Raw genomic sequence first — 54,443 nt, 5'->3', positions numbered from 1 at the left:
GACACACGTGTTGTGCATAGGAGAGACACGAGTCGCATGACACACTCCCGTGTGAGTGACTCAGATGTGATAGGAAGGGAACATGATAAAGAAAAGATCATAGAGCTTTTGATGCAGCAGAATCCCAATGATGATGATAAAAGTCTCTCTGTTATCCCCATTGTGGGGATTGGAGGCTTGGGAAAAACTACACTTGCAAAGTTTGTGTTTAATGATAAGAGGATAGACGGGTGTTTCCCATTAAAGATGTGGGTGTGTGTTTCTGATGACTTTGACATTAACCAACTCATTATCAAAATCATCAATTCTGCGAATGTTGCTGATGCTCCTCTTCGCCAACAAAATTTAGACATGGTCGATCTGGAGCAATTACAAAATCAATTGAGAAGCAGACTTGCCGGTCAAAAATTCTTACTTGTCTTGGATGACGTATGGAATGATGACCGTGTTAGATGGGTTGAGCTGAAGAATTTAATAAAGGTAGGGATTGCTGCAGGAAGTAAAATTCTAGTGACTACACGTATTGATTCCATTGCTTCCATGATGGGGACTGTTGCCTCTTACAAGTTACAAAGCCTTTCTCCGGAGAATTCATTGTCTCTTTTTGTCAAATGGGCATTTAAAAACGAAGGTGAAGAGGAAAAGCATCCTCATTTGGTAAATATCGGAGAAGAAATTGTGAACAAATGCAAAGGGGTTCCATTGGCTGTGAGAACATTGGGGAGTTTACTATTTTCAAAGTTTGAGGTAAATGAGTGGGAATATGTGAGAGACAATGAAATTTGGAATTTGCCGCAAAATAAAGATGACATTTTACCTGCACTTAAATTAAGTTATGATTTCTTGCCCTCCTATTTGAGGCAATGTTTTGCACTGTTTTCGCTTTACCCAAAGGATTATGAATTTCTTAGTGATGAGGTAGCTAAGCTTTGGGGGGCACTTGGTCTCCTTGCATCACCTAGAAAGAATGAGACACCGGAAAATGTTGTGAAACAGTATCTGGATGAATTACTGTCAAGATCTTTCCTTCAAGATTTTATCGATGGTGGCACTTTTTATGAATTTAAAATTCATGATTTGGTGCATGATCTTGCTGTATTTGTTGCAAAAGAGGAGTGTCTAGTTGTAAATTCTCACATTCAAAATATTCCTGAGAATATTCGGCATCTGTCTTTTGCTGAATACAGTTGTCTTGGAAATTCATTCACCTCAAAATCAGTAGCTGTGAGAACCATAATGTTTCCAAATGGTGCAGAAGGAGGCAGCGTTGAATCTTTGCTAAATACCTGTGTGTCAAAGTTCAAATTATTGCGAGTTTTGGATTTAAGTGATTCGACATGCAAGACTTTGCCACGTTCCATTGGTAAGTTGAAACACTTGAGATATTTCAGCATTCAGAATAATCCCAACATCAAGAGACTCCCCAATTCCATTTGCAAGCTCCAAAATTTGCAATTCTTGAGTGTTCTGGGATGCAAGGAGCTGGAAGCATTGCCCAAAGGATTCAGAAAATTGATTTGTCTTCGGCATTTGGAGATAACTACAAAGCAACCTGTTTTGCCTTACACTGAGATTACCAATTTGATCTCGCTTGCACGTCTGTGTATTGAATCAAGCCATAATATGGAGTCTATCTTTGGAGGGGTGAAGTTCCCTGCTCTTAAAACATTGTATGTTGCTGACTGTCATAGTCTGAAGTCTTTGCCACTGGATGTTACAAATTTTCCTGAATTAGAAACTCTGTTTGTTGAAAACTGTGTTAACCTTGACTTGGAACTGTGGAAGGACCACCATGAAGAACCAAACCCCAAGTTGAAGTTAAAATGTGTTGGATTCTGGGCTTTACCACAGCTGGGGGCCTTACCTCAATGGCTTCAAGAAACTGCCAACTCCTTACGGACCTTGATTATTAAATACTGCGACAATCTTGAAATGCTTCCGGAGTGGCTGTCAACTCTGACTAATCTGAAATCACTTCTTATATTAGATTGTCCAAAGCTTATATCTCTCCCGGATAACATCCATCACCTCACCGCATTTGAACATTTGCATATCTATGGTTGCGCTGAATTATGCAAAAAATATCAGCCCCATGTCGGTGAGTTTTGGTCCAAAATATCACATATCAAAGACGTCTTCATTGAAGAACCAGGAGGAAGAAGAAGACGAATAGGAATGATTTGTTGAGACATATAAGCGTTGAAGCTCCTTTGGCAACCCCTGGACGTGGATCAGGAATGGTCAAACGTGAAAAAAAGAGGAGACCATGATGTTTGATTTATTGTTGTGGACGTGATTCACGTATTGAGGTGAAGTTATCTTTGGAACTGCTTCTGAGTCTTGGGAGTATCAATTCTCTGATTTCAATGTTGGATTTTTCTTTTTTGTCTTTGTTACTCCTAAAAAGAATAATGTGAATCTAACTCAAAATCAAAAATTAATTTAAGGGATCAGAGTTATCCCTTATTTATAAAATCTATTAGTTGACGTGAAACTTGAATTAATTCATCAAGGTAATGCATGCGTGTGTTTTTTCCACCGCCTATTGTATGTTGTGCTTATTATTTACTGCCTGTTATTTTTATACTGTTATTTTGCTGCGGAACGGCTATATTTGGTGTTGTTGTAACATTTTATAAGGTTATTCTGTTAACATTTTAGTTGGTGCTGTTGGTTCATAATATCAGTGTTATTATATTGCTTGGTTAGGACTAAAGTGTTATTCTTGGTTTATAATGTTGGTTCTTTGCCCGTACAGCAAAAACAGTGATTACTAAAATAAAAACAAAATAATTTGGTAACTAACTATCTAACCCTATAATCAGAGGCAATTGGGATATTACCCAGCCATTTTGGTTAATTATAATGCAAAAGCCACCCACAAACAATTAATATCCATTTTGGTAATTTTACCTTCAAAATTAATTTTGATAATTACTTTTCAAATATCATTAAATTGTGAAAAATAATAGTATTTTTTCCCTTCTCTCCTTTCTCCCAAGCCCTTCTCTTCCATTTCCTACCACCATTATTATTCATACTATTTATTTCCTTTAATTCCAAGGCTTTGTGTTATCTTCATTTTCCTTTCTATTACGTTCAAAATTAATTTTGATAGTTACTTTTCAAATATCATTAATTGTGAAAATCAATTTTTTAATATATTATATATATATATATATATATATATATATATATATAAACAAAAATTACATTATTCTAAAATTACATTTGATCGGAATCAATGCTACCTACGGAATCACATAGATCTCAGTATCAAATATAAACGCACTAATTTAATCACAAACTCTTGGTGAGCATACCATTTCACATCAAATTGTGTTAATTTAATCATTTGTTTAATACATGTCTCTTTGATTAAATTCTTTTTATCTTCCACTTTTTCTTTCATGAAAACTGAAAATAAATTTGAGATTAAAATTATAATTTTATCTTAAATGGTATAGTAAATTGTTAATAATTAATTATTTGAATATATTTAGTCTATAATTTATTTTAATTTTAATTGTTATAATTGACGTCTCGATCGTCAATGTCTCTCTTACAAAGGTGTTCCACACCTAGCTACCTTCCTCCATAAAATCAATAGGAGAAATTGAAAAACATTCCTAAACCTAAATTTTAACAATTTTCAAATTTTAGAACCTCGATTTCAACCTTGCAACCAACATCAAAAGTTCTTGGCAAGAAATTAGGAATTTTTTTTAGATAGGTCAAACCTCAAAAGAAAATTAGGAATTTATATTTTTCATAAAAAAAAGGAGAAACAAAAGTATTTAAGCAAAAGGTTTCAAAACTACACCATCACCTCCTCAATGCTTCTTCTTATCACATTTTAAATACAGTTCCGGAGCATATATCTTCACATATGATTTTTTTTGTTGCAGACTATTTACATTATTTGGGTTGTAGAGAATTACAATTTCAACCCAAAAAATTGGAGATTTAGATATAAATGGAAAGGAAAAGGAGGATGTTAATAAAGGAGAGGTACAAGAAACAGAGGTGGGAACATTGCTGAAAAAATTAGATGGTGAAGAATGGTGCAAAGAAGATGAACGGGTTCAAAAGTAATTTTTTTTTCAATAACATGAGTTAAAGTTAGAATTAACCGTAAACATCTTAATTTGAATTGTGTGTTGAATAGAGATTAAAATTATTAATTTTTTAAATACAATAACTACATGTCTTAATTTTAAAATAAAGAAATCAAAATTATATATTAAAAAAATAAATAGACCAAAATCCCATTTTAGCTTAAATATAATTAATTGACATTTTTTCCTTAGCGGGTAAATAAATTGGTATTTCTACCATAACCGTACCATAAACCAACATACCAAACATACGTAGTAATAAGTAACTAAAATGATAATGTTGACAACTTGTACGAGAAAATAGGCACATTGGATGACAAACATGGATGACAATCCTTGCACGCACACGCACACCACACACACAACACAAGCACACCACACACACGCACACATATTGTAAAACCCTTGATTTTTATTTTTTTATTTTTCATGTTAGAGAAAATGAAAAAAGGTGTCATTGTTGTGATACATCATTTTGGCAAATTGAGGGAACCATAATATCTTGATGTTCCTCCCTAACATGATGTTTAGCCCCTTTTTATTTTGTGTTTATTCCCGTTCTAAAAAGCAGTTTTATGCAAAAATCTTTGATCATTTTCTTTCCAATAATTTTAATTTCTCTAGTATGAATTTGATTTTCCTTCTTTTTCCAAATGAGTGCATTACACAACCCCCTATATGAAAAATTTGTTGGATGATTCACCATTTATAATTAATTAAAATTGTTTTATCTTGTGATTGAGGATCTAATTGATTTGACAATTGTTTCTTCGATGTTAAATATTAGTAATAAATATTTTTATAAGAAAGATATATCAATACTGAATGTCTAATTTTTTAATGATCAACCAGCATGAACTTTAACTTGTTTTTGCAGACAGGAGCTAGATGCATTCATAAGACAACCAATTGTTTCTCCTTTAGTTGATTTTTTTTATTCATATGGTTTACTTTTCTGTTTTAAGCTTGCCTTATTAGATTAATGTAAATTAGAATTATGGAAGAAACATCAAAAGAAAACGCTTTAGGTACGGTTTCTTTTATGTTACTGAACCTTAATATTTTTACCACCTTATTTGGGAGTCACAAAATGACTATATCTCATTCACCTTTTCTATGAGCCCACATCATAAATTAATAGTCTCTTCGCGCATTTGTGAAGCTATATACTTTTTTTCTTCTTATGTTTTTCCACTTTTGTTTTTATCTTTTGTTACCAACCTTTCCTCCCGTTACGAGGCCAATTGATCTTATGCCTTTGAGGGAAAAAAAATTAAAGGATCCTTTGTCGATCTTTCCAAATTTGACATCTTTTAATTTTTCTCACAGTATTTATAACCTTCAGTGTTTAATCTCTCAATTTGGACCATGCATGTACAATGCAGTTATTCACAGCTTTACCGGTTGTTGATGCAATTTTAAGGCTCTTCTAATTGTAATATCTTGTGGTCCAATTCAAAAAATCACGGTAGAATAACAATTGGAAATTCAGCCAAAAAAAGAATAACAATTGGAATCATTAATGCCTCATTACTCTTTATTGAGCTTATTGACCTTGGCTTCTCCCTTGTGTGAACAGAAGATGAAGAATATACCTACGCTATAGGAAGTAGCACAGGGCCAGAGAATTGGTGGCGTATTAACCCAAAATGGAAAACATGTGGGGATGGAAAACTACAATCTCCCATTGATCTGCTTGACCAAAGGGTTCAAGAGCTTCCTCAATTGGGTAAACTTAAGAAAGCTTACAAATCAGCTCCTGCTGTCCTAAAGAATAGTGGTCATGACATCGTGGTAAGTCACTATGTGTTACGTGCTGCGAAAATGATAGTTAGTTTCGAGGTTACGAGTGCCTCCAGAATAAGAGGAAGAGAAGAGATAAAACTTGGAATTCGAGGGCCAAGCTGCCTCCAAGAACTAAGAGAAGAAGGAAAGAGAATTATGCAATTTCGCATTCATATTCTGGAAGCGCCATTACAGGGTATATATGTTAGCTACAAAGGAAAAGAGATACGAAATCAGAAAATATTCTTGGAATACACCGATGTAAAGATATTCTTTTTTATTTTATATTTAATCATGAACTGACATATAATTAAAAACTATAGACTTTTATAAAAATGACTTTAATTAAAAGTCATTTATTTAATTTTAATTAGTTAATAGTATATATATATAAAATGTTTTTCAAGAAGCATGAATACTTCTCTTTTAGAACTATTTATCAAATCTAAAATTCCCATATAAGTGATCATACAATATCGACTTAAGCATTATCTAAATTGCAACTGTTCCACAGGGATATGAGGAAAATGCAAGGCCAACGCAGGAACTTGGAGGAAGACAAGTTTGGTTATATGGACCTATGGAGAATGAAAAGCCTAATAAAATATTTGTATAAAGATGTGAAGGGAAGTAACTGCTTCTACACTTGGCAATAAAGTAGAGTACGAAGTATGGACAAATAAAGGCTACATGAGGGCACGATCAAGCACCTGGAATAATGATCTTTATTATGTTTTAAGTCGTGTTTTTGGTGTGCTTGTTTTTTAGTATGTTGGCTTGATTTGTTTGTGCTGGTATATATGAGAGTGATAATTTGTACTTTTGAGGAGGGAGATAGTGTGACAAAAACATGAAAAGGAGTTTTATTATTTAAATTTAAATGAAGTTTCTTGCAAGCTAGCACCAATTGAATGACAATATTTAGTATAAATCAACATAAAAAAATATTCACACACTTTTTATACATCAATTTAATGGTTGTAAAATAATTTTACATTATTATTTAATTATAAATTATCATTAATTTATATGATTTTTATTTATTATAAAATTTAACAAACTTACGGTAGGAGAGTGTAATTGAATGATTTCAAAAACTATTTTATACTTAAAACTCCGATTCAACCAAGAGACTGTTAATCAGTGCCTCAAGGCCGGTTGAGTTACCGATCCAATTAAAGCATTACGTCTAATTCCGATTGAGAGGTATGAGGTATGATTGCATGGGATCTCGGAACCCTGTCATGGGATGGCATTTTAAAGTTCCTAGTCAAAGTAACCATGACTTTCATCCATCATTAAGGTAAAAGAAGTCAATCTAAAGGATGACAGGGTCCTGGAAGCTGATATTGTTGTTGGTGGTGGTGTTGTAGGAAGGCCTCAAAGGGCAGGTTGAAGAGGAGAAAGAAGGGTGGAATCATGGTCAGTGATACCATATTCGGAGGTTTGTAAAATGTGAAGCGTACGTGTATAAATTAATTTTCATTTTTAGTTGTGTGATTGTTTTTGGAATAGTGATAGGATGTGACTTCATTATAACTATATTTTAGAATTAAATTATATAGGAATTTGTAATTTTTTTCTTAATTCTTTCTTTTTCAGCAAGAAAAACATGTTAATTAAGGAAAATAAATTAATTCAGGAAAGTAAAAATGAACTTAACACGAAAAGTTCGTTTAGTTAAACTAATTTACACCAATAAAAAGAAGAGAAAAAAAGGAAAAAAAAATACATAGAAATCTCAAGATAATATAATTCTTTATAAAAAGGAGTCTCACATCGTCTAAAAGTAATCTCACATTAGAATATATAAGTGAGAGACAACCCTCACCCCTTGAGCTAACAATACATCAAAGAGTAGCTTTGGTGAGTTAACTTCCCAATATTGTTTTGAATTTAACTTTTATAATAATTTACTTTTCTTTTCCTTTTTGTTTTTAATTAATTAATTTAAATTCTTGTTTAATTTTTTCTCTTGTTTGATTTAATTTTGTCAATTTAAATCATTGTTTTCTTGTAACATTTTCCAAAAAAATTTCTTTAACTTCTTTTATTAATAAAATATTTATCTACCTAAGTATAATCAGAATTCCTGTGAATCTGAGACTTAGACTTTGATTTTAACTTTACTACTTGGGATGAATTGGTGCATTTGTCAATCCATCAACACATATGCTTTTTAGAATCACTTTCTTAGCATGTATAATTTTTTATTATTTTTTAAGATTATCCTTAATCAATATTTAGTGAGAGTAGAATATAAAAAAAATAAGAAAATGATCATTAATTAAAGAAATAAATGATATATTAGAAAATCACCTAATATTTTTTTAAAAAAAATAATTGAACAAATTAATTACATTCCTTAATACTTGTGTTAAAACCTTAAACATCATATAGTTTTTTTTAATTATGTTATTGTACGAAGTATTTACCAACTTTATCAATTATTAATCTCTGTTGAATAAATTGACAGACTATTTTTAGTGGATTCTTCCCTCCTAATCATGTTTCTTTTCATCCACAAAACTAAATCCAAGACATTGTTTAAGAGGACTTAGTGCTATTCATATGAACAACTAGTTGGTAAACATCATATAATTGGAATAGAGGGAGTATATATTTTTTTATTTTTTTAACAACATAAGAATAATGAGTGTAATAAATGATAAACACATGGTGCAAGTGTAATTTGTTCTTGTTGTTAGTATTATCCCAAATAGGCAAGGAGTAGGGTCTGGATAGGATCCTATAATACTCTTTTTATATCTATAAATAATACTTGTACTAAGTATCATATTTGCATGGGTAATAATTTTAATCCTCATTTTCATACCATGAGTATTCATATATTCATATTCACACCCGTATTTATTTATGATCCACGATTTACTTATGTATAAAGTTAATAATAACAAATCAATAAAAAAAAATTAATTAAAACAATTAATATAAATATAATAAAATTTCATTATTGAATAAATTAAACATAACATTAAAAATATACACACATAAATATTAAAAACAAACAAACATAACATTTGTTTGTCTAAACTCAAATTATAAATAAATAAAATTAAAAAAAATAATCATTCAACATAAAAATTATTAAAATTAATGTTCTAATTGTTTAATAAAAAATTTAGTATTTTTTACTCTTTAATAATAATACTATTAAAGATTAAAAACTTAGAATATTAATCATAAAAAATATAATTATTTTTTTACAAACAAGACGGGTTAGACACAATAGTATTCGTGTTTACACCCATACTTACATAAATTTGTGAATATATATTTATCTTGTACTCAGTTTTAATATTACAAATATTTATCCAATTGCTTGTACATATTTTTAGGAGTATATATAAGATATGGATACACTTTTTTCTTCCCTAACTAGACATAATCGGTATGGGATGTCCGAAACGTTGATAAGAAAGGGCGAAAATGGTCAAACTGAGCACGAAAACCACATGAGTTTCCTAAACCAGTCACACGACAATTCACTCACCCCTTCATTTGAACACAACTTAACATAAAAAAAATATCCAACACAAGAGTATGTTGTTTGAATTTGAACGGAAATTCAATTCTCTCCTCTCCCCTTTCATGTCTCACAAACAAAAACCGATGCAAAGTCTCAAAACCCCAGAGAGAGATGTCTGACGCGTTCTGCAGCGACTGCAAGAGACAGACCGAGGTGGTGTTCGACCACTCGGCGGGGGACACGGTGTGTTCCGAGTGCGGCCTCGTCTTGGAGTCTCACTCCATTGATGAAACCTCCGAGTGGCGAACCTTCGCGAATGAGTCCGCCGACAACGACCCTGTCCGTGTCGGTGGGCCCACCAACCCGCTACTAACCGACGGCGGCCTCTCCACCGTCATCGCCAAGCCCAGTGGCGGCTCCAGCGAGTTCCTATCGTCCTCTCTCGGCCGCTGGCAGAGCCGCGGCTCCAACCCCGACCGCGGCCTCATCGTCGCCTTCAAAACCATCGCCACCATGTCCGATAGGTCAGTCACACACACTCCACACATTTCGGAGTTATAAGGTTTGGAAAGGAAAAGGTTGTGTCCATTAACAAATTAACTACTAATATTTATATAATAAAAAAACACTTCACACACACTTATTGATTTTCTTGATTTTTTATTTTAAATTAGCATTTGTTTAGCTGACGTGGCTAGTGAAAAATTTCAGGTTGGGACTCGTTGCAACCATCAAGGTATCGCATATTGTCTTGCGTACTTTTTTTTTTTTTTTGATTGTTTATGAACCTGCTTACTGGTTTGTATCATTTGGGATTTTAAGTTTTTGGAGAAGTCCTTTCTGCATGGTGCGCAAGTGCTGCGAGCTAACCATTAAGAGCAAGGTGTTAAAAAATGATCCTTGGCAGTATTTTTTCCTCAATGTCAAGGTCTTTGTTGCTGTATTTGTCCGCAATTTCTCACACTATCAAGAAACGGGACGAAGAAGTTATGACCACAACCATTTTTTAAAACTTGATTGATTCAATGAAGAGTTTTTAAACGTCTAAAAATTTGAAATGTAAAGTAACTCAATTGAAACCTATCAAACTCTGTTCAATTGTGAAATGTCATTCTTGGATTTCTTGATGTGCCCTCTGTAATCCTCCACCGGAAAGTGAAAGTCCTTTTCGGAAACACACTGGCCTTTCCACTTTGTGGGAATGGGATCCAAGTTCTGATCTCGAAGGTCCAACCTGCATGGTAGACGTGTTCTATTAGAATGAGGAATTTTAAAAATTCCACCTATTTTAGTGAAATTTTAAATTCTTGATTTTACCAAAGGATTAAAAATGCTGGAGAATTCCTTAAATTCTGGAATTAAATAATCTAAACAAAGCATTTTACTGAGTAGTAATTAAAATACCCTTAAAAGTTACATTACTCCAAATACTTTATCCAAACACAAGGTAAAAGTTTCTTTTGAAATTCATTTTAACGGTTAAAAATTTGTCTCTCAAGTTCACAATGCTACAAGTTGGTGAAACAAGCAAGTTCATAAAGCAAGTAATACCGAGTGATGACTGCATGCTAACTGAAAGAAAGAGGATCAAACAATGTTTCTTAATGCCAACCCGTTATGTCAAACTTGTCAGAGCAATGTTTATATACTTTGCATTATGTCAATTGCTCCTTGAAGAAGCTATTGTAGTTTATCTTTCTTGTGTTCAACATCAAATTTCATGTAAAGTTAGTAATTGTACTCCTCTTATGTTGTTTTTGCTATTGATTTGAAGGATCGGGCTAATGAGATATATAAACGAGTTGAAGATCAGAAGTCTAGTAGAGGAAGAAATCAGGATGCATTATTGGCTGCTTGCCTGTACATTGCTTGTCGACAAGAAGACAAGCCACGCACTGTAAAGGGTACAGCTTATGATTCTTTTTGACATTTAGATGCTTCCTGATTTATCTTTCCCTGAGCTTCCCTGAACCTACGAATTTCAAATAGAAATTTGCTCTGTTGCCAATGGAGCCACAAAGAAGGAAATTGGCCGAGCGAAAGAATACATAGTAAAACAACTGGGATTGGAACAGGGCCAATCTGTAGAGATGGGAACAATACATGCTGGGGACTTTATGGTGAGTTTCTTAATTGATGGTTACTTACGTAGCACTGTTTGCTAATTTAATCGTTGTGTTAGCTGGCTAATTAATCTTATTTTTGTGTCACTAACATTATTTTCTCCTCAATCATTAGAGACGTTTTTGTTCTAATCTCGGAATGACTAATCAAGCTGTTAAAGCTGCTCAGGAAGCTGTCCAGAAATCAGAAGAATTTGATATAAGGTAAATTTTAGTTTGTCTTGTAGTTCTTTAGAAATTAGAGGATGGAATAGATGTTCACTGATAAGGTTGGCCTGTCATATTATTTAGTTTTTCATACTAATACATTATGCATGCCTACAGTTATTGTTGATTATGAATTCAATAAATACCTAGAATTGCTTCTAAGAGAAATTTCAGGGAGCAAAAGTAAAAACTTGGCAGTGTTTCTGTTATAAAATGAACCAACAATACCAGCTTAAGATTAGGACTTTATAATTATTAGTGCTCAAGGTTGTGCAGATTAGCTTTAGATTTAATGCTATTGCTGTTTGAGTACAAGGGTGTCATTATGGATAAGAAATCTTTGAGTTTCTCGAGATGTGTGCTGCACTTATGGGGGAAGTGGAGACTATGGGAACATGGGGCATGTTGGTGAGATGAGAAACTGAGGGGTGTGTACTGTGTATCATTGGCATGTTTGAGAAAAGTAGAAACACAATTTTTTTTTCAGTCTATTTCATTGCACCTTAATTTTGCACGAATCCACTTCTTCCTTTTTCCACAATTTTTCAGATGGATGCTATTATTTTCTTATGACAGATACTAATAACATCTTTAATCTGCCAGGAGGAGTCCCATATCAATTGCTGCAGCAGTTATATACATCATAACTCAGCTTTCTGATGATAAAAAACCTCTCAAAGGTCAGTGCAACTTCTTAGGGTGAAACATGAAATCAATGAAATACAAACAGATTGATTGGTTTAATTAATCGTGAAAATCGTCTCTCCGATTTCTTGTGCAGTGAATTTTGAATTTGCAGTTAAATTTGATTGCAAATAGGTTTCTAAAAGAATATTCATATCTATGAAGGTCTTTGTAATCATAGGAGTTAAGCTGCTGAACTATTGCACATTTGTATCTGATCTAAAATCTAACCTACGGTGTTGGTGCAGATATATCAGTTGCCACAGGAGTTGCAGAAGGAACCATTAGGAACTCATACAAGGATCTTTATCCCCATGTTTCAAAAATAATACCAAGCTGGTATGCAAAAGAAGATGATTTGAAGAACCTGTGCAGTCCTTAAAGCAAAACAATAGCGACCACATTTAACAACTTAGATGCCATTGGAACGTTCTGTTCTGGATCTACTGAACTGTTTTATACTTTTAATTCAAAATGAAAATGCCTCTTCTATTAGTATTTTCTTCTTCTAACTGCACATTAATTTTGGTTAACCCTCCCAATTTGAGAATTCTAGGGGAGAGGCACCGCTGATATATAGAATTAGCTCAACCTTTATGATAGTAAGCTCATTTTGCACTTGCGTTGAAATTGCTGGGTCATATAGGGTAATAGTTATTTGTAGCATGAGAAATGCTAAATGCTCTAATTTTTTTTTTGAATATATCTTTTATTATTAGATGAAGTTTATTGGAAATCTCAATTTTGTAGGGTTCATTATTTTTTCTTTTTAATTTTGTAATTTTAATAAATTAACTAACAAATAACAATAGTGTGTTGTAGGAGTGTGTTAGTGCTAATGTGTTAAAAAAAGTACGTTGGAGAGTGTATCTTTAGCAATTCTTTTGTAGCTTTGTAGATTATACAAGATACTATTGAATCTGACGCTGGTTGGAGACTAATTAAAGCTTTGTGAACTGCATGATCGTTTACTTTCATACTAGGTTTGTGCACAAATTGCATAATACTTCTACCTAAGGTCTCCTAAAATTATAGACTGGAGACTAATTAAAGCTTTGGGAACTGCATGATCGTTTACTTTCATACTAGGTTTGTGCACAAATTGCATAATGCTTCTATCTAAGGTCTCCTAAAATTATAGACGATTGTTTAGCATTTATCAGCCCCTTTAAGTTTTACAAATTTGGTTTGTGATTAGCTTCGACAAATGTTTCTCTTTATTTAGATCCTATTAAATTCACTTTTTTTTTCTTCTATTGAATTAAAAAATAGGTTTAATTAATCCATTTTTTTATATAAAATATCTATCTACATAGATATATATAAATAAGATATCTACTAATTAATTTAAATAGAATCAATTGAATATCTAGTTGGAGCCTATATGACAAGACCAATCAATAAAAATACTTTAACATTATCTTTGTCATATATTTTACACATCACACTGTATATATATTATATTCATGGAATACAATTTACTTTCAAGATATCTTTGGTAGTGAAATAGTAGTCCATTGTGGAAGACACAATGGAATCTAATAAGTGTGATTTTGAAAAATTGTTTACATAATTTTTTTCTATTCAAAGAAATTATTCATCAAAATAATAAGTTATTATTTAATATCAACACATCTAAAATTGCTAAATGTTAGGGGTTTTTCTATTTAATTCTTTTGCTTGTTGTTGAATATCTCGTTCAAACACATCTTGTGTTTATTTCTTGAGTTTATAGTGAGTTACAAATAGAATTTAAAAAGGTCAAATCTTTGATGATTCTAAGATACATTTAATTTGTAATTTTTTTAATTAATAATTATAAGTGCCATTTTACTTTTAAGAATTTATACATCAAATCAAACAATAAATGTTACAATAAAAATAAAATTAGAACTTTTAAAAATATTTTCAAACCATATATACACCCTTAGTTTTTGTTATTACCACGTGTTGGCTAGACAGTTTTTGAATATTTTTTTTCGTTTATTTTATTTAATTAGTCTATTATTCCTTCTTTTACTGTTTTTTTTTAATTGGTGCAAATTCAATGCACGGGTTTTAATGTTAGTTTACTTATCATTTTAGTTGAAAGGGAATTCACGTAATAGTTTTGGGCCTGCAAAAAAGCCCTACTGATCATAGAATACAAAAGAACCTGCCACGTCCTATGATTTCTCATGCGTGCCAATAGTTTTTAGCTCAGAATTTATAGTCATTAGATTTTATTACAAGCTTCAATGTAGTCGTGGGTGACCTGCACCAAGTGTAGTAGCATAGTTGGATCAGGAATCTTTTGTTTATTAATCAATGTACTGTATATGAAATTATACGTGTGTGTAAATATTTATATACACATTTATTAATATGTATTTTATAAAATTAAAAATAATTGAAAATTTATATTAAAATTGCAATAATATAAAAGTTTAATCATGCTTTTAATCCTTTAAATTAGGGGTCTATTTTTTTAATCCTCCAAATAAAAATTTTCACTTTTAGATTCTCAAAATTTTTTACAAAAAATATTCTTTTTAATCATTCCACTAGAATTTGAGAGAATAAAAATTATAGTTTTTTTGGGGGAAATTAAAGAAAAAAGAAATATACCTCTAAATTAAGAGACTAAAGATTTAATTAAGTTAAATGAAAAAATAGAATGTAAACGTATAAAACACTCTATCGCACTAAGCATCGATTGAAGTTCTTTTTTTGTACCAATAGAACAGAGTCAACATACTAGTTCTATTGATGTTCGAAGATATTTGATGTGGTCTTTAATTCGATAAATTATTAACAAAGTACAAAATAACAATGATGTTGTGGTTCTACAGAGAAGAAAGGATTCCTCCCACGCGAGGGACTATCTGAACCATTATTTTGTTGCATCCACGTGCTAATATCCATTAGCCATACATATTCCACATGTAGCTAGCATAAAGCACCTTTGAGTGGAATATTAATCTAGAATGTCTCCCCATGTTTGATTTCAACATTATTATTATTATTATTTTGAAACAAAATGTAATCCTAACTCACAACTCCACTCATGTAGGAACGTGTCAATTCATGCATTCATATGCCATTAGGATGAGCTGGAGATAAAAACATAGAGAGCTTTATGATCATAAAAATATAAATGATTTAATTATGTTTTTAGTCATTCAATTAGTAGGTATATTTGTTTTAGTTTTTTAAACATAAGTTTATATTTTTTTAATTTACCAAATTCAAAAATAGTTTATTATCAAATAGCTGCATGAATCAAATCAATTGTCGTAAAATTATTATAATTTAACCAAATGTTTAGGATTCAAATTTTGAATATGTGGCTATGCAAATATCTAGAGGAAAAGTTTTGTGCCTATAGTAACTTTATCCAATTCAATCAAAATTGTCTCCAATAAAAAGTACTTTTCATCTAAACAAAAAATATAAAAATATATTTTTTTAATCTTTTCCTCAAATTAAAATTGGTATATTTTAGTCTATCATGCCAAAGGACTAAAACAATTTTTTTTTGAATTTGAATGACTAAAAAAGGCAACTTTTTAACTTGGAGGATTACAAATTACATAACATTTCTTAATTTAATTGACTAAAAATATCAAAATTAAAAATATCTAATAATCACATGATTTTGTATCTTAATTTTTAACAGTTAATGAATAAAAACTTTTGAAAAGAAAAACTAGACAAAGTGATGGATGGTGATGGTTCCGTTGCCATTGGGAAAAAGTTTTGCAACTAATACTCACATAGAGGTGGGGAATAGCAGCACTGTTTTGAGTTTGAGTTGAATTTCTCTCTGCCTCCTTCCTTCTTCCTTCACCCGCCTCTTATCTGTCATCTGTCCAATCCTTGATAAAAGATGAAGGATTGATGGCCATACATGTGTGTGTGTATCCACCAAATTCAACAACACAAACTATGATTGCACCTCTGGTTTCACTCAAAACTGCAACTTATTCCGGTACAATCTTAATTACTATTTTAAGGCTGCCTTTGGTATAGGCCAGAAGAAATGAAAGAAAAGAATATAGTAACTGAGAAAATAAAACAAGAAAAATAAGTAAAATATACAATTAAATATATTTTTCATCTTTTTAATTTAGTGTTTTTAATTTTTATTTATGTAATTTTTTTTGTTTTAGTTCTTATAATATATATATATATATATATATATATATATATATATATATATTATTTTTTGTCTTTAAAATATTTTAGATAGTATTTTGAATAATAAAAATACTTTTAAAAAATGAAAAAAATATTATCTAAAACACTTTAAGAATAAAAAATAAAAAAAATACATTTTTCAATAATTAAAATAATTTTTTTCAGAGACAAAAAAATGCTAAATTATAGGGATAAAAAATAGATTTAAATCTAAAATATAAAATAAAAATAAATATTATTTGATAGAAGAAAAATATAATTGAATAATAAATATTTAAATTAAATTTATTTAATAAGGAAAAAAACAAGGGATATTAATGTGTAATAAAAGAAATCAACTCATGTAAGAGGGGATGAGATTTGAGAGCAAACCGACTAATCAACGCTTGCCAGCATTGGAGAGAAAAGTATGTATAGCTTGCCAAAAAAAAAAAAGAATATTCCACTAACTTCTCATTGCATCTGAACGAGAGATTTTACCCGTGGGATCCATCCAAAAATTCAAATGTTTCATGCATTTCATATCTCCCAAACCACGAAATTTGTGCACACTACATTTTCACACAATTCTTTTTTTTTTCTTTCATGCCAACTAAACAAGGGTAAAAATGTAATTTATTGTTAGGTTGAAAACTTTGATTGATCATTAGTAGAGTATTATTGTTTACTTATTTTTTTTTTAATTTATAAGATTTGAATATGAGACTTTATTTTAAAAAAATTTAATTTAATTTTATTTAAACTAGCAACTTATTTGTTGTGATTGTAGTACTTAAAGATATATGTTAATTTTATCACTTAAATCACATGAATTTTTTTAAAATTTAAATTTAAATGAGCTACGTGCTTTATAGTTTATTATCAACATTTTACATGCACTTTTAATTAGAATCAAAAGTGTAAAAAATACTAAAAAAATTCACGTAAATCTTATATCAAAATAGCACAAAAGTTGAAAAAATTTCCACCATTACCTACTATATGAAAAATAGTCTCAATTATTTATACCAATTATAAACATGCATTGAAACATGAAAAGACGCGATGCGATGCGAGCACACCTAAAGTTGGACCACCATAGTGTACTTGTTGCTTAATTGAAGGATCAGACGAGGCACAGCTTGGTCATCTCAACCCCTTTACACATCATCTTCCTCGATGTTAAACCACGAATTATGGACCACTTCAAAAGTAAGTTGGAAGTGTGTCCAACATTACGTGCAATTAATTCCCTTTTTTTTTATTTTCTTTAACTATTTGAATAAACCCAAAAGAAATAGATGAAATGAAACATGATAGAAGATGGGAAAAGGAGTTAGTTATCTTCTTGATGCAGATATTATTATCTTTTGGGATCTATTGATAGTGGCTGTTTCGAATTGGTGGTGTTTCGGGGGTATTGGATATAGGTGCAACGCTGAGAAGGCAATGCGGATAATCATGGGTTTAGTTTGTTGCTTTAATATTTGGGTTTTGAATTTTATTCTTGTAATATAACCGATCTTGTGTAATTTGGCCTGGGTATACCTTGTACTCATACTTCTTTCTCAATAATATTATTCTGATTTTAGCCTTTAAAAAAGTTAAGAATTTGCTTAGGAAGTTATTGTCAGTTAAATTTGATAAATTTTAAAGCAATTGTAGAATTTTAAAACTACATATACACTTACCGTTTAAAATTTTAGAAAATCCTTATAAAATCGGTCACCACACCATGAATATATTACATTAGATTATGACGAAATTTCTTTTAGAAACATCTCGATTCATAATAATATTGATCAAACAAACGCAATAAAATTTAAATCATAAGTGATTTCTGATCTATGCGTTCTTTTAATTTGTTCGAGTAAAACGAAATCCTTCTTATAAGTTGTAAAGTAAGTATGTTCAAGTAAAATTTGTTCAAATTAAATATAAAATAAAGATATAATTTGATTTGTTTCAATTTTAATATAATATCAAATCTGAATCAAATTAAATCAATTTTTTTTAGTTTGATTCAATTTAGTTTAACAATTTTTTATTTATCATAATTTAAAATTTATCAACTAAACTTACATAATTATTATGTTATATTATTTTAAAAATAAATTTTTTTTTATTAAATTTTGTTTAACATATTTTAGTTAAAATCTATTGTTTTCACTTCTATATAACATTAATATAAAACATTATTACTAGCTTTTTTTTAACATAATAGTAATTTATGAATCACTTGATATTTAATATTATTTTAACATCTTTTTTTAACCTATGAAAGTAAAATATGCATCTCGATTATAAAACAAAACAAAGAAACATTAATAAATTATTAAATACTTATTACTAATTACCATAGTAAAAAATAATATAATTACAATATGTGATTTGGTAGATTTTTTGGAAAGGAATCCAAAAATTAAACCAAATCACAAAAAAAGTATATTATTTTTAAAATTTTTGGTTTTGGCGATTTTTATTTAAGGGGTTTTCATTTTTTTACATCAGTGTGACAATTTGCAAACGATTTGATCCAATTTTTAACATTCTAACAAATTGTACTCCATCTTTTTGGGCTCCACTGATTTCTGTTCCAAGTTTGTCAACTACTGTAGCTTGTCTATGATAAACCCTTATGAGACGAAGATTTTGCTTCAGTGGCCATGTTTGACAATCTTTTTAGCAAATTGAAAAGTTGAAATTAAATATGAGAAAAGTGTAATTTATTATGAAGATATTGATCCTTTGATGAACATGGAAACTTATTTGTATCTACATACTCTACACTAGGTCCCATGTAGGGACTGACAAGATTTTGTGGGTATTCTTGTTGGTCACAGATCAACTCCATAAGTTTCATTGAAGAATTAATAATGTCTCTCTTTTGAAAAGACAAGCTCAATTTTGTTTATGTTTTGTTGTACGTTGCTCGGAGATCATATTCAAAATCTTCATAGAAGAATGATACCTCGAGAGAAGGCATTAATTGACAAGTGTGGTGGTAGAGCATAATTGTTTTTTCTCAATGTATTTGGTTTTGGACTGATATTTCATAATGGCTTCCGGCTTGAATTTGCATTTTTTTTTTGGTTTATCTTAAGCCAAGGATCAGCTGCTATTGTATATGTGTACTTTCTCTTTGATAAAGTCTATTTTGGTTCATTTGCTTGGCACAAGTGGTTAAATATAATATAAATTAATGGTTAAATCTTTCTTTCAATTGTTGTTGATTAAAACCATAGGTGTGTGTATATAACATTTAATGATGCATAAAGAAATATAAATAGTATTTTAATAAGGCCAAGAATAAAAATATACTTGGTTAAACAATTTTTAACTTTTTTGACTGATTACTATTTGATAAACAAACATTTTTTTTAGTAGTTTTTATCATTATTTTGAATGTTACTTTAAATAATATCTTTTAAGACGTTAGTTATTAACTTTTAATTTTTTATATTTATTTTTTTTATCCTTAAATATTTATTATATTTCATTTTTAATTTTTTCCATATAAGGTAAGAAGTTTTTTTCCTTCTCTTCTTCCACTCACAATGTTAGATTTTATTGTTTTTAACTTTACTTTTATTTTATTATTATTTTAATATTAAATTATTTACTTTAACCATTACTGCATTCTCAATATTTTTCTAATATTTTCTTTATTTCTAGAAATTGAAAATAGATATCAAATCGTTTATAATACTCACACTTCTGCTTAACTAATTCACCTAGACACTTTTGATCCTAATATTTTTAATATATATATATATATATATATATATATATATATATATATATATATATATATATATATACTTTAACCATTATACTAATTAGCTTAATGAAAGTGTGATATCTACTTAAAAGTATGTTATTTTTATTTTTTTTAAAAATTTGATTGAAAATTTTATAGGATATAATACAAGATGAATATTAAAAATACAATAATTGAAAGCAAAAAATATAATTAAAATGATTGATCTATAGGTAGAAAACTTAAAACTATTTAAATTTAATTAAAAACTAAAATTATAAATACTCCAATATATAATTTTATTAAAAATACAATAAATTATCTAAAAATATCACATAAATATGTTTATTTCTATTATCTTATACTATTATTTAAAACTGTTTTATATTATTATTTAATGATAATTTATTGTTGAGTTTTAAGATGAGAAGTATTTTTTTTCTAATAATAAAATAATTGATTTGTGAAGTAGTAATTTTTTTATACTAATGATGTTGAGTGGGAATAGCTTATGAATTTTCACAAATGAAAAAAAAAAGCATGATTAATCACGACATTGATTAATTGCACAATAAATGTTTGATGGGAGAGAGAAGATATTGGATGCATGAGTACAAAAAATGGGTAGTAGTGTGTTGCTCTCAAAGACATGTTTGGGTATTGGATATAAACGTGAGTCAAAGCTGAAGCATGAGGGATATCAAATTATACGTGAGTCAGATTTGTAATTAGATCTGTTTCTCCTTCATACCTCCAATTTTTGTGAGAAATGTTACCACACATTCTAGTCACAATATATCTTTTAATTCACAGAAATTTATTAAACAAATATAAATTTTATGAGTTTCTTTTCTTACATAATGAGTTTTTTTTAATAATTTATGATAAATTTTATTTAATGAGTTTATAATTTTATACTTTCTAATAAATTTTAGAGAAAATAGACAAATAACAAAGAATGCATTAAATAGTATATAGTGTAGTATTAGCCCTCCTCGTTTATTATAACTTATGTTTTGTAGCTCCATTATCTTATTATGTATGTACATACATAAAATTAATTTTCCTTGCAAATTTTTAAATAATATTTTCTAAAAAAATGATTTAATAATATTTATCATCTAAACAAAAAATCGCATTACTTTAATGTACTTTTGATAAGTATTATTTTCTAACTTTTTTAACCGGCTAAAATACTTGTTTAATCATATTAATAATATTTAGTAAATAAGTTGATTTTAGTACTTGCAACATTTTGTAATAACTTATATGTTTTTATATTTTGTTATCTTTTTATCTTTATAAATTTACATTCTATCTTTTTTCATGAGGTATGCTTTAATATTCCTTTTCGTAGTTTTTATTATTTTTTAGATTTTTTATGTTACACTATTTATTTTAATACTATTTAATTATATATTTTATTATTTTAGAATTATAATTTAAGATTTGAATTTAATGGTCTCATAGTAACATTGTAAAACATATTTATATTATTATCCAATAAAAAATTATTATTGTTATAAATTTAAGATAATTATTAAAAAAAATCAACAAACTTAACACATATAATGTAAAATTATTACATTACCTATTTTCTTTTTTGACGTTGATAATGAATTAGTGTGACAATACTGTTACATAATGATATTTTTAATTACAGAATGGTGTTACCACACTAATCAACATAATAAAGTGTGATATTTAATTAAGTGTATGTTATTTTTATTTGAATCTTGTTAATTAGTGTCATTAGAATACTAATTAAGAAATTAAAAGAAAAAGTTTTTTTATTGAGAATTATATGGAAACGCATTTTATGTATCTCAATAAAAAAAACCATTTTCTTTTAACCAGTATATTTACCTAAAGGCATCAGTTATCATTGGTCCTTTTATTTTATTTTACACTTGATAGAAAATATTTGACTATATAATATAAGATTAACAGTAGAATGCACAATATGAAAATATAATTAAAACTAAAAGTTGTAATTAAAATATTTGACTTTTAAATAAATAAAAATATAAATTATAGTTACTCAAATATTTTTTAACTATTAAATGAAATCAGATAAACAAATCCATTTTTGTCATTCATATTTATTAGTTTCTTCAATCGATAATTTTATCATATATTTATAATTTATTAATTTCATATTTCAATTAATAATTTTTAACTACCAAATAGCATTATAGTTTTCGGTTAACTTATAAATGTTTTTATCTAACATTATCATAAATTAAGATTTAATTTAAATTAAGTTCATAAAATCATAATGTTAATCTAAAAGCAATTTTACATAGTGTTTCATCCTTTCTATTTTGATTGATATTTAAGTTTTTGCATATAGACTAAGCAAAACAAGTACTTTAAGACAATGATATTTATTAGAGGTCAATTTTATTAAAGTATTCTTACTCTCTTGCTTAATATTTTTTATACATTCTTTCTTAATTTCAATAAATATATTATTAAGTATTTTAAGAAAAAAATAGAAGGCAAAATTAGAATAAATATTTTAACATTTCATTACAAATTGAAAACAATAACCAATAAAAAAAATAATACTATAATATCAATCAATCTGAAAATCTATATAATTTTTGCTCACCCTAAAGTTTACCCAATATAATTTGTTCCTAACCTCTTTTTTTGGTCCTTTGTATGCAGAATATATATATATATATATATATATATATATATATATATATATATATATATATATATATGAATGAATTAAAAACAAATACCAAAAGATTTATCGCAACTCAAACATCATGCTCAACTAATTTAATTATTTTTAATTTACAACAACTCGTTAATTCTAATTTTATACTATTTAGCATGACTCAAAGAATTAAGTTTCTCTTATAAATTAAGACTAATTTATACATAAAATCAATCTTTGAAAAAGCTAAATTGAAGAACTTCATTTTTTTATGAAAGAGAACTATTAGTTAAATTTTTCATAAATTAATTAACTTTAACTTATAAAAAAATGTTTAGTTTATTTTTTTTATCTTATTTGTTCTTTTATAAATTTGTACTCCTTCCGTTTCTTTTTTATTTGTCTTTCAATGTTTTTATCTAAAAATCAAGAAATGTAAATTAATTAACAATTAGGTAGAAATAAGAATATAATTGACAAAAAGATAACATATAAATAAAAAATTATTAAAAAATTGGACTATAAAAAAGGAATGGAAAGAGTATTAAGTTTCCTCCATATATAACTTAAATTCACGACTATGAAACTGACATCCAATGGCACAGCAATTTGTTGGGATGTCCACCAAACTTAACTATCTATCATTTTTGGAGCAAGAAATAAATTATTACCATGTAAAATAAAATCATTCGTCCAATCCTAATGTTGCGTAACCATGGATTTAAAAGATCCTTCATCAAATTAACTTACTACCATGTAACCAATTGTTCCAATTCTTATGCTTGCGTGACCATGGATTTAAAAATTTCTTCTTGAAATTAACGTGGACTTAAACTATTTATCAACTTGCAAAACAGCTTATATGCCGAATCAAAGTAAAACGTCAACAGTGTATAAATCTTGATGAAATGACACCAAATAGACATCAAAGATGGATGAAGTCAATGTTTTGGAGAAAACTATATATTAATAAACTTTTTCCCTCTATAATTATATATCAGACTTCTATTTATATATATATATATATATATATATATATATATAATGTTACTTTGCATCTTATATATAAAAAATAATTATATAATTCATTAAAATAATAAAAAATTTAAGTTGACTAATTTGTTATAAATTTTATTTTTAAATTATCCATGATATTAAATGATCTAAGAGGTAATTCTTTTTTAAAAGATAATTTTTCAATGAATATACTTTCTTTTTTTGATAGATCAATAAAAGACATAAACTTATATATTACTGGTAGATCTCATAATTAATTAATGATAAAAAAATAATATAAAAAAATATTCATATATTTCTTATAATTAAAAAAAATATTATCTTTTATTTCTTATATAAATAACGGGAGGTAGTATATAAGAAAAGGATAAACTATCATATTTATCCTTTTTTTTTTCTTTTAAATACACATGTGAATCTCTCACATATTATTGAGTTTTATTTTTTCATCTTCTCTTTTCTTATATTTACTATTATATACGAAAAACAAAGAATCTTATATTTATCATTTTATCCTTAAACTACACGTTTTAACCTTTCACGCTCAACTTTTTTCATTCATTTCTATTTTTTTTTCTTTGTTATTTTTTTTAATCTTTGCTGTCTATGATTCATTGTTTCAAAATATCCCACTCTTTTTGAATCACAATTTCAACTTTTAAATTTCAAAATATTGAATTGTAGTGGTTCAAATTTTCTTCTATTAAACTCAGACTTTAATTTTGGGAGAGATTTATCGTATGTTTACTTTTTTTCCCTAAATCTCCCAATTGCTCCTTCTCATGGCCATGAAGGTTGAGCTCTTTTATTTTTCACTATTAGAATGTGAGTTTAAACTTAATTAAATTTCAAAAATTAGCTCATAGAGAAGATTGTACTCCACTTATATATATTATATCTTGAGTGTATTTCTAGGCAATATGAGACTTGAACTTTTTCTATTAGACCTTCTCACAACCATCATTTCCTTCTTTTTTCTTCAATTAAGCCTTGTTGAAAATAAATCTACAATATAAATTAATACAAATTTAAAGTTGAGATTATTTTATATTATATCATTATTTATTTTAATGTGTACGTTTACTACGATTTAAAATATTTTACCTTAATATTAATTTAATTTTGTATCATATTAATTGTTTCATATTTTAAATATAAATACGAAAAATCCACGACATCGCATGACAATGACATTAATCCTGATTTGTGAAATCAAGTAGATTGCTCCTTTATCATTCCGATGTTTAGTTTTAATTCAAAAAATATATATTCTTTATAATTTATTTTTAAGTTGTTTTAAAACATGTATAAAGATAAGTGTGATCTGTGCAAATGCAAGAGAAAAAAAATATCATATAAGATCCAAGACAATCACCTGAATTCTTTAAAAAAGCAAAAAATCGGTTTCCATTAGTAAACTAAGTAATTCAATAAAGTTAATACAAAAATAGAATGTATAAAATAAGAAGAAAAAAAGTGTAGAAGTAGTAAAATAAGTATAGGTGAAGTAGGTTTTGGGTTCCTCTAAGATATATGAAATTTAAAATTAGTCTTTCCAAAATTTTATGTTTCATTTTAGTCTCTCTAAAATTTCAATATGTTACTGTTCATTCAGAATGTTAATTCCATTAATGAATGCGCTTAGTGACATACAAGACTAAACACTGATCCTATCAAAATCATTTGTATAATTTTTTTTAAAAGGTGGTGGTACACATCAAAACACTAGATGAACATACTTTAATTACTAGTAGAGTTAGCATACTAGATAATACAATAACATGTTAGTAAAATTTTAGAGGAACTAAAATGAAACAACAACAAGTTTGAAAGGATCGATTCCCAATTACACATATTTTAGAAAAACCAAAAAATAAGTTGCTCGATAAGAAAATGTTATAACTATCAATAAAAATGGAAAATGAAATTTAGAAACATCTTCCTAAAGAAAACAAATGTGTACGATCTCCTCTTCATTCCAAATAAAAAGATTAAAACTTGAAATCTCATTGGTTCATGAAATATCTTGTAAAAATACAATTTCTCTAATTTTAAAGTAAAAAACTTTGTCCTAAAAAATTCCGAGAAAGCACGTGGGACGTAGTCACAACTCAACTAACAAAGATCAAAAGATGTGTAAAGGCATCTTCCCATGTGATTAAATGCCAAGGGTGAAAAAGAAAGACATCTAACTAATGTAGATATGATAATACATGGAGGTGAGGTTCCTCGGAGAAGTACAACTACCACTTGGGACAAATAAATATAGGATGAATCAGATACAGGCATACACTATCATCTGTTACGCATAACAATAAAGTGAAAACTGATATAGAGAGAGAGAACAATGTTGTCATCCTAGTATTTGCTACGTTCGACTGCGAAGCTCGGATTCTTTTCCATTAATGACATCAACTGCGTCACCATACACTCTTGATCGTCTTGTTCAGACACCTTGCATGCGTGCAATCATGCGGTGATAAACCGGTAGATAAGATTGGAAGCTTCATATTTCGCGCATTTTAAATTAGATTTTCTGAGGTAAATCGTGTAATACTTTTTTTTATTATTATAAGATTTTTTAAATTAATTCATATTTTTAAAAAATTAATTTAATTAATCATATGAAATCTGTTAATTAATTATATTATTGTTTTAAATTTAATGTTTCTTATCTCTTTATGTACTTATTTTATTAAACACTTAAAAAAATAAAAAAACAAACATAAATTAGAACAAATATAATAATAAACATAATTTATCTATTTTTCTAAAATTCCTAATGTAACAATACCTCATAAAATATGAAATTCAATCAAAATTACACAGTCATTCAATTAATTCTTAAAAAAAATAAGATTCAACTTAATTTTATCACTACCTAATGTTATCAGAATAAAAATTTTAAAACAACAAATATATTACGCTTATTATTATTATTATAATTTATTGTTCTAAATGCTCATTAACAATAATGGACGAAAATTAACTGCTGAAAGAATTTAGTGTACTTTTTTCATTTTTGAAGATTAAAATTTGAACTTTCATTTTTCAAGAATGAACTTGTTTACGCTCTACACATTCAATGACAAAAATGACTATTTACCAATTAAAAAAATCTTATAGACAAAAAGAATAAACAAATTTTTAAAAGAAACCATGATATTAGAGATGGAGGAATTACCATTGTTGACCAATAGTTCTGACTATTCAATCCTGCTTACTACTGGTACTAGTTAACAACATAAGTTCTCTTTCCTTTGGTTTGAAATTCCAATCGAATCTGTTTCTAGTAGTGAACAACATAAGTTCTCTTTCCTTTGGTTTGAAATACCAACCGAATCTCGTGCATACAGATCACTTCTCTAACCTTTAATAATGTAATAAGTACTTTTAACACATTATCCATTAGTTAAAAACTTATTTTAAAATATAAAATTATAAATAAAATTCACCAATTAAAATCCATTACTTTTTACATATTATACCTTCCATCAATGTTTAAAATTTTCTCTCTCTTTATTTGTGTTACATCATATTGTCTCTTTTATAGATATACTTCGTCCTCTTTTCCTCTCTACTAGGTAAGGTCGATCGAGATTGATACTTACCAATATTTTCCAAATATTAAATGAGATGTACATAGCTTTATGAGTCCTAATAAATTTTAACAACCGTTTATGTAGGAAAAAAAATGATTTTAGCATTTTCCGTACCATAATTTATGGCGGAAAAGAGTGGTGTCCAACATTGATTTCGTTTCTATAAATACCGAACATGCCATACCAACTTAGCATTGCACAGACTTACCTACCTTACCTCTGTTACTACAACTCTTCAATGGCTTCTAGCTTTCAAAGTTCACCAATGGCTTCCAACTACAGAAGCCATAATAAGAAAAGCCACGACAATGACATGTTCCATCCAACCCAAGTGGTGGTGGTTGTGGTGCCTTTCCCAGCACAAGGGCACCTCAACCAGCTTCTCAACCTCTCTCGCCTCATCTTGGCACACAACATACCCGTCCATTTTGTAGGTTCGCCCACCCACAATCGCCAAGTCATAGTTCGTGCCCAAGGTTGGGACCCAAACTTTATTTACAACATTCAGATTCACGACTTCAATGTTTCTCCTTTTGTTTCCCCTGCCCCCAACCCAAATGCTGAAACAAGGTTCCCCTCACATCTTTTACCCTCCTTTGAGGCCTCCACGAGTCTCCGAGTCCCCGTGTATGCACTCTTGCAATCCCTTTCATCTGTAGCCAGAAGGGTCGTTGTCATCTATGACTCCCTCATGGCATCTGTGGTGCAAGATGCTATTCATGTGCCCAATTGTGAGAGTTACACTTTCCACAGTGTTTCTGCCTTCACTATGTTCCTGTACTTTTGGGATGCAATGGGGAGACCCCCAGTAGAAAAAGTGTCCCACGTCATCCCTGAAGTTCCTTCCCTTGAAGGGTGCTTCACAACCCAATTCATAGATTTCATCACTTCACAGTATGAGTTCCACAAGTTCAGCAAAGGGACTATATACAACACCACAAGGGTAATTGAGAGTCCTTACTTGGAGTTAATAAAGAGGATCATTAGTAGCAAGACTCATTGGGCCTTGGGGCCCTTCAACCCTTTGTCCATTGAGAAGGGAGTCTATAACACAAAGCACTTCAGTGTTGAGTGGCTTGACAAGCAAGAAGCAGGATCAGTTTTGTATGTGTCGTTTGGGACAACAACATGCTTCTCTGAGGAGCAAATCAAGGAGGTTGCAAATGGGTTGGAAAAAAGCAAGCAAAAGTTCATATGGGTGGTGAGGGATGCTGACAAGGGAGATGTGTTCATTGAGGATGGTGTGAGAACTTCTGAGCTTCCAAAGGGGTTTGAAGAGAGAGTGAAAGGCACGGGGTTGGTTGTGAGAGACTGGGCACCCCAATTGGAGATTCTAAGCCACAGTTCAACTGGTGGGTTTATGAGTCACTGTGGATGGAACTCTTGCATGGAGAGCATCACAATGGGGGTGCCAATAGCAGCATGGCCTATGCACTCTGACCAGCCGAGGAACAGGGTTTTGGTGACCGAAGTGCTCAAGATTGGGGTGGTTGTGAAGGACTGGGACCACAGGGATGAGTTGGTGACAGCATCAGATGTTGAGAATGCCGTGAGGAGATTGATGGCAACAAAAGAAGGTGATGAGATGAGACAAAGGGCAATGAACCTAAAAAATGCTATTCGCAGGTCCAGGGATGAAGGGGGTGTTTCTCGCGTGGAACTGGATGATTTCATTGCGCACATCACTAGATAGTTTGGTCCAAATCCATGTCATTTACAAACCAGGCGTTTGTTTTTGATGATGAAGATAATAATAATAATAATATAAAAATATATTGTTAGTGGATTGGAGTATAAAGACTACATTAAGTGAATGGAAAGATATCATTGTTAGTTTGGGATTTCGAATATTGTATAGTTACTTAAGTTAGATTTATGAAATAAGAAATTGTTTATTTTTAATTTAGTCAGGGTTAAATATTTTTTTGGTTTCTTTTAAGTTAATGTTTTTTTTATTTCTATAAGTTTATTATTTTAATTTTAGTTTTTTAAGTTGACAATTTTTTCAATTTTGATTTTTGTAAGTATTTTTTTTATTTTTAATTCTTGTAAGTTTATGTTTCTTTAGTTTTAGTTACTTTAGGATTATAATTTTTTCATTTATAATTCTAAGTTCATGCTTACAAGGACAAATTGAAAAAAAAAATATAAATATACCAAAACTAAAAATGAGTAAAATATCTTATAGCACCAAAATTAAAAAGGTGTAAACTTAACGGGACTAAAATTAAAAAAATGAACTTATAAAACGAAAAATATATTTAAGTCATTTAATAACAATAAATAAGGCTTAAATACATTTTTAATTCTTATAATTTAACATTTTTTTTTTACTTTTCATCATTGTAAAATTATTTTTTTGTCTAGAACTTTCAAATTTCAAATTATGTTTGTTTTGTTTTTCTTATAACTCTTTGGATAATGTTTTTTTTCACTATCTAAAAAGTTACTTGAAGTGCTTTAAGGATAAAAAAATACATAATTTGCAAGAATTAAAAATAAAAAATAATTTTGTAAGATAAAAAAACATAAATGCACTAAATTGCAAAAACTAAAAAAATATTTAAACCTAATAATTAAGATGGGAAGTTATAAGATTGGTTGGTTGAAAGAAGAAAAGAGAGAGATCTTAAGTTTGAATTCCTTCCACTAATAAAAAAACTGATAAATTAATAACTAATAAAGATGTGCTCGAAAAAGCTTAATTTTGCAAGTATACCTGAGAATTTATGCAAACAATTTATGATATATGTACAAGTCGTAATTATTTTATTTCAATAAACTCTGTAAAATAACTTATGAAAATACCTAATAACTTTTGCTAAAATAGTTTTTTCTCATCAATTATAAAAATAATTTATACATGATAAACAATTATTCATTAAATCTTTAATTTACTTATTTACCCAATCGCACTCAAACAATTTTCCTTTTAAACCATTAAATGAGTGTACAAACTATTTGATTATCGTTTGTTTGTTGGTTTATGCAAAGAAAAATTAGAACAAAAATGTAAACAACATATGATCTAAAGTAAACAACAACAAAACTATAAATATATACATCTATCATCTATGCTTGGTAAACATGCTTTACTAAATTCGTGTGTGTTTGAATGTGTCGATAAAACTGATTTGGGTTAAATTGATTTTGGATTGATATGATTTATGTTTAAATATTTTTATTATAAAATTAAGTTAAAACTAAAATTCGGTATAAAATTTTGAATTTAATGTAAAAGCTACTCTCAAAGTAGCTTAAACTTACAAACAATGGACTCCGAATCAATTCCGAATTTTTCTCTACCATAAAATCAAACATAAAATTTTTATCTAAAATCAATTTTAAATCTAAATTTATTCAAAATTAATTCTAAATTCAGAATCAATTCTCAATGTAAAATCAAACACTCCGAAGGCTATCTTCCAATCCGATAAGCTCCATACCAATTACTCCATATCTTATTTTGGAAAACTTATAAAAATAGGATAAAAATATGGATCAATCTTAAGATATGAGTTCTCCTAAATACTCTTACGCTTACTTAAGTCTAAATAAGTTGTTCATAAATTCTTCCAAAGACTTTTATTATTATGAAGTGGGGTTCACCAGAATTATATTTATTAAAATAATAGTACAACTTTTTAGTAGAAACCACGTGAAATCCACGTGAAAAGATTGTATAACTAGCATTGCTCACGTGAACGCTAACGCAAAAACCAAACAAAACACAAGCAACGAATTCAATATAATTTGTTTAGGTGGGAAAATAACCAATCGACCATACACAGCTGCTTTTAATAAAATTGACACGTACCAATTCATCTATTTATTTATTTATTCATATTCTTCAGCAACAGTTCAAAGGGGGGAATACTTAGATGGAATTTCCACATGTTCTTACTAGCTAAAGTTCGGTATTTTATTGTATTGTATCTTTAGACCTTTCTACCCTGTTTTGTCATTCTCTGTTTGGCGACCATGGGTTTTTTTCATGAAGAGGCATGGGCGCGAACACGGTAAAAGTCACTAGTCTCTAATGGACTCTGGGCTATTAGCCTATGATCCAGTGCTTAGGGATCAAACTTGTATCTCCTGCATTACATTATTAGTATAATACTCAAATTAACTGAACTAATAGATACATTATATTATAAATAAATAATGTCGTTATATATAACACTAAAATTTTTAATTTATATGTAATGTTACATAATAAATTTTGTGATGATTATTTTTTATCTAATAATTAATTTGTTTACATATATAAATTATAAATAAAAAAAACATAGATTTAATAAGTATTTATATATGTAAAAAAATATTAAATTTATTTAATTATCAATTGTTATAAAAAAACATCTAAATACATCATTCAATTAAATATTATGTTTATTTAATTTTTAATCATTATAATAAATATTTAAATACATCATTCAATTAAATATCAAATTTGTTAAATTATCAAATTTTGTAAATAAATTAAATAAAAAAATTTCTAAAAAAATAAATTTTAAATTTTTTTATTATCACGATAATATATAAACTGGGCCGTTAAGATCCTACTTTTGTGGGATTCCAGAAATTTTATAAACAATTTTTAAAAAACTAGTAATTAAGAGTTGATACTAAATTAAAGATATTTTTGTAAAAATATATTACTTTATTTTCGAACAATATATATTTTAGAATTTTAGTTGTTTTTCAACTGTAATTTACACTATTAGTAGTTGATTATTAGATTTAATAGGTATTGCTTTTTTTTAAAAAATAACTAAATTTTAATAATTGATTTTGCATTGTAAAATACAAGATTACTAAATTTTAAACAAATTTAAAAAATATATTTTATATATTGAAAAACTCATTATATAATTTTTGTGTCTATTATATATAACGACAGTATTTGTTTATAACATAATATGTTTATTAGTTCAATTGGTTTGAGCGTTATCCTGTTTGGACCATTAATTTTTATATAAGGTATTTTTATCCTTTCACTATTTTGTTGGGTGTCCCAACAAAAATGATAGATGCCCCCTAGAAATTTCCACAAAAGATTCTCCATAAAGGATCTTAAAGTTACCAATTGGGTTTGGGTTAGGGCTTGCTCATGGCTTAATTTGTCATATATTGGGCCCGAATCTCTTAAAATGTGGTCCAGAACAGTTTGTAGTTTGTAATAAAAAAAAACGTTTTTAAAATATAAATTATATTTTAGATTTATGATAAATTTTACTGTAATATGATATTATTTTAAAATTTTGATAAAAAATATGAAAATTTAATTTAAAAATTAAGATGGAAAATATAAAGTAAAAGAGATGAGAAATTAAACAAATTCAAGTACGAACATAACAGGATGTACTAAAAAAACTGTGATGTTTAGCAATCACAGATGCTGTTATTGGTATGGAGTAAAAAAAGGATGCTGATTTTGGTAGCTAAATACTGTAACATACTGTCAAAAAACAGATTTTGGCAGTTTTTAAGTGACCGCAAGTCCAAAACATAATGTACAAATTTTGGCTGTTTAGAACCCTTAAAAACTGCATTTCCAAACTTGGTAATTATGACATTTGTGTAGAATACTTGTCAATTTTTCTGCTCCATCAAAGAACTTGATTGAATATTTTTAGTGAGGTATCTTTTTTTAACTATATTTTTTCTATTTATAAAACTCAAATTCTAGACTTTTGCTTAATATTTTATTCATACCAACAACTTTATGGTATTTTCTAACAATTTTTAACAACTACAAAATGAGTAAACATGCTGCTAACAATTTTAACTACCAAAAAAGTCAGTACTTTCAGAAGTAAAAAGTTGTAAGGAATCCAACCGCTTAGTTCCCAAGCATTTAGGAGCAATAATATTTTTTATTTTGTACTATATTAAAATTGTAACGATTTTTCTAATGAGTGCAACATTAAACATAATAAAATTAATTAATTGAATAGCCAATATATTAGATTGAGATTTTAAAAGACTTTTTTTAGCATAAGAAAATCGTATAAAATTTAAAAGATTTTATGAAAATATAACGATTTTTAAGATTTTTTTAAAAAGATTTTTATAATTTAGATTTTGTAGTTTTAAATTTTAATGAATTTATAAAATATGAATTCATAAAATTTAAAAGGATGTTATAAATTTATAAGATTTTAAAATATCATAATTTTTTTAAAAATATTTAAAATTATAAGAGTTTATAAAAAAATAATTGATAATTTACAAATTCATCTTTCATTCATAAAAATCCGGCCATATTTCAATACTTAATTTTTTTATGAAATGAGTCACGTGAGCTTTTTTGTCTTATTTGATTCAATTTTTTAACAGAATAAATCATATTCAATTAACAATTGAAACTAGTAAACAATCGTACTAATTATTGTTTTCTTTATAATATAATTTTTTTAATGCAGAATTATAATATATTTCATTTGTGCTATTATAATTTTCCTGTAAAAAAAAAAAGTACCAAATCATCCCATGATTCTACAACACTCCCAATTACTGCAGTAGTACTGCTCTTCTACCCAATTCAAAATTTTATATGTGCACACCAGATGAACAGTATTAGCTAGTTATTATTAATGAATTAATCAACCACCAAATTAAGACAAGCATGGTGCTTACCTTGCTAATGTAAGGAGCCCCACCGATCTAAGCGTAAGAAGCCTTTCATTGAGCTTCTTCCTCCGATTTCTCCTGGAAACAATGTTTCCTTGGATGCCACTGATGAAGCGACACTGTCGGGGGAACTGGAATCAATAGTACCCAATAAGGCCTCATCCAATCCCCAACAGCTGTGACCAGAAATAATGAAACTACTTATGTTAATTCAATTAATTACATAATGTATCTTTTAGACTACATAGGAGAACAATGCATAATGTTTAATTAAATTACTATTATTTACCTATCAAGCTCTTGGGTTTAGAGGAACATGTTGGATTCCAACATCTTTTACGGCACCAAAAATAGCGCTGAAGGTTGTGACTACCTGATAGAATGTATTCAGGTATAGTCACAAGTAAACTCAAGAAAGGCCTTTGAAACTCCAAGTTCCAGACCTGACCAAGGATGATCTGCACTAGCTCATCTGTCACCTTGGTGGTGCCATGATAGCACTTTCAAAGCAATTCATATGCAATCATTATAGTTGCAGCTAAGAGCATCCTCAGTTGTCAAATTGCAAAGCATGATACACCTTGGAGCTGGCCACATGCAGCACCAGTGGTAGATATAAATCCATAACAACATGGGGGTAAATTAAGAAACCTAGGAGGGAATGTAAGAGACTAGACACAATTTTGGGCAGTGTGCAAGGGAAGTGTAATCAGCACCTGGCAAAGAATGCAGTGATAGATATAAATTCATAAGCAGTTTCATCCTCTAGCATTTCCTTTTGTTTGTCTATCCAGCATTCTTTAAGGCATAAGTTCTTACAGAGATGAAATCATGCTTAAGCATGAATAATAGGTATGATACATCAATCGTATATCAAAACAATGGCCTTTGTCAAAATTATTTCTTTACAGGGAAAAAAAATACTATAAAAGAGAAAAAGACTACAGAGCAGGAAGAAAGTGAACCTCTTAAATCATTTAAGCTAGAGCGATTATGCTTTCAGCTTGATACAAATCAGCTTAACCAAACAATGACAAACACAGCAAAATCTATCCAAACAGAACCCAAGAAATCATTAACAAAATGTAAGAAAAAGATAAAATAGGCCAAACACACATCCAGACAGAAGCAAATCCAAACATATAGGAGATTCACATGGCACAGGGAATAGATTGAACAAGAAAAGGACCACAGAACATTCTGAAAGTAACACAATCATGACGAAAGAAAATCATCTTGAGAACTACCTATGTCACTCTATGTAATGTAATGAAAAAACATGAGTACAAAAAGTATGACACCGATGGGGAGTCTCCATTGGTTCAATATACATAGAAGATGGTTTTGCTTTCGCGTATGAGAGAAGATGGAATTCTTCCTCCATTAAACATCAAAACCTCCGTCTAATTTACTGTGACATTCGCAGAAAATTATACAGTTCTAACTAAGAATAAAAAATCATTCTAACACTAAAAACCATTCTTCTGTTGAAGCGATGCCATAAATAGATCCATTGCTAGGAGAAACAATATCCTAAGAGAAATAGATTCAATTCCATAGCTCATACGTTAAATTAAATTCCAAATACTCCACAAAAGGTTTGACTGGCTCCAATAAAGCTCAAGAAGCACTTGGGAGTGAAAACCCTAAAAGTTGAAATGAATAAGAAACGAACAAACATCGAAAGCTACCAATGAATTAAACCCTAAGATTCATGAATAAAATGAAGGAGAGGGAACTCAACTTACATGAAGGAAAGAGGAGGTGAAGAGCGCTACGAAATACGAATCTTCTACTTTGAGAATAGCGGCGTGGCAAATAAGATGGTGGAGTAGTGATGAAGATGAGAGAGCACTGAGAATTGACATTATTAGGATTGAGGAGAGAGGGGTTTGGTGTGGGAGAATAGAGATTTCAGATAAACCGCCCCCCAAAAAAAGCGCGCCATTTTCATGTTTCCTTACTCGTGGCTTCGGAAACTTGAGAAAGAAATTTTTTTACTTGTTAAAATTAATAATAATTAAATTTAAAATCTATAACAATATATAAAAGCAAATTTTTTTTTTTGTGCCCACATTTCATATTCAAATATTATCCACTCTCTCCATAATGTACTGACCACAGTCATTTTATTTGTCTATTTCTTATGTCAGTTATGGTTATTTTTTGTGCTGTTTTTAGTGGTTATATTTTTTTTTTCTTGAATCCAATGTTGTCGATTTGATCAAATTAAATACGCTTTTTTAATGATAAGAATTTTGGTATGAAGCAAATTTAGTAGTCATTTTTATAAAATATGATGTTCTTTAATATCTATTTTTGAAGATTGATTTTTTGTTTATTAATGTTTTTTGTATGGTGTTGTTTGCACTATATATTCACATCGTTTATTCCCAATCCCCTTCAATCATAACTTTCACCCATAGGCTTTTACTTTTTGTTTGATTTTCACCATTTTTATCATCTTTGTCAATTCACATTCATATATCCAGCATAAATTTTTCCCCTTTCTATTATGCCATTTTCTTCCTATTTTTTATTTATAATTTGCTGTTGATGTAGTGATGCTTCAATATTTTATGGATCAGCAAATGAAATATATATTACCATGGGTATAACTGATACCCCTAACAGAACCATATTACATGCAAAGCAAATGTCCCTACAAGAAACACATGGAACATATATACCCCAATCACCAAAGCATCCCATCTAACAATTATACATCACAATAAAACATCGCGACATGTTGCTACTTTATAATTGTCATGTTGCAATGTCAACCACGGTCCAAAGATGTTAGCAACTTACACCAGATTGAAGAAGTAAATTAATTTCAGTAAGTTTTGGTCTAATTTCCTCTCTTCTTTTCTCAAAAAAAATCTTAGTTTGTCGTGATTGTCCAAGATGGATTTTGAAGTTCTATCAGAGATAACTGAATTTTCAGCTTAAAGAAAATACTGTGCAATTAACTAATTAACAACATACTGGTGGGTGTATGATGAGGACGTGATTCCTACTGTATCAATGCTTTTATTTGTTGCATTATTTGCTACTTACTTGATTTTAGGGAGAAACATATTCATGAAGTTGAAGTGATTGCACAAAATGTCAAAAAATGAGCCTATGTGCATGATGTATTCAACAAACAAGAAAGATGTTGTCACGTAAATGCATGTGAGCACGGTGAAGGAAATGCAAAAGCAAGAGAACCTATATGCTGAATGGATTGATTGGTCTGTCTACGCTGAGACTATTGGTTGCATATTTATGTCTTGATGCATACAATTTAAGTTGACTTCATGGGAGTCTTCATTGAATGCCTACTATAAGATTATATTTTAACAGTTTTACTTTTTGGTCTTCCTACGTTGAGACTATTAGTACGTACTAGTTTGTTAATGAAAATAATTTTTTTAAAATTTAAAAAATCTACAAATCTATTAATTAAATATGTCCATTATTTTAAATTTTTTAAATCTTTCAGTTTAATAATTAGAACTTTTCTTTTTTGGTTTTCAACTTACTGATTTTTTTCAGTTTTTAAACAATTTTTTAAAATAATTTGTCTCCCTTTAGAATAAATAAAGGGAGTTAAGTTTTAATTGTCTTAATTTATAAAAAAAATGAGAGCAAAAAAATAACTAATTTCTATTTTGCTTCTTTTTACTTATCATTTTCATCTACTGAAATTTAAATCTACGCATACTGTTAATTTTAAAAATCTACAAATTTATTAATTAGAACATCCCATTTTTCGTTTTCAACTTACTCAATTTTTTTAATTATTTGTCTCCCTTAAAAAGTAAAGGTGGCTAAGAAAGATAAATGTTAGGGAAATTTTAAAAAATAAATTTGATTTATTAATGATAATTTGTGGCTTTTTAAAATTTAATTTGAATAGGATTAGTGAAAAATAAAACAAAAAGGATTAAAAGACAAGCACCAAAAAGAAGTGATGGGAAAAAAAACTATGAAACTAATTTCATGTTTATAAATAGTTGAGGTATAAGAAATAAAATAATTACATATATAAATATACATGTATTTAAAAAATATATTGAATTAAAATTAATAAATACATCAACTCAGATAAATGTATAATATATCAAATTTAGCATAATAGAAATGTGGACACAGAGGTACCACAACGCATGCGTTTCCACTAATTCATATTAGTAAAATAGCTTAGATTGTTATGCTTAATAGGTTATTTTAAGGCCTATGACTTGATCTATTTACTTAAAAAGACTTTTAAAAAAGTTTGAGCCTAATCTTTTTGCTAAACAAGTTGAGCCGAGTCATCCTTAAACGGGTTGGATGCTAATTGCTATGTATAAATATATTTTGGGATTAAATTATGTAAAAATTGTTCATTTTTCTCTCTTAATTCTTTCTTTTTATGTGAATAGTTAGAATTTTAACATCATTTAAGTTTTTGCGCAAAAAGTGTTAAAAGCCTATAAATTTATAGTGATTGGTGACTAATTGGCGCAGAAAAACAAAGTAAGGTCCAAGGAAGCAAAATTGAAGATATGAAGTTTCTCGTTTAACGCGTCTAAGGCGCTTAGCTTGACGCACAAGCTTAGTGAGCAAAGTATGCTTACGACCAGGAAGTATGGAGAAGTTTGAAACGCAAAGGCATGCTTAGCGCAAGAATACCTCCATACTCACTAAGCCCAACAATCGGGCTTAACGCAAAGGTTGCGTGAAAATCAAGTTGAACGGCACCTATAAAAGAATGAGAGAGAAGAAGGAAAAAAATACACAAAAATTCTAAGAGAATACAATTTCTTATAGAAGACAAATATTAGAAAAAAAAAAGAAATAATCATTAGGAGTCATTATTTCTCTTAATTCCTTTTTCTTATCTATCTCCTTTTATATCATAATTCTCTTGCAATTGTAAGGCTTCCTATGATAATGAGAAGCTAAATCCCCCGTTGTTGGGAACTCAATAGCCAACTGCTCTTAATGTAATTTCTTTTCCTACCTATTATGAATATTACTTTTTTACATTATCCTTTCATGTGCTTAATTTTATTGTTTATGATTTAATCATCCATTTGCATGGTAAGTTTTAGGGGTAGCGTTATTTTCTAAGAAAACTGGGAAAGTGTATCTAAATAACTTCCTCAATGGGGATAGATTGATTTTATTTAGCCTGTTAAAGGGATTTGAGAGAGAAGATAGATAAGTTAGTGTCTTTCACTTAAGGGATTTTGGTTAGAGTATATGAGTAGATGCAGGTGTAAATTGAAATAATCATTAAAAGAAAAATCATTAATATTACATCAAGAGTAGTTTTAGTAGGCTAAGTTCCCAATATTCTTGTCTTCTGAATTACTTATGCAATACTATTGGATTGTCTTCTAATTTCGGTTTCAATTAAGTAACTTACTTTTATATTTGTTCTTCTTCTCTTGTTTATTTTATTTTTATGCCAATTTGATTTATTGTTTTCTTTAAAACCTTTTAAATCAATTTAGTTATTACTTGAAAATTATATATTCATTTATTTAAATACAAACAAAGTTGTTAATGTGGACTCGACACTTGAACTTTCGTTTTAGTTTACTACTTGTGACAATTTAGTGCACTTCTTAGTCGTCTAGCATTGGATCACAGGTCTCCAACGGCAGTCTAACTACTTCTGCCCGTAACCCCTTAATCAATCACAATAAGAATCCTAACCACCCTCAAATCAACACAATCAGATCTAGAAATGAAAACAAGGTGTTTTGTTTGAATTTGAGACTTTCTCAATCTCCATATATCTAGAAAAGGATGATAAGAGGGGTGATTGTGGTTGTGAGAGAGACAATTACAATTGTGGGTGTGGATATCAGGTCGTGGAGGTTGTTGGTGGCATGATGGTGTTTGGGTAATTGGCTTTGCTAAATAGGGTAGCACTGGTTTGGGTTTGATGCAAAGGTTAGTGGTGTTGGGGGTGGCGATGCACGGCTGGGTATGGTGTTTGGGTGATGGGTGCGGATCTTTGTTCATGGAGGTTGGTGCCTTGGTGGTGTCAACTTAACCAAATTCACGAAAAGGTATAATCAAAGCAATTTTTTAAAATAATTGGCATGGTCAACTTTTTAAAAATTGAGAGATTTAATTGAACATTTCTAAATAATTAAGGGACCAAATGAATAACGAAGCTCTTTCTCAACAAATAATTAATATGGCGTTGAATTTTGTAATATAGTTTAAAAAAATATTTAATTCTTAACAATTAATGACTTTTTATCATTTAATTTTTTAATTTTAAAAATTTAATGGACATGAACTGACATTAATAATTTTATTCAGTTGTTAAATCACAAATCATTTTTGTTATAACTTTTATTGTAGTTATTGCAAAAGTTAACAAACTTGTCATACATGATAAAACTATAATTGAATGGAGTGTGTAAAATTATTTTACAATATAGTGTATATCTCTTTATCTCTATATAAAAATGTCATTTCTTTCTTAAATATATTTATCATACTTGAAAAATAGGTTATTTTCAAGTTATTACAAAATTCACTTTTATAATTTATGTACTTGAAATTTTTTTATGTTTCAATGTAATATCCGTTGTTAGCCTCATTCTATTAAGTGATGACGAGACAAATAGATGTCACATCATAAAGTCAAATCAATTGACACGTCAACAAATTGAAATTATATCATTATTTATTATTTAATTTATTTAAGAAATTCCCCATCCAGTGTCGTCGTCGCTCTCCATCATGATCGCTACTGCCATCGCCGCCAACAACGTCCCTGCTGCCACCTCCCTCCCCTCCTCCTCCTCCTTCACAATCCAGCCCCCAATCCACCCCTAGCCCCGTCGCCTCACCCCATTCATCTTCTTCATCCTTTCACCGCCACCCCTCCTTTGCATATAATCACAACCTCACAATGACCCTATACCATATCAGGGTGGTGTGCATGTGACAGCCACCACCAACCTTGTCACCTTGCGTCGTTGCCATGATAATGTCTACAATCTCCTTGATGCGCGAGGTGTCGACATGGACAAGGCGGAGGTCGAGGTCAATGGCAAGGGCACAGTCGATGATACGGTCGGCAAACCTAAGGTAGATGATGAGGTGGTAGGAGCGGAGGCGACGCGGGGGAGGTTGGCGAGGGAGTGGAGGAGCATGGTGGCGGACTTGATCTTGTCAAGGGAAATCACATTTTTTTAAAAAATTTATTAGTCAATAAAATATAATAATTAAGTTTTTAAATAAATTAAGTAGCAAATAATGATATGACTTCAAATTGCTAACATGTCAAGTGACTAGATTTGATGGCGAGATACTCCATCTATCACGTCATTACTTAATAGAATAAGACTAACGACAAATATTACATTGAAACATAAAATATTTTTAGGTATATAGATGACCAAAAGTAAATTTTAGACAATAACTTAAAAATAACCTATTTTCCATATATAAAAAATATATTTAAGATTTTTTTTATATAAAAATAAGTCATGTACTTTATATAAAATAATCAATTATTCTTATTAAATAAGTTCTTCTCAGACAAATCATGACATATGTCTTTATTTGAGACAATATTCATTTTTATTTATAAAGGAATTATATTTATTTATGTTTCTTACTTATTTTTTATTAGGTAAGTTTACGTTAGGCAATATTATAAAAGATATAAGACATTAAATTTAATATATTATAACAATGTCTATTTTTTTTTTTTTTTACATAGAGATACTCATATTTCAATCATAATAAGATCAAAGATACAAATAAAAATAACTTAAAATTATGTGGACTAACATAAAATAAAGACACACTTATAAGAGAATGAACCACTTGATTTGTTTGTCTATGAACGAACTCAATTGATGGGTTTACATTTCTGAATCCAAACTTAAAATTCATGATTTCATATGAACCAATAGCATTAACTACTTGCTTATAATCTAACTCAAAAATAACATCATGCATACTTTGCTGCTGAGCCTATTTGATCGAACATAGTAGAGCAATTGCCCCTGCCTCATTTGCTGAGGGAGAACCGTGAAAATATGAAGTGGTTGCTGCAATGTAATTGCCTTGATCATTTCTGATACAGGCAGCAAAACCATTGCCCCTTAAAAGTTGCAGCGTCAATGTTGCATTTTAATTATAACAATATCTCTTATTATTTATTAACTATGTTAGGTTTAATTTATGAATTTATGTTTTTGCCAATAGGGCATGTCTCTTCGCCTTTTTTATTTTATTTTCTGATAAGATGAGGAAAATGAGATTAATTTATAACATGCCATTATACAAAAAAAGTAACTGAAATTAGAGTGTGAGCAAATTCATTGCACAACAATTGAACGTAAAATGAGTAAAAAAATGTAAATTAAAAGTTGCTAATGCAAGCAACCTTGAATTTTATTTATTTATTTATTTCATGCTCTCTACCACCTTTTTTTTTCTTTGGTAATGAATGCTCTCTACTTTATGTGAACTTTGATTTACATATCCATCGGGGGTTTAATTCTATTATTAGTGCATAGCTTGCGTTAATTTAACCTTTTTTGAGGTTTTAGTTTTGCAGTTTGGGGTGTTGCAATTGAAGTCATGAAAATCAGTACAATTGTAGGAATTTTGGAAGTAATTCAATCTTATCTCTTAACTAAATAATAATAATAAAAAAATCATATCTTTTTATGTGACGTCGTACTCAACTTTTCGGAAAAGCCGAAATGTTCCTGCGGATGAAGTAAAACCATATATACAGAATAACATTCAGAATTATGAATCAGTGCATTATGAAAGTGTAGCAATAAATTCATAACATTTTCACTAAAGGCTTCCCAATTTTTACACCAGTGGAATACCTTACCTTTCAAGAAGGTAACCAACCACATATATTCCTTGAGAAAATTAAAAGTATTTTTCACTAAAATAAGAATTATTTATCTTAGAAACTCGCAATCACATAAATATAAAAAAGCATTTGGGGTATAAAACCCCAAAATAAAAGTGGCTATGCACTAATAACAATTGCTAGCAGAAACCACGGGTACCAAAAGTTCAGGGTAGAACAGGAAGTTCCACCTTGTCAAAGGAAAAGAAGCTGACCCTTCCCTCTGTGGCCAAGCAAATTTTCAAAGGAATGCCACCACATTGTCTCTCAAGGGCTTCAATTTCTGCTCTAGATGGATGACCCCTAATAACATAAGATACATGTTATAACTGATTAAATACATTTCCATAACAATATAACAAAAAGAAAGGGGGGAAAAGGAAATTGGAGGCAAGGAAAATTTTGCTTAGATATTAATTAATAAGGACAAAATAATCAGTGAGGTTCTTTTTCAGTTCAATTTTTTAAAATAAATAACCATACTTTGTGCCTAAGTGGTCCTAACCTAATAGATAAATACCTACTACAGCTAGTTGCTCACACTTGCTCTACCAGGAATTAGAACTATTCCTCCAAGTCCCAAATGGCTATCAACTTATCATGGATGTATTGACGCGCATTTAACTGACAACAGATATCTTTAGACATAAAGTTTCATTTTCCTATTGCCATTACCTTTAAATCCTATCAGAGAACAGACAGGTGCAATGCCTTTATCAATTCCAAGTATTTACTTTGAGAAATAAAATAGCCACATTGCCACCCACCAGCACCTTACAAGACCCCACCCCCAACCACACATGCCACACAATGAAGTAGCATGTCTGCCAGCATGAATTCCTCTGATACAATAGAGTGAGTGCCAAAATTAAGTCATGATATGCTTCAATTACTCTTAGTTGTGTTATCGTTTACTCCATTGGATAATAATATAAAGATCACCAGCCAATTAAATTTCTGAATCTAAACTAATCTTACTGATACAATGAGAGATGTAGTATTTACCTAGATAAGTACAGTAGAAAACTCGGATCACCGGGAGAAGACTTTCTAAACCTGCTGTTTGGAAGATAAACATCAAAATCTGGCCTCAAATCATTTATCTGCAACTTTCCAAATAATTTATGGCATATGCTAACCAGTGCCCTAAAGGCATTAGTTAAGAAACTAAAATGAGAAATGCTTTTATTGGAATGCACAAAATCATGCTGTCTATGACTTTTTTTATGCTCTCCTATGATTTCTACATAAATACTTTCTCTTTTTAGTTTCTTAACCAATGCTCTAAGCGCACTAGTGAGCAAGACCCATAACTTATTGATGTAAAGCTCTGATTTGAAATTTGTGTCTTCTAGTTGTTTGCTTTCTTCGGTGACTTCAAGAGCAACAGGTTTATGGGAAGTTTTTATATACTCTTCAAACTCCAAGCAACACCATGACAGCCAATTATGTAGCCAAGAGACTTGAGATGCCTGTAAACCTCAAACAGCTCCCAACAACATCCACTCTTCCCACTAGCAACCTTTTCATACATTTCTGTTAGAGATATGCTTCTACCACCATTATCTACAAGATGTAAGGCTCCTAGTTCCATAAGATACCAGCCAAATCAGCCTTTACATAAGCTCAAGTTTTCAAAAGTCATTATGAAATTTTAATATGAACTTTTTTTCTCATGCAAACAAGTGTATTGCCTAGTTACATAGTTTCTTATTCACAGAAAGCTAAGGCTTTAAGAATTATGCGACTCTTCTCTACTTCTGAATGTCGCATCAAAACAAGGGGTATATATAAAAAGATGGCATGTCACCTACAAAGTCTCCTCAATTGAAGAATAAATCTTGCCACTGCGAACTATTCCAGTTGTTACCCACATTTTGCCATTCTTCTCAATGACTTCTCCCATTCCCATCTCTTCATTCCAACAGCCTTTGGATTTCATGTTCCTGGTAAATGAAATGCAAAATGTTCATTTTGAAAATCTAACTTTAGCATGGGAAACAGAGATATTTCACTAGAAAGTACTAATTTACAATGTAAATATGCTTGACCTGAACTGCAACTTGGGCATAGAACCAGATGAAGAGCCAAGCTCGTCTTCATCACTTGCATTTTGCAAATAGACCTCATCATCACTATCTTCACTTGAAGAACAACCCCTTGCCTTACCTTCCATAGATCAAAAGCTGTAATTTAAAATATCAACCAACTGACAGCAACTTTGGCAGCGACAACGTTGTTAAACTCGAGATTCTATAGAATCAGGATTCAGGAAGGGGTGAAAACTCATAACTCGGGAAATATAACTCGAATAGTAAGATCCTACGTTCCTATCTAAAATGCCAAATTATACGTAATATTTAATATGTAGTAATATGCATAAAAAAAACAACAACAAGAAGAAAACCTCTTAGTCACATCATTAAACAAACTTAAATTGAAAATACATAATCATAACAAGGGATATGATCCAAATGGACAAATACAATACATAATCCAACAGAGCTGTGAGAACAATCCAACTGAAGAGAACAAAGAACAAAATACTAACACACAAAAGAGCTGCGAGACCAAGTGAACAGTGAAAACCATATATGAGAGAAGAGAACAAATTAACAGTGTAGAGAAACCTTGGGAATAAGGAGAAGTGCAGTTCAGTTCGCAAAACGGAGGCGAAATCGGCGACGGCGGTGCAGAGCAGCAGCGTGCGACCTAGTGCGATGTTCGACGCGGCCTAGTGCGGTGGTGGTCCTGCGACGGCGGTGCGACCCACTGGGTTTTACACGTTCAGGAACAAAATAATCAATTACTCTAGAAATATAACGGACTTTTGGCGGGAGATAATTTTTTTTAGAATCACGATTTCCGTCAATTATAAATCCTAAAAAATATTATTAATTAATAAAATTTATTTGATTGATGATAAATATTTTTAATATTTAGATAAATTTCTTTTAAATATTCTAAAAACTTAAAGAATTAGATGATATTTTTTTTTTATCAAAAATAAGAGTTGGGTGATATTATTTATCAAAATAATTAATCAAATAATTTTTTTAGGAAATTAGCTAAAAATATTTCCTTGGGAATGATGTTTTTTTATAATTAATACCAAATATGAGAAACAAGATTTCCAAAAGAGAATAATAAAAAAATGATTTAGTCATTGATCTGGTCGAAATACTAAATCAATAGATTAGAGGTTCAATCGATAAGTCACTTATTAACCTTATATATATATATATATATGATTAATTTATATTTTTATACTTCAAAAATTAAATTTATTATCATTATCAAATTGTAAATACTATATAATCATATATTAGTATAAATTATTTTGTGGATATTATTATTCATTAAATAACTAAAAAAATCTTATTTTTTTAAGACTGAATACAAAATTTATTGGATAACCGTAAATAAATCGAATAAAAATATATAAAACATCCTATCATGATCAATATGATAATAATTAATTATTATATATTGTTATCAAGAAAGAATATATTATAAAAACATATTATATGTCATTCAATATTTAGTCATTAACAATTTAACATATCATAAAACTAAAAAAATTTATTAATCGAATCAAATTGAGCTAACTCAATCTGGATCATTAGGTTTGATCAAATTGGATGTTTGTATTTCCGGTCTTATTCCCTAACTGGACAATCTTAAATATGGGGTTCCAATTAAATTGATCGGACTATTCTAAATTTTAATAACTATGTCACAAACTAACATTGTAAAAAAAACTAAAAAAAAAATCCCTTATGTCCTATTACTTTATTTTAATATTTATTTGAGAAAACAAATTTTTAATTCAAATGGAAGACAAATAGTAAGAAACTTATGGTACTCACTCACATGCTCAATCAATTTTATTACACTCTTTAATATTGACCTGGCAAATATTTAATATTGCTTTTGGTGGAATAATTTTGTAACAATACCATGATATAAAATGATATATGAACACTTATATATTATAAATTTTTATTTATTACTTTTAAAAAAATCCTATTAAATTATATCATTTATTATATTATTATTTTTTCTCTCTATTTTCTCTTTTTCTTTTATCATGGTGTTAATTAGCATATGTGTCCATAAAAATGCTCTTTAGTATTTAAAAACCAATTTAAAGAAGAAAATGATTCCGTGTACCATACTCTTTGAAAAGAAAAAAAGAAAAACTTTACCAAACGCAAAAATACTCTTCGAAAAAGAAAACATTTGAAATATCGAGAGAGTAGAGACAGCGCCGCCTCCGAAGATCAAACTTGGTTGAGAAAATGATGTGCCGTAGGACGGAGTTGTATAGAGAGTTGAAGCAGCGTATCACACATCTTCGACATTTCTGCGACACGCAACAAAAACATCTTCAAGATCTCGAATTGCTCAAGTGCTTCAAATCTGAGATTCAATTCGAGCTTGCCTCTAATCACTTTCAGGTTCTTTCAATCAGTGATTAAATTACTTTTCACTTCATAATGCTCGATATCTTCAGTTGCCACACACATGACACTTCACATTTTCATGGGTGTTGCAGAATGCTCGAAGTGATTCCTCCTTAGGGGACTTTGTGGTGGACCCGAACTCACCCAGTTCCAAAGATGTGGTTTTGCGAAGAAAATTCGATTCGGGTGAGGAAATTGCAATTTCTGCTATTCTGGGACCTCCCAACTACGTGAAAGACCTTGTTTTTCCAAGGGATGCTTTTGTGAAAGTTTGTGTGAAAAAGCCAGCATTGAGCTCCATGTTGCAGTTTGACTGTGATGTTTATGAGGAAACTGATAAGGGCTCTGATTTTGACATCTACAATGCTTATTATCTCAGATCACCTACATGTCTCAGCCCTTCCATTTACAGAGGCCCTTTATTCCGGTAAGCTGTTACTGGCCCCTTGTTCCCTATAATCTATGTTTTAACATTTTTGGTTTTCAAGTTTGAGTGCAAGTCGATTTGTATTGATTTTACAATGTTGTTGTTGATACATTCAGTGGCTGATCTGCTTCAATGAACAAAGATTGGATTTATGTTATAGATTAGAGTTAATCGCTTATTTAATTCCTGAAACTGTTACTATTTGTCACTTTAATTCTTGGATTTAACAAAATATATAAAAAAAGTCCCCGGAACTATAATTCGTTCCATCTAAGTACCTAAATTTAACCACCTAGTGTCTTTTTGGTCCCTGAACATATGCTTACCCTCATTAATATCATAAGTTGTTTGTTGTGCAAAATAAATATCACTAAAGCCACACGTGTTGGACTAATTTGAGTGGCGGGTACTTTTTGAGAATTTTCTTTTGATCTAGGGTCTAATGTGAATGACCCACCAAATCTAGGGACAAAAGTGGCTATTTATTCTATAGCTGTATAACTTTATCCAAGTGCCTACACATTTGACTTGCTCGGCTTTGATCTTTTGGTGTATACTCAGAATCCCAAAGATTATTTCAACCTCTCCCCGTTTTGTGCACATTGTATTCTAAATATGGGACGATTGGGGAGAGATTAAGTGAGAAACAAGTCCAAAGGGGTTCTGTGTGGTGGAGAGACTTAGGAGACTTGATAGTAGAGGACAACAATGGTTTACGGACAATCTAACATGGGAACTAGGGAATGGAGACCTCATTAGTTTTTGGGAAGACATATGGGTGGGGGAGAAAGTTTGAGTAGAAAGTATGGAAGGTTAGCTTCAAACTCAGAAGAAAGAAGTTGCCGAGTGCAGGAAATGGGACATTTGGAGGGGGATTCATGGGTTTGGAATTTGAAGTGGAGACGAAGTTGGTTTGTTTGGGAGAAGGAAATGATTGATGAGCTTATGGATTTAATACAGCTGAAAGTACCAAAGAAGGAGATAAAGCATAGGAGGCTATGGAAAGGGAGCAAGTCCAAATCCTACTCTGTTAAGGAAGTTTATGAGACATTGCAACAGCAAAGTAACAATGAGGAATCTGATTTCTTTAAGAATCTATGGTCTACACCAGCGCCTTCAAAAGTATTAACTTTCATTTTGGAGGGTGGTCTTAGATAGGGTGCAGACAAAGACAAAGAAAGCTCTTAAAAAGAGACGTATTGTGATGGAAAACAACGACTACATGTGCATGCTTTGCAATCAAACTGAAGAGTCTATTGCACATTTATTGTTTGAGAGCAATTTCTGGTACCAGGTTTGGAAGAGTGTTTATAAGTGGGCACATGCCAATAGACACTAAGGCACATTTTAGTCAGTATACTGGCATATGTGTGGGAAGGAAGAAAAAAATAGCATGGGGGACAGTATGGGCAGCAGTGATATGGGCATTATGGTTGCACAGGAACAGTGCAGTTTTGAATGCTGAGCAAGTGCTGGACCTTATCTAGATCAGACCTTGGAAATGGTTAAAACAGAAAACAAGATCTTTCTCACAATCCTTTTTCGAATGATCCTCACAGCCACTATTCAGTCATGAATGAATGCAGGAACAGGTGAACATCATGATTTTTGAGGGTAACAGTTCTAGCTTACAGTATATTTACCATACACAGATTATTCTATTATAGTTATGTGGATAGAGAGCTGCGCTGTCAGGAAAACCAAGTGAGATCAGTGATATTTTACTAAATAGGGATTGGTATGCAGTCACATAAATGATTCTTAAGTTAGGTAGCCTGAAGGTTTGTGCTTGATGTTTAATGCTGCTAGCTTATTTCATTCAAGCAATACTGTAATACTCTCTGCTGATGGAGAATTCTGGTACAGTAGGCCATGTAGGTTCTTTTATGCTTTGAAATAGAAAGGGACTGATAGGCAGGTGCATAAATGATGCATAGTTACGTAGTCTAACTTGAAGTTTCTTTTGCATCTAGTATTAGTGTTGGCTGAGGGAAATGTTAGGCTATGTACTGAAGCATTCACCTTTTTTTTTTATTGTAATATGATCTTCTTTGGTACCACTAGTACCAATTTTTATTGGTTAAAATATGTTTTTAGTCCTCAGAAATATGAAAATGTTCAGTTTCCGTTCCTGTGAAATTTTTGTTCTGCTTTTTGTCCTTATTTTATAAATGTGTCATTTTTTGGCTCAAAGCCAGGTTTGGTTATATCCGATCCTAAGTGGTATTATTTTTTATTTTAAAATATAAAATACGAATTATGGGGGTTAAAAGCTTCCACAAATTGTATAAAAAGTAAAAAATACAATAATATAGTTTGTGGCATTTTTTAACCGCCACAAATTGTAAATAAATATAAAAAAACAAGCCACCACCTGAACCATCACCACCACACCTGAACCAAACAGCCACCACCTCCAACCAAAAAGCCCACCATCTCAAAGTAGCCAAGCCAAATCCTAACTCCCAAATCAGAAATCCCCACCCCCAAATTTGAAACCCTTAGCTCCCAAATCAGAAAACTTCTATTAACTAACCATGCCGAGAGTGTAACATGCTTCAATGTTTCCGACATCGGCACAATGTCTGAGGAAATGGTGAAGAAAGTCACACCAGTTTTTGGCTTTGACTGAGAATGTTTTGTGGGAAGCTTTTGGTAAACACAAGAGAGTGAAGGCCTAAGGAGTTTAGTCTCTTGCGCCTGTTCAGTTTCAACAAATCAATAAATTAACCAAAAGCATAAAAAAATGGTTTTTTTAGGAGATTGAGAAAGTTGCATATGTTATTAAGACACTAGTGAAATCAGAGGGGGAAGTTGCAGTGGAGCTGAGCTTGCAGAAGATGGAGAGGACGAGGTCGTTGGGGAGAGAGTCAAAGAAGTCTTTTGTCTTTTCCAGCAAGACATGGTTGGAGCTGGAAGTGGAGGATAAGAGAGGTGTCTCCTCGTTTGCATGAATATGCCTAAGTTAACCTCTTGGGTCTATTTATGTGGCTTTGTCTACAAATACAAATAGGCGTGTTGTGTTGTGTAATGGAACTTGGAACTTGTAAATGAGTGAGAAAGAGAGAGAGAGAGAGAGATAAAAAGGGTAAATGCAAAGTGGGAAGTTTCATAGATATGAGAGTTGAGACAAGAGGAAAGGGTAATGAATCAGAAGAGGGTAAGTGAGGTGGCGGGAGGGAGTGGAATGAGAAGAGAAGAAGAAGGAGAGACTTGGAACTTGTAAATGAGTGAGAAAGAGAGAGAGAGAGAGATAAAAAGGGTAAATGCAAAGTGGGAAGTTTCATAGATAGGAGAGTTGAGTCGAGAGGAAAGGGTAATGAATCAGAAGAGGGTAAGTGAGGTGGCGGGAGGGAGTGGAATGAGAAGAGAAGAAGAAGGAGAGGCTTTAGGAGAGAGAAAGGGGTTTCCAGCGAAGAAGAGGAAAGAAGGAGAGAAAGAGTTTTTAACATGTCAATATTTAATTGGCTAATGAGCCAGCTTACCTGCACAGTCAGCGCTTCGAGCAAAAAAATGACACATTTATTAAATATGAGGGCGAAAAGCAAATAAAAAATTTTGCAGAGACGAAAATCGAACATTTTCATATTTATGAGGACTAAAAACATATTTTAGTCATTTATATATATATATATATATATATATATATATATATATATATATTCTATCTTTGCTGATAAAAAAAATTGCACATTATATCCCTATGTAACATATTTCTAGCTATAAAGCGTAGAATTTGACAGACATCAAACATGACACGGACACGGACAATTTGACACGGCTAATGTCTAAAATATAGAACACTTGGACGCCACATACACAAAAAGAGGACTCTAATGAAATGAAATATGAGATACATAACAAAATATCTAATTTGATAGTATATTCACCTTTTTAAACCAATCTTATATACTTTTTCTACGATAACAAGCCTATAATAAAAGAGAAGTGTTTGTGCTTCGTAATTTTCTAGTTCTTTTATGCTGCAATTGTTACTGTCATATAATCACTTTACTCGAATGGCTTATAATGTGTTTGGAAACCTGTTCGGTCGGTGTTAAAACGGAGGTTTTACACATTCCAATGCACAAACATAAAAGCAATGTGGGTGTTAGAATTGCATTAAATTGAAAACAATGGATTTCCAAGCACACACTTAATCTCCCAGGACTTCTGCTTATCCTTCTATCTTTTTATGTACCTTGGCTTCATAACCAAGACCTCTCTACCTAACTGTCTATTTTAAGCATCTATCCTTTATGGACCTTGAGTGTTGACATGGCTTTTATTTTTAGATGGCATGCTGCAACCAATAGTCCTGATGGATTAGATAGTAGAAATACATTTTCACAGGATTACTCATTTTGACTATAGTTCTTGCTGGTAAATTTGGAGCAACTAAGCAAGCCACTTAACTGTTACTGTAAACTTTTTGGCTACTCATCTTCTGAACTGGTTAGGCCCGTAGTTTGATAAAACCATAAATCTAAGCCTGTGAAAATTTAAACTGTGCTAAAATGAAGAACTTGTTTTTCGTGTTCTTTAGAAAGTTAAACGGGCCTGATTAACAGAAATGCATCTCCATGCTATTTTTTCAATTTCATCAAATCAACACCCATAAGCTGGTTTTTAGTATCATCATTTTAGTAAACCATTAATAAATTATATGGGTCTTCTTACTAATACTTGTTCATTGTCTTGTCTACATCCATGTGAAGCACATTGGATGATGAGTTGCAAGATGCTCTCAAGGAATACCTGATAGCCAAGGGCATTGGGGTAAGCCTGACCAATTTCCTTCTCCACTACCTACACAAAAGAGAGCATGAGCAGTACATGAACTGGTTGAAGAAAGGTGAAGCAGCATTCGTGGCAAAAGAAGGGTCATTGAGGGAATCATCAGAGTTACATTCTTGATTAATGTGTACTCATATTTTAGTCAATATTTTTGAGAGTTCGGAAAATGATTTGGTTGTCTGATAAGTAAACTGATTAGTAAAATGTAGAATCATGTTTGTTACTTTCTTTTGTAAATGATATGCATCTCAAATTTTGTAGAAGTTAGATAAGAGAAATTTTATAAAAGTTAAGTGTATAAGTTTGATTTTAACTTATGGGATACACTTAATTAATTTTACCTTATTCTCTTCTTATAAGAAGTTTATCTAAATAGGTCTAAAATAGAGTGAAGTTTACTTCAAAAGCACCAAATCTAACTGGAACATACCTATTGGTTTTTAATCACTTTTTTATGGCAAATGTTAACAAATATCCTTAATACATTGGTTAACGAATCAAAAAGAGTGTGTTTTTTTATTGAGATGTGTAAAATTATGTTGTTTATAATTTTTTTTATGTTTTTTTTATGATTTTCACAATAGTTCTTTAATTAATGTCTTAAGGATACTGGTTAGTAAGATTTTTTATTTTTATAATATGCAAGGTCTGAAATATTCACTAATGATATAGGACCTCTGCTATGTATTGTTCTTTGGGCCTTTGTCTTTCCATGTCCCCAAAAGGTCTAAAACTAAAATATGCAGTGTATTGTACCATTGTTTGAAATTAATATTTGCACAATTGTTTAAATGTAGGAGTGAATACTCCAATCTTCAACTTTTACTAAGCTCTCAGTTTTGTTGCAATTAACCCCTTCCACATGTAAGGGCCACATTATATCAAAATAGGACATTAGGACCTGTTGCCTTTTTCCTAGTTAAGTTGACAGTGACAACCTCACGAGTTTTTAATTGCGTAAACCAAGTGGGAAAACTAAAAAGTGGTAAATATTAATTCTTTCTAATGTGTGATGAATCACTTGACAAGGACATTAACATAACTTTTTATTGGTGGTCAAGAAGACAGCTGTCTATCTAATGTGTGATAAATCACTTGACAAGGAAATGGACCCTTCTCCTGAGCCAAAGAAAAATGTCTTTGTAAGATTCATAAAGAAAATTGTATCAAGTAAAAATCAAGAGCAGTAGAGGTTTCAACCAATTTTTACTGGGCATGCCAAAATCCTAGTATAGGATTCCTATTCATTTTCTTGGAGAGAGGAGGGAATATCCTATGTTACATCGATGTATAGGAGAAATTCATTAATAACATTCCTCAAATCTTGTTAAGAGTTTATTTTCCTGGACAAGGTATGATGCAATAGAATTGTTGCAAGTATTTGGTGGATAACATGTATTCTAACTACTGTTTTAATTGACCAACTTTGGGTGTATATTCATAGGGCTGGAATTTCTGAAATCATTTTAATCTTCGAAGAGTATTGTTATGTAGAATTAACATGCCTTCATAAGAAAATATTTGGGTAATACCTTAAGATTGATTTCCTCTGGTTGTTGGTGAAATTGTTATAGATAAATATAAAGAGGACATTAAAGTGTGTGTGACCTTAGAAGGT

General features: G+C 30.1%; 4 protein-coding genes, 1 long non-coding RNA gene and 1 pseudogene across 12 annotated transcripts; 4 read left to right on the top strand and 2 right to left on the bottom strand.

The window, feature by feature from the left end:
• LOC114399403 overlaps positions 1-2,494 on the top strand; it is a 2,950-nt pseudogene extending 456 nt beyond the window's left edge.
• A 6,813-nt stretch (positions 2,495-9,307) lies between these two features.
• On the top strand, positions 9,308-13,013 carry LOC114399690 (transcription initiation factor IIB-2). Its single transcript, XM_028361901.1, has 7 exons — positions 9,308-9,917; positions 10,105-10,129; positions 11,168-11,297; positions 11,383-11,513; positions 11,632-11,720; positions 12,327-12,403; positions 12,656-13,013. The coding sequence occupies exons 1-7, from the start codon at positions 9,565-9,567 to the stop codon at positions 12,787-12,789; spliced, it is 939 nt and encodes a 312-aa protein (XP_028217702.1). The 5' UTR covers positions 9,308-9,564; the 3' UTR covers positions 12,790-13,013.
• Positions 13,014-27,798: 14,785 nt separating this feature from the next.
• LOC114399106 (zeatin O-glucosyltransferase-like) lies at positions 27,799-29,521 on the top strand. Its single transcript, XM_028361211.1, has one exon. The coding sequence runs from the start codon at positions 27,854-27,856 to the stop codon at positions 29,306-29,308; it is 1,455 nt and encodes a 484-aa protein (XP_028217012.1). The 5' UTR covers positions 27,799-27,853; the 3' UTR covers positions 29,309-29,521.
• Positions 29,522-34,074: 4,553 nt separating this feature from the next.
• On the bottom strand, positions 34,075-36,161 carry LOC114398412. The gene is made up of 3 exons (XR_003663596.1): positions 36,000-36,161; positions 34,541-34,967; positions 34,075-34,427 (listed from the first exon to the last, which is right to left on the bottom strand). It is a non-coding gene; the product is annotated as an uncharacterized LOC114398412 (long non-coding RNA).
• Positions 36,162-43,035: 6,874 nt separating this feature from the next.
• Positions 43,036-45,957, bottom strand: LOC114399582. Of its 8 annotated transcripts, none has more exons than XM_028361783.1 (5): positions 45,766-45,953; positions 45,187-45,388; positions 44,950-45,081; positions 44,141-44,194; positions 43,036-43,438 (listed from the first exon to the last, which is right to left on the bottom strand). In XM_028361783.1, exons 2-5 carry the CDS (start codon positions 45,309-45,311, stop codon positions 43,303-43,305), a joined length of 447 nt encoding a protein of 148 aa, XP_028217584.1. In that variant the 5' UTR covers positions 45,312-45,388; positions 45,766-45,953; the 3' UTR covers positions 43,036-43,302. The 8 variants fall into 8 exon arrangements, 6 of the variants coding, with proteins under 6 accessions (XP_028217584.1, XP_028217585.1, XP_028217588.1 ...); XM_028361784.1 differs by having other exon boundaries at positions 45,187-45,321; XM_028361787.1 differs by having other exon boundaries at positions 45,187-45,304.
• Positions 45,958-47,284: 1,327 nt separating this feature from the next.
• On the top strand, positions 47,285-53,163 carry LOC114398265. The gene is made up of 3 exons (XM_028360444.1): positions 47,285-47,595; positions 47,694-48,028; positions 52,747-53,163. Exons 1-3 carry the CDS (start codon positions 47,437-47,439, stop codon positions 52,943-52,945), a joined length of 693 nt encoding a protein of 230 aa, XP_028216245.1. The 5' UTR covers positions 47,285-47,436; the 3' UTR covers positions 52,946-53,163.
• Positions 53,164-54,443: the final 1,280 nt, after the last annotated feature.

The sequence above is a fragment of the Glycine soja genome, chromosome 19 (assembly GCF_004193775.1).
Source record: "Glycine soja cultivar W05 chromosome 19, ASM419377v2, whole genome shotgun sequence".
NCBI classification, from domain to species: Eukaryota; Viridiplantae; Streptophyta; class Magnoliopsida; order Fabales; family Fabaceae; genus Glycine; species Glycine soja.
Note: the sequence above shows the minus strand (reverse complement) of the source record. Positions and strands in the feature narration are given on the sequence as shown.

Bases quoted from the DNA above. Each gene is read 5' to 3' on its own strand.
- LOC114399690 (XM_028361901.1), top strand. From the start codon at position 9,565: ATGTCTGACGCGTTCTGCAGCGACTGCAAGAGACAGACCGAGGTGGTG. The intron at 10,130-11,167 runs GTATCGCATATT...ATTGATTTGAAG, and splicing joins GACTCGTTGCAACCATCAAG to GATCGGGCTAATGAGATATA. The intron at 11,721-12,326 runs GTAAATTTTAGT...TTAATCTGCCAG, and splicing joins TCAGAAGAATTTGATATAAG to GAGGAGTCCCATATCAATTG.
- LOC114399106 (XM_028361211.1), top strand. From the start codon at position 27,854: ATGGCTTCTAGCTTTCAAAGTTCACCAATGGCTTCCAACTACAGAAGC.
- LOC114399582 (XM_028361782.1), bottom strand. From the start codon at position 45,311: ATGGAAGGTAAGGCAAGGGGTTGTTCTTCAAGTGAAGATAGTGATGAT. The intron at 44,195-44,949 runs GTAGGTGACATG...TCTTCCAAACAG, and splicing joins TCTTCAATTGAGGAGACTTT to CAGGTTTAGAAAGTCTTCTC. The intron at 43,439-44,140 runs GTAAATACTACA...TTATGTTATTAG, and splicing joins TTTCTACTGTACTTATCTAG to GGGTCATCCATCTAGAGCAG.
- LOC114398265 (XM_028360444.1), top strand. From the start codon at position 47,437: ATGATGTGCCGTAGGACGGAGTTGTATAGAGAGTTGAAGCAGCGTATC. The intron at 47,596-47,693 runs GTTCTTTCAATC...TGGGTGTTGCAG, and splicing joins TTGCCTCTAATCACTTTCAG to AATGCTCGAAGTGATTCCTC. The intron at 48,029-52,746 runs GTAAGCTGTTAC...ATCCATGTGAAG, and splicing joins TACAGAGGCCCTTTATTCCG to CACATTGGATGATGAGTTGC.